General features: G+C 39.3%; 2 protein-coding genes across 2 annotated transcripts in view; one reads left to right on the plus strand and one right to left on the minus strand.

Moving 5' to 3' along the window:
* Positions 1 to 3,185: 3,185 nt before the first annotated feature.
* Positions 3,186 to 55,507, minus strand: LOC121341725 (gamma-aminobutyric acid receptor subunit pi-like). The gene is given in 12 exon segments (XM_041415519.1): positions 3,186 to 3,500; positions 9,029 to 9,222; positions 10,091 to 10,243; positions 19,544 to 19,681; positions 24,051 to 24,133; positions 24,758 to 24,975; positions 26,199 to 26,266; positions 34,556 to 34,659; positions 40,017 to 40,105; positions 48,088 to 48,113; positions 48,116 to 48,220; positions 55,438 to 55,507. Coding segments are annotated over 12 exon segments (1,563 nt in total).
* A 14,978-nt stretch (positions 55,508 to 70,485) lies between these two features.
* The window catches only part of ENTPD1 (ectonucleoside triphosphate diphosphohydrolase 1), a 33,297-nt gene continuing 31,693 nt past the window's right edge, over positions 70,486 to 72,089 (plus strand). The window contains exon 1 of the mRNA XM_041415744.1: positions 70,486 to 71,676. Within this exon, the coding sequence (XP_041271678.1) occupies positions 71,661 to 71,676 (16 nt within the window). The 5' untranslated portion in view covers positions 70,486 to 71,660. The remainder of the gene's footprint in view (positions 71,677 to 72,089) is intronic.

Consider the following 72,089-nt stretch of genomic DNA (forward strand, 5'->3'; position numbering starts at 1 on the left):
ATGCCCTTCTCTTATGCTTGCCATATTGACTGGAGTATTCAGATGGGATATTTAATTGTTCAAGTCTCAAAAGAAATTATCTGATGGTGACTTAAAATGCCTTCTTAGCTTATGAGAGGGTTAATGAATACCTGATCTAAAATATCACCTTCCTTAGTATTTCCCTCTTGGTTTAGGTGAAATATTTCAAATACTCTCAAAGTATCACTGGCACCACAGTAAGCAGGAGATACTTACCTAAAGCATAGGTGAATCAGAAGAACATCAGATAATTGATGAAGAGGAAAGGTAGCAAGTATTAATAGCTTTGTATGTCTAAAATATAGAAAAAGAATAAAATATTTTATCTGATTAAATATCTCAGCATAGGATTTTATTTTCATAATACTTTTCCATTTAGTAAGAAAACAATATCAAATATCTTGCTAAGGTAAGAGGTGTTTTTCTAGTCTGCACAATGCTTAAACAGCTACGTGATGGCTGCTGAATCAAATAAAAGGCACAAAGGAAGGAGTTATTGCTCAGGCTGGCTGCTGCTCCCAGATCCATGGAAAGCAGGGCACGTCCTGCTAAGAGCAAAGCAAAGCACATGAGGATGCACCATCAGCTCCTGTTGTAACCCCCTTCCCCTGCCTCAGGTCCCTCACTGCACATCTGCCTCAAGTGGTCTCAAAATACAACATTTCTGAGTTATGAGTCTGATTAGAAAACATTAAAATCAAAGTAAGAATCTCAGCTTTCAACCAGAAAATGGTTGCCAAAAGGCCAAGGTATTTTCATCAGATATGAACCAATGTAATTTTCATTCCCTCAGCCTTGGCTTTGGCCCCTGATCTTAGCACTGAAAGAGATTTCCCCCTCTCTAATTTTTCTCTGAGTTGTAGCATTCAATGAATTGTTCATGAGTGCTCCTTACTCAGGGGAGCCTTTACAACTAACTCCAAGGGATTCAGAAGTTTCTAGGGACAGAAACAATGTTTGAACAGAATAATTCAAATTATCTTCTTCATTCTTCATACACCACACTGGAAATCTGTTGGGAACGTCTTTTACAACAAATTCACATTGAAACAGGTTTTATTTTTTAAATTAGCAATTAATGCAGAATTATGCAAAGCAAAATAATGAATAATCTGTCTGTGCAGTCAATTCTTTCATGAAAACATGGGGGACTTCATTGTATAGCACTACTTACAATTAGCACATCAGTGGGAAAACAGACCTGGTTTCAGCTAGTGCATTGTAAATAAAGATGCTCAGACTTTCAACAGCTTTTAAAAGTAATATTTAAGGGGAATTTTCTCCAAATTAATTGGAAGCCAAAAAACTCTAAATGCTTAGTTTATGCTTGCAGTAAATGTTAATCCCAAATATAGTGTGAACATGACAGGTAACTGTTTGAAAAGATTCAGGAACAATATAAACTTCAAATTTAAGAAAAGTACAAAGATTTAATATTTGTCTTATTTGAATTTTATGAGAGTAAGAATTAGAAGGAGTCCAGTTTTGGAATTGGAAACTGAGAGTCCAGTTTTACACCTCCAAGAAAAAATGTCATACAGCCTGTTCCTGAATAAAGGGTTTCAGTTAAATATTTAGTAGCAGAATGTTAAATAAAAGATTTTTTTTTGGTTGCTCATTGATACAGGCAGCCTTAATTTGATTTCTTGAGTGTATTTACTTTCATATGAAAGCCAGAATAGTCACAAGGTACCAAGAGCCACTAGACTGCTCTTGAAGCTGCATTGCTCCAAAAAGCTTTGCAAAAAGTATTACTAATAACAGCAGAGAAACAAATTTTCAGTAGTCAGCCTTTAGAAAAAAAAATACTGAGGGTATTTTAGTGACCTAATAATTGTCTACCCGTGTGCAATGATTTTTATGGATTTAGATGGGAGCAAGGGCAAATCTGTCTCACACTGGTATTTTCCACTTTCTTCCTTCACGAAATGATGTTCTTCACAGGCAGCACAATACTGATCAGGTGTGTCCAAGTCTGCCCCTGTTAGGGGAGCTTTTTAGTGCATTACCATGTGTGCAGTGATCATCAGAAATACACAGAAATACACATGCATAAAAGCACATGCACACATTTATAGCTATATATGCAACAGACACATACATTATGGTCAGGAAAAAGGTATAATAACAAGCACCTTTCAACTTCCATGCTTGCAGTGCAGGAGACAGGCTGGTAGTATCTGTCAGTGAAGTAACCACTTGGAAAGACTATTATGGTTTTTCACCACCTCTAACCATTCTCTCATGTGGGTCATCATTTTGTCTGTGTAAAACTTTTATCTTATCAAGAGCTATCACACATACAGGATTTTCTCTTCTATTCAAGAAGTTTTCCACCTTTATGTGAAATTTTTTTAACTGCATGTAGTTCAAGAAGATTTACTAAGCTGAAAATTAAGCATATCAAATTTTTCCTCTACATAGTAGTTACCCAGGCAGTTGTGACTGAGCAGAGTACAGAGTATAAACGTCAGGATAAATTATCATTTTCCATTAAGGATTGGTGAACAACTAAATCCTCACTCAGAGAAATACATCTCTCTGGATTTAAACCTTTTGGCTCCAGTCCATTTCTGTAGTCTGCCCTGCACTTTCTGAGAAAAGCCATTGATGACTATGGGACTCGTGTCTAAAAATGTAGAGTGATCTTAATAAATATTTGTGACCTTACAAAGATGAACAGATTATTTGTTTGTGTTGATAGCTCGTGTCTTCAGAACTGTTTCTTGCTACATAGCAAAACCACTTTGATCTGCAATTAAACATTTTCTTATATAATCTGGAAAATGTATGCATAATTGACAAAACTAGAAGGAACTGAGTACAGAAAGCAGAAAAGGAAAGCAACATTTCATTTCATTTTTACATTTATTCAATGGAGTTCAGAAACAAGTATAATATAACTCTTATTTGCAAAGTTGAGCATTAAATATTTTAAAAAAAGGACTTATTGGCCTTTGATAAATAGTTTGGGACACGCATGCTAATACAAAACCAGTTTTGGATGACAGACATTTAAATACAGAAAAGTGAGTTAACAAAATTTTCAGACACACTTGAAAAGGTGGCATGTCCTTTTGTATCCCTTTATCCAAATGTAATTTATCCATTTTTTCGCAATTTACCGTCCCCTTTCTAAACTTTAATATTAAGAAATAAAATATTTATAAATACAAATAATACACCCAATAAAGCACATTAATTATGATGAATGATAATGGAAAAGAGAATCTGGCATAGTTGTCTATGTGGTAAGGATTTTTAACATGGAAGCAGTCAAAGATACAGAAAAGTCTTTTCATTACCGACATCGCTGAACTGCACACACTGTGTTGACTTCTCTCCCTTTTTCTGTCAGTGCTGGTTTGTTTGCTTTTGTTTGAATCGGTCTTGTTCGTATTGTCAGGGGCACTGCAACTGTTTGTCACTGCTGCCAGGACTCCATTCTTCTCTTCTTCATCATCATCATCATCAATAATCTGATAGGGAACACAACAGCAGCTACTTAAGTGCATGTTTCAACACCTGTTTATTTAGAGCTGCAGCAAATGGGATTTCTCTGCTGACTCCTCCTATGTCTCACTCCTCGACTTCAAGGACAAGCACTTGCATGCACCAGGCAGCTCCTTGCAGCCCTCAAAGCCTCCAGTTATGGGGAAAACATTGACTTAACAACGCTGTACAGCAAAAACTTTTGAAGCACTGTCAAGCAAATCTGGATTTGTTCAAATATGGACAAGGAACTTTACCTAAGACAGCAGCAAATCCCTGAGAGGCACAACAGTAAACTGTGTTCTGCTCAGGGCAAATACCGGCACAGGTTAATGCCCAGGAAGGGTGAAGAAAAAGCCCCAGCCTGGGGATGGAGAGGGTGGGGGAGCTGCCAGACCTTGCTGAGCTGGCTGCACCCCAAATCAAGCACCCCAGGATACAAGACACTCTCCTTATGTGCAACTGGCTACCCCATTCTGGTGCTTTGTGATAAAAATCAAGCGACTTTAAAAATAAAGAGGGACAAGCCCCACCCACAGCTGACTTAATACTGAATAGCTTGTGATACTTTCTGTCAAGTCCTGAAACCCATGCTTTAAGTTCAAAGCTATGCTAGGGTTAAGAATATTTTTATGTTCTTCACTGCATCAAGACAGGTCTTTGGAGAATGTTGTATAAACCTTCTGGTGGGTTTTGTTTCTCTGATTAGAAATGGCTCAGAGCCATAAAGTTCGTGTATGAAATTTTCACCCTTTGAAGTCAGTGGCTTTTCTGAGTCAGAAGACACAGGATTAGACATCAGCTGCAGCTTCAGCTCTAAAACTTCCTTGGAATTTCTGGGGTATTCAGTTTGGCTTGGGATATTGCAGAGACACCAGCAGAAAAAAGCTACAAAGACTGGCTCCAATTTTGTATCTAAACCCAACCTTATTATGCCTACTTTGAGGAGAGGTCATTTTAATTCAGGTAGGCATATATATAATATTTTTTCTCCTGATAGTTTTATCACCCCCCAAATCAGTAGGTGACATAAATGTAAGACAAGTCTAAAAAAATTATTTGTGAAGTGTAGAATGAAGAATCTCTTTCATCTGACCAACTTGCTTTTTTCCATTTGCATCATGAGAAGAAACAGTTTACACAAGGACAAACTTTCGAAAGGTTAAGATGTACATTCCCATGTGCAGCCAGACAAAAAGCTCATTTATGTATACCCCAGCTATTAAAGTCAAAGAAAGCCAATTAAACCACCTAAGTGGTCTCCACACCGGTACAGAATTGCTCTTCTGCCCAGGGTGCATGTGTACAGCATGAGCCTGTCTTCTTCATCTAAAACTACTGACACCCTTGAAAATTAAAGTGGAGCCTGGACAATGTCCTCAAACTGCTGTGAATCAGTGAAGCAGAACAAATGGCAGTAGAAAAGGGATTAATGCAGCTTTCCACTTTCCATTAAAAAAAAAAAAAAGGATATTTTATTTGAGAGATAAACGTAGCTCAACACATGTGTCATCCTAAAAACACAATGACCAAAAAAACCTTGGTCATCCTCCACCTGGCCTCCCACACCTCTGTGAAAGGCTGGGACAAAAATCTGCCTATAAAGCATTAAGAGGATCAACCCATAAAACTCCAGTCTGAAACTTTAAAAATCCCCAGGGTAGTACTAAAATTCAAACCTCAAGTTTTCACTTGAGGCCTGACTCTGTTATAAATCTCTCTCTCTTCTGCTTCAAAAAGTCCAGGCAGCTGAGGGGAGTGCTGAGGATGGCAGAGGAGCTTTTGTCAGCAGTGCCTGGCCCTTGAAATGAGACTCTGGAGCAACAGCCTAATGAATGCACTCAGCACTTCAAAAATTAATAAAATAAAGGAACCTGACAGAAGAATTCCGACATTTTTCTCCAGTTTTCATTTTTCATTACGACATCTGTACTTCAAAACCATCAGGATTTGGGGCATTGCTCAGTTTAAGAGTCTATTTTTCTCTCAGGTAGGGCTGACTATCAGTTGTTCAGAATTAGTTTTATTTCAGAGCATGAAAGGACATTGTGTACGTGCCACTTCTCCTTTCTCACAACTGCATGTGAGTGATTCCCAGGAGGCTGATGTGTTATGAGGCTGTTCTTGACTCCTTTCAGCTCCCCAAGGGGCAGTTCTCACTTAAGCAGAAAATACCATAAGCAGTGCATATGTACAGGATTCTATCTGCAGTGCAACAGGGCAGAGCTCTTGCAAAACAGAGGAGAGTTTAGAGCAAAAGTGCTGTATCACATAGCTGGGAAAGGAGGGAGCTAGTCTAGAGAACCATACCGGCTAATTTATAAAAAACTGCAGTCTTCTAGAGTAGGTTTATCATGGGACTTTTCCAGATTGTTTTGAAGAACTGAGCATGATGAAAGACTGAGCTGGTTTACACTGTATCAAAAAAAGAAATTGTGTTTTGAGTGTTCAGCTGTGGCTCCAGTTTTAAATGTCATACTAGGTTTTTTTCTGGCTGCCAGCTGTCAATGAGGAAATGGCAGCTGGCACTAAGGAGGGCTCTATTTAGATACCAAATCAGTACCATCCAGGAAAGATGCTGTACATCACCCAAAAAGCACTGTCTATGACACCTGATACTGGGGCTGCTGTTTACACTTGGTGAAGTGTTTGCTGACATCCAAGAGCCAACAGAATTGAGGAAAGTTGTCACTTTCACTGGATAATAAAGCTGCTCAAGCTTAAAAATATTTCAGCCCAGAGTGTTGCACACCTGGAGCTTATGTGGTTCTCATAAAGACTGCATGAGGCTTGCACAGAACCACCACAGAGGCTGAACATCACACTTACAAAATGATTTGCAGTTTTCAAACTGTTCTCTGCTCTGCCTTAACGGTGGAGGTTTAGGTAAAAGACAGAGGAAACCCAAGGAATATTTCTGTGCTTTCTAAGAGGGCACAATTAACGCCTTTGTACAAAAGAGAAGAAGCTCAGGAGAGGCAACCTCTCCTTTGAAGCAGCCTGCTGCTCTGGAGCTGATGTGAATGGCACATTCTGCCTGACCTCCCTTGCAGCAGGTGGTTCCTATGCTTTTGCCATTAGCTTTGAAGGTGTCTCTGTGGGTCCTGGTTCACATGATTGAAACATTGCAAGAGCATGGGTATGATGAGCTGTTTCACCAGTTTATGTTATAAACTGGAGATCTCAGGGGCTTCAGATGGGTTTGATATACCAGTGCCCAACTTCTTCAAAGAGCAAAGTGGGAGGCAAGTGAGTACCACTAATTCCTATACAAGAGAGAGGGTGACATTTCCATTTCACCTCCTACATTTATTTACATAATTCTGAGTGCAAATTTTCTATCAGCTCACATATGGGAATAACAAACTGGGATGTGAGATTTCCAATTAACCTGTGTCCACAAGAGAATTTTATAATGAGGACAACACATTTGCAGTGACGATACTCACACATAAATTGCTAAGTAGCTGCTAGACAGTGACATGAGATTTTAGCTGGTATTTTTGCCCTTGTGATGTTTTTGTTTTTACAACAAGAAATGAGAAATACAAGTCAGGTGCGCTCTCCATGATACCCAGATCAGTAAGTGGTGCTTGCCCTTGGCTACAGTAGGAAAAAGACATGACAAGAATTTTCCTTATTCTATAGAGTCACAAGCTGATCTAGGACCAAAAAAATGTTCATTCTTTTATACCCCTCTCTTTATGTGGGCAAGAAGTGCATTTGGCTTGCTTGCTCACTCCTGATGCCCAGCAGAAAGCAGAAAACAAGCCTGAAGTGAAAGACTATTTCTTTTGGTCCTAAAGTTCATCACAAAACTTTCCTTTCTCATTTTACAGCTGTACCTCCCCGTACCTCCATGCACATTTTTGAAGTCTACAAGTTCCCATGTCTATCCCATCTGCAAGCACAAGTACCTGCTCCAGATGAAAGGGAATCTGACAGAGGCAGGTGAAGGCAAGGACAGCATAAGTGCCCTTCACAGAGCCAAAGATGCTTAATCAACCGAGCACTGAAACACTTTACTTTCTTACCAGAACCTCCAAGCAGCTTTTTTTTTCTGTACACTATGAGCAAAATGACAGCCACTTACTTCACAAGATGGATATGCTCACAGGGAATTGTCACTGATGTTGCCTTGCGAATAAAAATTACTTATAGGCTTTCTACTCAAATCCTCACTTGAAATGGGTGTTTGCCCATTTGCAGACAATCCCCGATAGACATTATCTCACACAACCCACTGGGTGGCTCAGCTTTGTGTCCATTTTGCAGTCTTTCTCCACACACCTAGACCCAACAACTGCTCTTAAAATATTCTTGTCCATTTGCAGGACCTATCTTTCATCCAAACAGCCAAAATCTCATATTAATTGATGGAACTATCTAGACATAACCCCCCCACCACCCACGTATTGCCTGACCTTCAAAAGGTTTTGAAGCTCCTCCACTTGAGCTCAATATCTTGTTTCTTGAGTATATTGAGGAGCTTTGTTTAGGCATTTGTGATGCTCTGTTCTAATTTGGCTTAAACAGTTAACAATCTTTCTGCTTCTGGACATTTATCCCTACAGCACTCAACCAAACTTCTTTCTGCCTTTTTTTTTTCCTTCCTGTTATTCTCATTTTCCATCTTTTACTTTTTTCTATTAATCCAGAAATTTCATAAGCTGCTTAAAATTTTCTTTATCATGCATATTAGGTTCAGTTCCATAATTAAAATCTGCAAGACAATCATCTTTCAGCTTCCTTGTGATTTATTTTTCCTTGCTTGTGAAAGCACTGCTATACACTGGAGATGGAAGATGTGACAAAACCTCTTCATGAACCTGTCCTCATTATTTCAGCAACCATCAGACTCAAAAATACCTATGTTGATTTCATCCATTTTTATTTTAAGTATATTTCAGAGTATTTTAGAATTGTGAGAAACTCTACAGAGCCACAAAAAGCACTGTTATAAAAATGATGCAGAAGGGAAAATGGATCCCAGTCTGACTTCAGGTGCAGCTGTTGAAAGAGAAGGTGAGAGCAGAAAGCTACAGGGACCTGATACACCCAGCACATGAAGACATCTGCAAGGAGATTGACCCGTGTTCCATGCATGTGCAGGTTTCATAAATGGAATGGTATAAACTCTTTTTTTTTTCCATATTGCAGTAGCATCAAGTCACCAAGCTCAGACCAATTTTTGAACTGTGAGTTATTGCTATTGCCTGTGAGACAAGAAGTGCCTATGATTTTTTGTGAGACATCCATAACATTTTATAAGTGGCCATAAAGCCCATACCAAAGGAGAGAAGGAAGAGTGCTTCAGTTTGTTTGGTCTCTTCCAGAAAAGCTCCAGGTATACAAATATTTTTTTCTTTTTCTCAAGATTATTATGTTTCCCCGCCCTAATTCTAAAAAAGAAACTACCTTAAATGCATTTACCATTAGTGCTAAGATAATTCATTTTTTTTAGCAAAGGTAATTTAAATCCAGTTTGTAGGACAACACCAAATAATTAATTTACCTTTGGAAGTTCCTTTGAGCTGAGTTGGTGCAGAGTGCAGAAATGAGTCACAGCATACTCTAACAATGCTCCAAAGATGAAGCTGAAGCAGATACCAAGGTACACATCAATTGCCTTAATAAAGCAATTAGCATTTGGGAGTGAAGTCCTGGCTCCCATCATCAGAGTTGTCATCGTAAGGACTGTGGTGACACCTGTGGAATGGAAAAATATATGTTCTAGTATAACACAAATGGCACTGAGGGCCTCCACTGCAAGGGCCCTACTGCAGGAGAGTTTTCCCTGGATCTGAAACTCCTAGGATGCCACAGCATTTAATGGGTCATGTTTTAGGAAGAAGACTTTAAAATTAACTTGTGACTCTTAAGTTAATACTTAAAAAGAGTAACAGAAAATGTTAGCAAAGCTGAGAAGACCAGAAATTAAAATGAGAGAGATTTTGGTGTCATGGAATGTATAATTATGATTAACACATTATTATTGCAAATCTATGCAAAAGGTCTCTTTAGAACATTCAGATATCATTTTGTTCAGTGTAGTTGCCCATTGGCCTCATTCAGTGTGAAATCCTTCTTTATTCCCTGTTCTGTAGGAGTATTTTTTCATCACACCTGCAGCCTGATCAAACCTGATTTGCATTCTTTCCCTTTCAGAATATCCTTCCTTTGAAATTAATTATATTTAATCTGTTATAATTCTCTTGTTATTCATGTGTTAATTAGTATGTATCGTGAGACCTCACAAAAGCCTCACAATTGTCTGTGCATGCCCTGTATTTGAATATGTTTAAATTATTTCCAAAATAATTTTTGCTTTGATTTCAGCGGCCTCCCCTGTCTATAAGTCTCCTTCCTGTAGCTGCCAAAGGCATTTTTCTTAGTTAAAGAATAGCAAGGCTTTAAGGGGAATCCACATGATGCACTGAGTATGGCAAACCCAAAAAGTAATTCCATAAAAGTCAGAAGCGTTTGCAGCTTCAGGACACGGATGCCAAGTAGGTGCAATAGGGAAGGTGTCTCAGCGGCCCAGCCCTGCGTTTGGGTTGGTTTATCAGCTCCTCACCTATGCAGATTCTGGCTGGAACCGACGACTGGCTTATCCAAAATGACACCCAGGAGAGCACAACCAGAAGGATGGATGGCACATATGTCTCTAATATGAAATACAGTATGTTTCTCTTGAGTTCAAAGTGAAACACAAGTTTTGGGTAACGTCCTGTGGAAGGGAAAAAAACATTGTGAAGGTACAATTATTGAAAAGATCCTTGAAATAACAACCTGTATTAATTTGGTGTGCTACAATGTGGAAAAAGCTTAACAAACAAGCTTGTAAAAATTAAACCTGGCACTGAAAAATTCATATTGAAGACTCTGAACTGAAGGAAACAATCAAATATGTAACATTCAGTCACCATATCCAGAGTTTTATTCGAGACACCTTGAACTGGAAATTAAATGAAGATTAGTAAAGCAAAAAATAAATCCATCAATGCATGAAGATGTTTCACCATACAACACAAGGCAAGGAAATTTGAAATCATGTATGGGTTTAGCTGCTGCTATTCATAACCACGAGTGAGCCACTGTGCCAACTAGAGTAAGGATTGTCATTTCATGGAGGTATCACATGTTCTTACTTTTAACTATCTCACATATCCAATTTCTTTTTCTTTTTATTTACTACTGCTCAAGATGTGGATTGAGGGTACCTGCCCTGAAATTGTTGACCTACCTCTTACATCCCACTTAAACCCAAGCAGTATCGCTGCATCCTCATTATCTATTTTTCCTTTGCATTAGTGCATTAGAGTGTTTGTGTTGCTCTGAGCAGTGTCACTGTTGTGGCTCAAATTATTTGTTTCTAAGTCAGTGATTTCCAGAAGATGAACTTTTGGGATCACAGAGTCAAATACAGAACTGTGTTTCATGAGGGGGCAGCACACTAATGAGCAAAGCCTGAATTTCTTATCCAGCTGCCTAACTGAGCAAAAATTGGCTATGTTGAAGCACACCACCTGAAATTGTTACCAGCTCAATGCATTACAGGAAAACAAAATCTTGCTCTTTAAATGGGCAGAAAAGACTTCTTGTTCTGAAGTTCCAGGTTACAAAATAAGTGTTATAAAGCTTTTACAAAATCTTTTTAACATTTGCATGCCAGTGAAATATCAGTGAGAGACAAATGCTCTCTAGTCCAACAGCTTTGGCTTCCGCTATTTTAATACAAAACCTATTCTCTGGCACCAATATCTGCTTCCAATGCTGCCTGCTGTGAGTCAGGACAAAACTACAGAACAGTGAATTTACTTCAGCAACAGCAATATAGGCACAGACAGGCTATTTGTGCATCCCTCAGGTGTGCTGTGAGACACAAAGAAGAGCACTTTTAAAAGCCTCAAGTGCAAGCAGTGGATGCCAAGAAGTGTCTTACTGCTCTCAGATGAGAAAATGGATGGCTAAGTTGCAGTTTTTAAAAGCATTGTATATATGGCATCAAGAGAACAATAACAGGATTTTTTTAAACAGAAAGAATTGCATTAAGTAGTCTGACCCTAATCACAAGCCACTAAATTTCCTTAATCATGCCTTGCTTTGAACTAAATAATTTTGGTTGGAATAGAGCCCACTTTTCACACAGACATGAAGACTTAGTCTGAGGATATCTAGACACACCCATTTCTCTTGGTAAAGGATTCTGTTTGCTAAGAATCAATGCCTAATTTTTAATATTAACTTGTTTTCCATTTTCTGCCGCATTGACCATCTCTTCCCTACTAAACTAAGTAGTCCTCTGGTAGTCAGTTCTTTCTCCTTCCAAACGTAAAAATACTCTGTGTTTACAGTTTTTCTTTGTAAATTCAGTATATTGAAATCCTCAAGTGTTCAACTAAAAGAAAGGGTACAAACATTACAGTTCAACTATCTCCATGAGGCAAGATGTACAAATATTTTCTACACAATTATAACAGTTTTACATGAAAAGAGGAACATTACACCAGAGTGCCTCTACCAAGGCTGTGACTTTTACCAATACAGTTGTTTCAATAAATGTCATTTTGCTCACCAAAACTGATTTTAAGTGTATGGAGACCAAAGTAAAGCACTCAGAAGTCAGGGAGTGAAAAACTTACAAACGACTGTGCGACCTTACTTTCTCTGTCTGCATCCAGTGTGCTCTGAAATGAGCGTGGTGCAAAGGGAAAACTCTGAGTCTGCACAACAAAAGGCTGCAGCACAAAGCACTTGTAGGGAAAGAGAACTGGATACTCCACAAAAGCTGTGTGTGTTGTGTTCTGTGCTGACCACAGGGAGGGATGTGCCCAGCAAAGGGGAGTGAAGAGACCGGGCCATCCTTCCTGCGGAGTGCCACAGGCACCTGGGGATTTCCTGTGGTTCAGCCTCAGAAGAACTCACTGTCAAGAAGGAAAACCCTGAAACAGCCAATACAGCCACACAATAACACCCTCTCCTTGTTACTGCCCTACAACTGTATCTTTATTTACCTCAGTATAAAAGTTAAGTGCATACATGCGAAGTTAGTTCAAAATATCAGATTTAAAAGCCACAGTTTGCAATTTCCAAGTTGAGACAAGTCCTTTGAATATTCTGGTGTTATTTTTTCTGATGCCAGAAATTTCTGAAGTAAGGTGAACAAAGAGAAATAGAGATGTAACAGCTTATAGCTGAGTGGCTTTTTGGGGAACAAAAAAGAGACATTTCTCTAACCTTAAGGCATTCTGCTTGCCAGAATCCAAAGACATATCATGGACATGATAATAATAGTGTCAGCATTTCTCTAAAGAGTTCAGAAGAGCTTTTATAATGGAAATTTTGAAGCAACCTATATATAGAAATCATCAGAGCTCCTCCTGTAATAAACTGAAGGAATCAGTAGTTGAGAAAAAGTATTCAGAGCACACTTATCATGCTAAAGAAATGAGTAATGGGATAAAATGAAGATAGAGAAATATTGCAGTCCCTTTTTCATCCACACCACACATGTACCAGAAGTTTTCATCTTTAAAAGAACAGATTTGCTGCTCCTGTTGCGTGAGCTGCATGTGAGAGAGCAATGCTGTATCTCATTGCCTTTGACTAGCACATCTGAGATCATGGTGCCATCAGCCAGAACAACATTGAAACAGGTTCATGAAATCCTAGTCCTGACTTTACTAGAGTTAACTCAAGCACAGCTCAAATTAACTCCTCAAAACTGTCAAGTTTGCCATTTGCTCGACAACAAAATACTTGCATTAAAATGAAAATATGTTTTTCCTTTCAAGTTTCTGGCCCATGATGAATGTCACCTCAGTGTGAGACTGCTCTGATTTAAATTTCTTAACATGACAGAAATAATTTCTGTGCAGATATCTAAGTGCAGCAAAGGCACAGCATTAGCACTTATCAAAGTATTGAATTACCCCCTGTAACAGTTTCTCAGATGAACCTGAACTTAAATGACTGTCAATATATATACTCCAAACACACTTCAGGGTGAGGTATTCTACTTAGGTGACCCCACAGCAAAAGAACATTCGGCTGAGTAATGCAGGCGTTATAGAATTTATGGGAGCAGAAGTACAGAAGTAGACAGTAGCTCTAAGTTGTAGATGAAGAACAAATCCAAACAGCAGATGACAGTCTCCATACCTACTCTAACCTTCACTACTGCTAAGTACCATAAAAAGGAGAAAGTCCAGCTGACCAAAGTTGTTAAAGCATCATCAAAATTATACCTGCACAGGCTTTTCCCAGTAGCTGAGCAGGCCTAGGCCTAGTCTGAGTCAGATCTTTCTGAAGGCAATAAAAACTGGTTTATGTCATTTTATAACTTGTCATTGAAGTTTGGCTTTTGGATTTTAAACTTATATTCTAATTTACAGTTCTGACTATCAGACACTGATGATTCTGTCAACAATGACTTGTTACACTGCTTGGGAAGCACATAAACCTAAACAAGCTTCCTTTTCACCCTAGGTCATTCATTTTCTGATTATCCCATTTTTCTGTGGCATCTGTTCCCAGCTGATGGCAGAATGCTGCATCTTTGATCTTTTCTGCAGCATTTCTGACCTGTGAATGGTTCCGGCAGAGGTAATTAAGGAAGGATTGATTCTCACTAAATACTGGCAGCAGTTCCTAATTTCCACTCTAAGTGCTTTGGGATGAGACCACCTTCCCCACAACCACTTCCTGGACTTTCTGCTGAACTCTACTCCAGTAAAAGACTGCTCCACATCACTCTTTATGTAAGAAGCACTTTGGTGTCCTGCACAGAGTTGTGCAGCCAGGCACAAAGAGCATCCTTTCCTCTCTCATGAATTATTCATGATAGCCCCTTGGGTGTCTGCTAAAATGTGTGATGTACAACTCACACAAGCACGTCAGTGTAGTTCTACCAATGCATCATTTCCTTCTCACCCATCTTTTCAGGGCAGAGGACAGGAGAGCTTAAAATAGACTTCACTGGTATAACTATACACTGAAATTGTAGTTTTCAGTATGCAATTTTGTTATTGCTTGTTTACAATGAACACAGGCAGTGGGTAATCAGAATGTCCCCACTTTTACACGATAAATAAGTTGTGCGACTGAAATGCAATTCTCTGACTGCTGCAGGATGCCAAGGATGACAATATAAATCTCTAATATGCTATCACAGCTCCTTTGTCCTTCCCTCAGAGAAAAAACAGTCTTCTGTCCTTTATAGTCTAGATCTCACAAACTCCTTCCTTAGCTCCTCTGCTGGGACCATTCACTGGTCAGAAATGCTGCAGATCTTACAAACCACTACTGCTTTTCAGAGGTGAACTAAAGGAAATGAAAGTTCAGGCTGGGCTTCTCAACAAGTGTATCATCTTCATGAAAATGCTTTACAAAAAATAAGTTTTAAATTCAGATTTCCTAAGAGTGAAACAAACCCTTTCATGTAGTGTATATGTGTATGTATATTTATCCACTTAGCTTACCTAAAAAAAAAACAACAAAAAAAAAATTATGCCACCGAAAGTTTTCCAAGTTTATTCATGTCTATGCTATAAAGAAATTCAGAGGAGGAAAGAATGCTTCCTAATATCCTTGATATTCTTTCCATTCATTGCATTTCCATATGGTCTTATGTTACTGTAACTTTTTCAAAATTTCCAAAATTGTTTTTTTCTAAACTGTTCTACACTGAAGAAGTATCTCAGAAACACTCACAATGGAAAACATCAACTCAAGTGGAAAAGCTTGTTTACATAGAGGGATGCTATGAGCTCAGAGAAGTAAATTGAACATAATATGATAACAGATAGATATCCACAGGTAATTCTTTGAATCTTAGGTGAGGCTGACTGAAGAATCACCAGGTAAGATTATTACTGAATAGCTCTGGGATTCTTTGTGAGCCCTGTATGGCAAAGAATATGTTCTCAGAAGTAACAATTGGAGAGCAATTACAGACAATAAAAGAAATGATAAAGGGAAGAGGAGAAGTTATTCAGTGCACCATACCTTAAAAGGAAAAGTACTGAAAAACCTAGAAAAATTTGATTATTAACTAAATAATCTCCTGAACCTTGGGAAATTGCAGAGGAGCCTGTAGGACAAAGCAAGGCAGTGCTTCTATTTAGAAAGAGCCCGTGACTGATGAACATCCAATCTTTTACAAACTTTATATAATCTATTTATTTTGTATACATTTTTATTTCAGATCACTAATTATAAATGAGAGCAACTCCTTCCTGGCTTAGCTGTGACATCCCCCTGGGAAGCTGACTACAGGCAGTGGCCAGTGGCACAGAGCTTCAGCCCTGCACAGCCACACAAGGGCTGACAGGCCTCCAGCCCAAGGAGGCTCCAGCAGGATTTGAGACAGACATCAAAACCCTGGCAGCGACTGCAGACGAGAACAGCAGCCAGCTCCTTTTGCAGCCTTTTTAACAGAGCAAACATCTTGTCTTTGTGCATCAAGGAGCAGAGATTTAATTTATGCTTCTGTCTCTTCTTTCCTTCTGTTCTGCCAAAATAATACCACTCGAATGTGCCAGTTTGTTGACTTGACATTTTCCAAGTGGGGACGTGCACCAGAGCCCTGCCTGCCTGCCATGCCTCTCCCTGCCTTCTGGGATGGAGACTCAGCGTTAGACTCGACCTGAGCAAGCTGAGCCTCCTCACCCTGCTGCTGCCAAGGACTTGACAGGAGGGTTGAGCACTGGGGGCAAGACTTAAGGAAAGATGCTGGGGAAAAAAGCTATCAGCAGCCAATTAGCATGAAATTCTAAATTATGTTTTTGCTTCTTTCTCCGACTAATAATGGAAATTGAGATTAATTAGCTATTGCTTGCTGTGAAAACAGAAGCATTTATCAAGTGGGAACACATAGGGTCTGTTCTGTGCCCAAAACTATTCCCTAACACGATGACATACCATGAGTGTGTTAGGAGTGGAGTTAGCACACTGGGGAAGAGGACTGGAGTACAAAATATCTCACCAAATATTAAAATGCAAGTAAAACAAGGGAATTCAACAAGTATGAAGTCCTGCACTCAGATGGGAATCACCAGCTCCCAGAGCTCAGGGAACATGTGGTTGCAGGAAAAAAATGGAGTCAGAGAACTAGGAGGAATGACTAGCTGAACAAGGTCAAAAATGCATTATAATTTTCTGCATGAAAGGAAAATATTAGCCTAGAATGCATAAAGAGGAGCAGATTTCATGGAACGTATTAAGTAAACCCTTCCATCCTCAGAGGATATCAAATGGGAACCCATTTTTGGGTGTGGCATATCAGCAAAGAGATGAAAATTCAATGGGTGAACAATAGCAAAGACAGTACATCTAGAAAATTGCTTATATGAATTTAAAAAGAGGAAAATTGTTGAGAAAAGATATATCAGTCTTGATACAGTGAAAAGGCTGCTGAAAAAAAGCAGGACATTTGTCTTCAATATCCACATAATGGGTTGGAAATGCAGCAAGGGAGATCAAGATTAGACATGAGGAAAATATGCATGTAATAAACACCAGGAAAAAATCATCTAGGGAGGCTGTGAAGCAGACACTTTGGAGGTTTGTCTGACTTACTCCTAGAAACATCTGTCAGGAAGTAGGCTGCAGATATAGATGACCTTGCCTTGTGACACAAGAAAAGATTAAATGAATTTTTAAAATGTATTTCAGCCTTATTTCTCTGATTATTTATACAAAAAAGCTACACTGAAACAGTTCTTCATTGCTTTTATGTTTTTCCAGTAAGAAAAGCAAGCTTTTTATATGAGTATTTATTACTCTGAGAATGCAGGTGGTGTTGGCTGGACAGCTAAAATAAAAACACAGCACCCACTGATGCAGATAATATGGTTTGGGAGTCCAAGAGTTTATCAGTGCACAAAGAATGAGGACTATAGTTAAAGACATGTAGGAAATAGTTCTAACAATAGTTCTAATAAATTACCCATGTCCAAAATTAAATTGTTCTCTACCAAAACAAAATCAACACCAAACCCTAGCCAGAAATCTAGCTAACATTATTCAAAGTGACTTACTATTATGTGATTACAGTAATGTGATTACTATTATGTGATACATGCTGTTCTACAAACAAGATTAATCCTCAGTGTCCTTTTCTTAAATTTACTGAAGTTACTTATGCAGGAATTTTGCTGACTGCATTTTAAATTTGGCTCTGTCAGTGCCTGTACGTGAACTTGGGTTTTGCACTGCTGTACAATATTTCACTTGCACAGCAGCTGTACTGCCTGTTCAAGTTCACAGAGTATCAAACCCTGATTGCTTTTTTTGCTGTGTTAGGAAATACTGCACACAGCTCTTCTCTCATAACTTTAGCTTTAGTCCTTTGAGTTGTAGTGGTTAGAAACAGCTGTTATTTATAACACCATTGTTATTTATAAGCTACTCTCATATCTATTAATGGCACCAAGGAAATGCAAAACAACATTTTTCATTCCAAAATTGATTACACAGCTCCATAATCTTGTTGCTTTTTTTTTTAATATGGCCTACAGTAGGCACTGCTTTCCAAAAAACCTGTAGAAAATAGCACTTAGTTCAGAATGACTCAGTAGAAAATTAAGAGGATTCAGAGATTCAATTTTAAGAACATTGCACAGCACTTGATAACATGGCTGTCTTGAATAGAAGAACTGGAACAAGTAGGTGTGAGAAATTTTAATTGAATTAATCTGTGTGTCTTAAAACGTGTAATTAAAACAAAAAGTGGCTTTTGACTTCACACATATGATTCCTGCCAAGACAAAGGGAGGAAGACACCATCATTTACTGGAAGAAGCGTACAGTTCATCTGATCATACCTCTTCAACTCTAATTGGAAATTGATTTTAGTCAATTTAGTTAAACAACAAACAAAACCAAAAAAAACAACCAACCAAAACAACCAAACATTTTTGTCTTTAAACTCCTGATTCTGTGATAGACTGTGATAGGAATTAAGCAGGTCTCCTCTTCCACTTTCCTGTATGGGGAATACCATTCTGGGCAGAACAGCAGCAAAGGATTATTCTTTGATTGAACCTGATGCTGCTTACCCAGAAGCTGTAAAGAGGAAGGCAAGCAGATGTCACTTACATGAGTAGCAAGAAATTGTGATCCTCGAGCCTGATATTTATGTATGTATTTAATTTATACCTTTACATCCATTTAGAGAACTTCAATTTTTTAGCCTGAATTAATACCTGAAATTAGATCACAAGTTTCTCTGTGTTGTGTTATTAAAGCAGAAATACCCAATAAAGGAATAGAGAAACTATATTTCTGTGATTCAGAACTAGAAACATGTCCTCTAGTGAAACTGCAGTTTTGAAGGTTTGGCAGGTCTTGAACTCTGAAATTCCTCTTCAAAATCTCTGGAAAATAATCAAGAGCACACTGTTCCCTGAGGTTAGGTCTTGTAGTTAGAGGAAACTTTCTACAGCAGTTTCCTGAGCTCGGCAGAGGAGCAGGTCTGTGGAAATCCTCCTGACCCTTGCCTGGGCACAGGAACCTCAGGTCGAGCAATCTCTTTCCTGCTGCCCACCAGGCTGGGCAGAGCTGCCACAGAAACACAGCAGCTCCTACAAGCAGTAGCCATGAAACTCAAATTCCTGCAGCTGTGAAAGCATGCAGCATATTCTTGGAATTCCCACAGATGAATAGAGGCTTTTAACTTGCCAGAATGGCTGATCTGAGCTGGGTACCCTGATCTGCCTCCAATTTAAATGCCCAGCTGCATGCTCCTCTTCCTTCACAAGAGCTCTCCCTGAGGTATGGAAGGAGCAGTAGATTCTTGTTTGTAATTCTTTAGATAATGTGTAGCCTCCAAGAAAATGCTCAGTCTTTATATTAGCTTGGTCTCTGCTTGTAACTTGAAAAATATTTCTGGCTTCAAGAATGTAATTATTAGAACAGGAAAACTGTCATCCTAACAGAAAGCAGCGTGCTCAGGTCCTTAATGCTGCTGTGTTTCCAAAGCCATAGTTCAAACTCCACCCAGAAAGGGTTTTAGGGGTGTTTTTACCTGTCTCGTACACAGCTTCAGTTACAGAGGTAAAGTGGTCTTCTACTGTGTACTGTGCCAGCTGGAGTGTGTCCAAACCTCGAACTGAATCATTTCCTCTGGTCCAGTAAAACATGACATCATTGATGTTATAACCCCCTGTAGCGAGACACAAGCCAACAATTGTTGTATTTTGCACAATAATTAATTTGTGTAGAGCACACTTATGGTTCAGCTGTTTCTTATTTCTGGAAGTACATTTAGACATAAAAAATGATGAGTTTTGGCAGATTGTAATGCCTGTTCACAACAAAATTTCCAATATCATGCAAAGTCTTGTAAGTTAAAAGCTGACATTTTTGGAGGTGGTCTTTTTATATCTTCTATTTCAGTATAAATGACAAACTAATAAAATAGATTAGTACCACCTGGTATTCTAAAGGCAAAAGCTACTAGGCTCTAAGAAACTAGAGCTTTTCTGAAGTGCTGCACTTGCCAGCATTTTGACTGGACATGAAATGTGCCGTGTGTTGTGCTGTTTCTCGGTGCAGCAATGGGCTGGTCCTCATTCCCATAGAGATGAAGGATGAGGAGAGCAGCACAGCTGCTGCTCACTGGTGCTGTGCTCCAGCCTGAGCCTGAATCATCACATGGGACAAGGTTTTGGCTGAGGAGCTCAGACGCTTGCCAAGGACACCAGCTTAGAGCTGATGTTTCTGCAGGCTCAACAGCGTGGCATGCTTCAGGGCCCCAGGAGGTTCCCTCTTAACCTTCAAGCAGTAATTAGGAGCTGGATGAATCATCTATCAGAAGGCAACTGTGTTTTGCACACACTTGTCAATGTGCAGCACAATCACAGCTAAAATACCTCTGTAGCTTTTCCCCATTATATAAAAGGTGCTACTTTACAGACTAGTGTATATGATTAATTCAAGATTATGTTAATGTAATTTACATGTTAACAGGGAGCATTTGAACATCTTTTTTCTTTAGCTTACTTAGATCAATCATTCTTGTATTTGACAGATTTATATTGTGCAAGTTAATAGCTCAGCTTAGGGAACAGAAAGATGAGCTGATGATTATTTTTAGACTTCAGTCAACTGTAAGTAAATTACAGTGAGACAATAGCGCAATACATTGCACAAGGGTATATGCTGCAAAAAGAACAAAGCCCTAGCATCACAGAAAAAAGAGATGCATTAAAACAAAAAAAAAAGTGCCTCAATATTTTTAAGTTATTGGCATTTTTTCTTGCAATGACAAAACAGAACTGATTTCTCCAGCCATCTCAGCAGGAAAAAAAAAGGAGTTCATAAATTTTATTGTAGGGAAACATTGGGCTGGTTATCTATTAAATGACAATTTCACCTGAAAATTTTTTCCCTGCTCATTCTTTAAATGTAGATTTTGTTTTCACTATCACTGGCAGTTACATGAAAAGGTATCATGGCATGGAATCTCTGCTCACATTATCACATTTATAGCAATTAAAGGCAAAACGCTTTTGTGTCAAATGACTAAGCCAAAAGCATATGCATCCAAGCTAAGTTTTCAATTCCCTAAAACCACATTCTGGGAAATTTCCCAGATTTGTGAGATGTCAAATAGAAGTAACATTTTCTATAAACAAATGATTGCATTGTCCTTAGTCAAAACAAGGAGGCTCATATAACCAGGTTTTATGCATGATTCCGGCCATGGATTCATTTTACTTCCTTTAGTATAAATGAACTGCAGACATTTAAATAAAGTCCAAAGAACCACTTGTTTTTATAAGATATTCAGCCTTCCATGTTGTGTGAGACAGGAGAAGTTCTTGGTGCCCACATGAACGATAACGAGCATGTCTTGAAACAGAGGTTTTTGCTTTTGTTCCAAAATATTCTCATTAGTGGGACAATTAGTAGGTTTGGGTGATCCTTCCTATGAAAATTCTTTGAGTATAATAATTCCAAAACTCTTAAGAAGAATTTTTACTGAGAGAGCCTTCCCAACAGTCGTTAAATAGTACAGTGCTCCCTCTGTGCAAAGTTGTTCTTTATTCAAGGGATTAACATTTTACTAATTATAAAACATTTCAAAAGTTTATAGAGACAAAATCCTTAAGCCCATGTTATTTGGCTTTTACAAGTAATCTCTATTCTCTTTATGTGACACTGAGTTTTTATCCGAGCTAATTCCTCAAGCCCAGAATGTCTCATTCCTGCACATTGTTGATAGAGTATGAGCTGCTAATGTCAACAGGGTTAACTACAGGAATAGTAAATTTGGGATTAAACATCCATAATGCCTAATACAAATTAGTTTCTTTACCTTTCTGTTGCTAATTTTAATTTTCACTGATTGTCAAGCACAAGGTAAGTGCCTTCACATGGCTCTTCACTGAATAAATGGTAAACGACAAGTTCAAAAAGAAATAAAATTTCAGAGATGTGCCCAAGACATGAATATGTATTTGAACTGAGGGTCTGTGTGAGGGAAATGTGAGGACAAACCCTTCAGCCCAGCAAGGATTGATGGTGGTGTTCCCTGCCACACGGCAGAGAGCAGGAATCCGCCCTTGGCAGCACCAAGGCAGGATCCCTCCACTTCCCCAAATGTCACAGCACCCATATCAAGAGACTCAGAGTGCCAAGTGTCTGTTTTCTAACATATTCCAAAGTGTTGCAATAAGGGGGGGAAAAAACAGTAACATGTTGGCAAAAATGTGATTTGCTATGTAGAAAGTACAAGTCAATTAAAGTTACTAACTAGCAACAGCAGAAAAGTATGTTGGAGAGGTCACTGGGGATGCTTTATGGTGTAAAGCCATTACTGCATAATATCATGACATATTTGTCCTTATACTAATAATCACTCAATAAAAGCCTAACTCTTTGTTTCAGTTCAAATATTTGCTATAGATTTGACATTTTATTTACAAGCATCCATATTTGTGCAGATGTGTGTGAATGTCTGAATTCACAGCTCTTAAACCCAGGTAATGGTCTTGGCAAGCAGTATGCCAGGAGGATGGTGACATTATTCATCTATAAATTAACATAGGTTATCACCTGGGGAAACAAACCCCATTTCCAGCCTACTCAAAAGAAAGGACCGCAGTGCATTGATGAGAAAAGGCCACAGCCCAAGGCACACTCTTTCCTTTTTGTATTTGTTGCTTCTATCTGTTTTCCTCAAAACTAAACACCAATGTAATGGGAGCATTTGCTGTGACACGACTGGGTTTTCCCCTCAGACAGGAGACACTTGTGTGCTGTTGAAAAAGCAGATGGAATCAATCTGAAAAAAAGCTTGGTTTTAATTATATGGGGAATTCTCCTTTTTATTTTTTTTTAATACTGTCAAATAAATTGTAAATTCCTGTGGGACATATATTTCATTCGGGAACAAGAGAAATACTAAATGACTCATTAGGCAGTGCTGTTGATTTAAATCTATATACATTGATTTATATCTATATACACTGATTTACCAATATGCTCTTCCAAAGGAAAATAAAGACAAATCCCAATTGCAATTTAAATCACAGTTTGTTAAACAGATCTCAAAAACTGCTTGTTCTAGACAGATGCCTGTGTGAAGAAGGTTTTGGGTCCATTTCCTTTGTGTCTCTGTCTAAAATGAAACTTCGTGGCAATCTAATTGGTCATTAACAACAAGAGATGAACAACACACACTTCAGAAAAGATACAGAATAAAACTTGACAAGTACTGAAAAGCCTTCCGAAAGATTTTGAGCATGTATTGACACATATTTTAAATATATATTTTCATCTTACAGAAATGGTTATTCTTCTATGTTATCCCATGCAAAACTTGTTTTCTAGAGTCTTGTCATATGAATAATAGCAAACATTTAATTTAAAAAGTGCATTTTTGTGTGTTTGCAAAGTAACCATGCCTACAAAGTATTAGAGAACCTATTTCAAAGAAAATATAAGGATATTGATTGATAAAATGAAAAAAATGTATTTCTATTGTTCATCAATTGATTACATTTTTTAGCAGGGCACTGACACAGAGACAATGAAATAAGTCAGAGCAAGATCTGAAAACGGTAAATTATTAAATATGAACTACATGCCTTACAAATAAGCCTTATTCTCCTTTCTTTCTTTCCTAAAGGAATTTTATCTCAGGGGGAAAAAATTACATACTCTGAAAAGGAAAAAAAAAAATTATCCCATCTGTGCTAGAAAATGCCTGTTCACAGAACTCCCTCTGAAGACCAAGACAGTAACTGCAGGATGCTCTGCAAAACCAAGCCTGTGAGAATCTCCCAGGATTTTGCTCAATCATTAATTAGCACTACAGCAGTTCAGTATTGCCATGCTATTTTCAGTGATTTCTTGTGCACATATGTGCACACATCTTTGCACACAGATACCACTGTAATTCAGCAGGGGCTGGTCACATGTCCCTTGCCTTTTATGAAAATTCCAGCCACTCTGATAATATCTAGCAGAAATAGATCACAGATATTTTTCTAATTATATAAAACAATAAGGATTAAGTGTCTTACAGCTCTCCAGTTGCAAAGTACATGTCTGCTTATCCATTGGATATTTAGTCAGATCCATGCTGCATGAAACAGTTGTGGTGATCCTTGGAGGAAAAAAAAAAAGTTTTCTAAGTATTGATGGGACAAAACTGTTCAGGAGTAAAAACAAAAAATGCCATGTATCCTTCTGGAAATAATATTTTCAGCCTAATATCTATTGTGAGGAAAAAAAATCTATTATTTACTGGTATCTAATGTATCAGAGTAATACAATCCCAAACAGAAACCACAGCAGAACAGCTGAGTTTACTGATGGTCTAAAAAGGCCACCATTTGCTCCCTTCTCACTTACAGTGCACATTTTCCTTTGTTATTTGCAATATATTTTAAGATTTTGTTATATTTATCAAAACCTTTTACAAAGGGTAATTCACAATAAATCATGCAAATCCATCATCACAGCTTGTTTGCCCCTGCGATGGCTTCACTGCAAACCAGAATGGCAACATGCAATTCCTGTGTTCAGCCTGCATGAAAGCAAAAGGGTCTATTTAGGGAAGATCTATTACTAAATTTAAGAATTTATCCATATTGACCAAGAATATTACGTATTCATAAAAGTACAAGACACTACTTTTACAAACAGACCCATTTTGCTAAGCAGAACCTGGGAAGTTCGAAACATAAGTAGACACAATCCTAAAGGCTGATATGTGGTATTTACATACCTTATAGCATACAAGACTGTTCCATTAGGGTATATCCTTATGAGACGATTCTCAACAGTGACATCATGAAGAAAAGACTTTTTTGAATCAACTATAAAGGTATCTGGCACCCAAAGCATTTCCACGAGTCGACCATCTAAGCTCAAACTCTTATTACCATCGAAACAAAGCCTCTCATCAGTCCATCGCTGCCTGAGAAATATGGTAGCTGTGTAGTCCTCAAAGAGAAAATCAAAATTATCATACAAAGGGAGCCTGGGCTGTATTCACTTTTACAGAAGTATATGGAAACAGCTGCTGGGCACAAACTGTGATTCTCCATGTCCCTGGCACTCCAAGAGCAGCTGTACTGAATTCTGCCAAATTTTCTGGCACTCCATGTGAGGTTGGTAGATTTTGTTCTAATGTTCATTTACAGTAAAAGCTGCTGGCCTTACTTGGGGCTATGAATCAGCTGAAGTCCTCAGAGCTTTGTAAGCAGATAATATGGCTCTGTAAACTTTGAAGATTTAGAATTATTTATGTAAATGGTTCCAAATCTCACTTTTTTTCACATAAACTAATAAATAAAGAATTTTTTAAGAGCACATGGCAAAAAGTTGAATAAATTCATATAGAAGTTAGTGAAACAGGAAAGGAATTTTTAGCACAATTTCTCCTTTTCGCATCACAAAGGAAACAGTGGCATCAAATTTATCAAGACCTTGAACACAGCACTCAGTCCAATTCCACTTCAATTTAGATGCCTTGCAGTCCTACATTAAGATCACATTATTTCTTACACTTTTAGAACAACTTTTGATTTTATTATGTGTTTTTATGAAAATTATAAATTCATCTGAAGTTCTGACCTTATTTCCCCTGAATAGTAACTAATAATTACTATTACTATTACTAATATGTAATATCCGATTAATTATTTTTTTCTTTTTATTTCTGTGTACCAATGGAGGATCTTTAAGTAGAAAAGTACATTCCATTTCATAGTTTGTTCAAGAACAAATGCTACAAATTAAATGAAACACAGCTGGAATAAATTACTGTATGACAGCAACAACAGACGAGAAAAACAGCCTGAGTTCAGCTGTATCTAATCACAGGGAGAGTGGCTTCAAAGGCACATGAATACATCTTTATTTTTCTGTAATGCATAAAGACTTAGACATTTCAGCTGGAAAATGAGAACTGATCCACATGCTTCTCATTAAGATTGATACTCAGTAGCAGATTTCTGTTTGTATGTGCAAGAGGTGGGATTCACAGCTGCATTTCTATGCTTATTATAGTGTTATAAACACTACGTGTCGTGAAAAAGAGAATTCCATCTCCTAACCCATACTGACTTCACAAGGAGCCAAGCCCAAAGTTGTGCTGCCAGCAAATGTAAGCACAAGACATCAGCTTATCAATAAGCAAAGAAAAGACTGCAAAAATACTATACCATATTTATTTCTGATATTGTATCAATGCTTGCAATATCCATACTCATTCCAACTGACACAGGACCATCTGCAAAAAAAAAAAAAAAAGAGAAAGTCAGAAAGTAGCTCATAATTCTTTAATATTCAGTGTTCATGAGAACTGTTTACAAAATCTTTCCATTTTTCTTCCTAAATGTTTAGAGGCTATGTTAAATATTCCTGAAACACAGACTATGCAAGAATTTTCACATTCTTAACCAAAAATAATGTCATACTTCTGAGCTAAAACTATTTTAGTTTTCAGAAACAGGCTTTATTTCTTAAATACTTCCTGGTTTATATTATTTTTTCCCCTGAAAAAAAGGTGCTGGAGAAAATGTTACACAATGAGGTGTGGAAGGCACAATCCCCATGGTACATCACACTCTTCTGCTCTGAGGTGCAGAGCAGTGGAAAGAATTCTTCCAGTTGCAACATCTGGTCCATCAGATGTGGGTGAAGTAAGAAGTTTCACCTGGCAATGTCACATGGTTAATATCCAGATGGCACAGCTGAGCGACTTCCATTTAAAAATTTATGGTATATATTGTATCATTGTAATTTAGTATCTTGCCTTTGACCACTAGCAGGAAACTTGTGATTTAAATACTTGGAAAGTATAAAGGAAAACTTGTCATAAGCTGAAGGCCTATTCAGTGTAGTTAAACACCTTACCTAAGTAGTTGTTATTGTAATGTCAGTATGCTCCGACTCCCATTTCCTCCTCAATGTGCATTTCACACTGTTGGAAGGAAGATCACCAGCTGTGCATTTTAAAATGCAGAATTTATGCAGAACTTTGATGAAAACACAACGTTATTCCTGGCTGAATATGTGCAGAATAATTAAAAGAGTGCTTGTACAAATAAATTAATATTAAATCAGTGCATCTTTAAAAGCAATTGAGAAGAAAAGAACACAGCACTGAGAAATGCAGAAATACTTCAGGTAAGATCTCTGCAGCTGATAGTGCCCCTATCTCACAGGCACATGGCTGAAAGCCCTTCTTGGCTCCTTGCAATACATTTTGTAGAAATCTCCCCTATGGCCCCAAATGGCATGCAGAGGAACATCAAGTTCAACTCCACCCTCCTGAACAACACTAAAGAAAAAAATGTATCATTCTAAGATGTGTAAGCTTATTAGTATTTTTATTTTTTTCCAAAATATTTTCTGGTTTAATGCAAGTGTTAAAATCATTACACATCTGTCACTCCTGAAAAAAATCTGTAAGTCCTTTGTTCTGATGAAAGTTTAAATATAAACCACCAGCTTACAACAGGACTGCAGGTTTGCAGCATGCCCTGCTGCTAATATGCATGTTTATCATATACTATTAAATTATACATTGGGATTAGAAACTATTGTTCATACATTGAAAGAAGACTTTGGAGGTTAACTTTGAAAAAAAATTGACTGAAAAACTCTCAGATCATTGACAGCTTGTTCTTCTGTTTCTTCCCACTCTTTTCATGTTTTGATACTCCATTAATAAATTTATTTTCTCTCTCTCCAGGATTAAAAGCTCAACACCTAAGAAACTCATCCCAGCTACCGGGGGTACAACAATTAATACTTACACTTACCATTGTACTATATCATAAGTGCAGGTACAATATTGCCAGCCTCAAAAGATATGTCAGACCCTCAAAAACCATTGAATCCATAAAAATATGGATTTATAATCCATATTCTGGGGTTTTTAATGTCTTGCTAGAGATTCCCATGTATGAGTGCAACAGAACATATTATTGCCAGCTATCACATGATGATTTGGGGAGAACCCCATCCAGCAAGGCTTATGCTTGATGATGGACCACCCCAAGGAGAGGACAGTGCAGTGCTCAGATGCCTATGCAGGAATCATGGCTGGGAATAATCAGACTCTTTCTATTATATCATGATTTATTAGTAGGAACAATACCTGATCCTTGTCCAGCAAGGTGATACAGATTAGGGAAAATGTCCATTATCAGCATTTTGGTATCATCAGTGCTAGGTTGTTACGCATATGAGGGGGAAAGCTGACTTTCCAGAAAGATTACTGAAATTAAGCAGGGGGTAATTTCTCAGGAATCAGACAAACAAAACTTTGTAGATCCTTTTTTTCTTTCCTGGTGAAGTATTTTTCAAAATATTACTGAGTAACACAAGAGCCCTGCAGTGTTGGGTGACTCCCAAGCAGCACAAGACATCCAGCTCAGGTTGAGATGTACTTCAAGCTCAGACTGACTGAACACAGACCTGCCTTGGGCTCAAGGGCCAAGGAGCGGCAGCACAGTCAGGACAAAACCATCCTGCTCCACTTGCTCCAGCCAACAGCTCTCACTGCCCACGTGCAGCCAGCCTGCCCAGCCCAGCACCCACAAAAACTCAGCAGAAAACTTCATCACCCCGGGTACAGCAATATTCTGTGTGGGAGGAGTTGTGCAGGAAAACAAATTATGGAAAGGATCTCTATCAACACAATACAAGATGCTGAGAACAGCTCTGCTCCAGCAGTTAATTAAATCAGAACAACATTAACAGTTAAATGCTGATTTCTTTTTTGCATATGAGGATAAATGTTTACTTAGTAACCCACCATAAATTGTAAAGTACTAATAACAGAATGAGTCTGCTCATAATTATTCACCAGGGTTTCCTCTGAACTTCCTCTGGAAAGTCTCCTGTTGACAGTGTCAAAAACTGGGCAGCAAACCAGATGAGGCAGTCAGTTCCTACATTTCCATATGTTTGGCAGAAGTTCTATGCATAATGACAACATCAGAAGAAATCTACCGGTCTTCAGAAGAAAACTGAAGTCACTCTGTCCCGCAGTATTGAAGGGAATCTTCAAAGGATGGCAGAGCATCGCCAAAGGGAGTGCCTTGTTACAGCACTGGCTGTGCAGCCCAAGCAACACACGTTTCAATTTTACCTCTATGCCCTTATAGATACTCATAGTTAGTAATCCCAAATGGGAAAGCAGCCAGAAGAGTGGCAGACAGCATACCTAAAAATTAAGTTTGGATCACTCACTGCAATGATCCCAGTCTGTAGCAGCAAAATAAACCAGCACTGTGTCATGTATGTACCTACTACTGCAATGGATCAGCATGATCAATAACTTCCAGTGCTGAGCCATTAGCATGAGCCCTTTTTCATTTAGTTTGAGAAAACCCAAAACAATTCTGACATTCAAAAAGGCCTCAAAAGGCTTTTTGGAAGAATGTCCTATCTTTTCAGCAATACTGGATAAAATACTGCAAGTAAACAGAAAATTAAAAGGAAAATTATCACTAGAATCATTCATTATAGCTTCCTAAAAAACTCATTTTGTCCCTCTGATTGCCAGCCTCGCTTTGGAGCATTACAGAGTTCTTACATAAAACTTAGGGGTTTTTTCAGTGCATTTAACCTCCCACCACAAGACATCTTTCTTGACAAATAGTTACATGAAGAAAGTGGGCAGGTTAAGACAGGCCTTCTGACAGATCTCAACTGTAATTCTTGATTTGAAGGCATCAGAAGACAGACCCACTTCTAGCACAAATCAGTTCCAATCCTATTTGTTTAACATCAATAATTTTTAGACATTGATGTTGCTTTGCTGGTACAGTTTGTGGACAAGACAAAAATCGGTGAGGAGCATGTTAACAACAGCTTGTTAAATCATTTGTCAAAACCCCCATGTTTCCATACAGCCAAATGCAAGCAATTAATGTGGGGACAAATAAGCACACACAGGGTAGGAAACCATCTTGGCAAGCAGTGCCTTTGAGAAGGATTTAGAGTCTGTCACAGATAATCATTTTAACATGCTCTTTCCATCTTATGCTTTGGCAGCATCATTATTACAATGGGGAGTAATGCACAGAATTAAGTTATCTTGCAATCTATTCTGTATTGGCAAGACTGTTATGACTGTGACAAGATTCGCCTTCCACGTTTAAATAAAATGTGCAAACAGCAGACACAGTTTGGTTGAGAGAAAGAGGAATATTCCAAAAGACAAAAAGATCTGGAAGGTTAATATCAAATCTTGTAACAGAAAAATCAAGGAGCATGGTTTACTCAGGTCCTCAAAGAGAAGTCAGAAAGGTGACTTGTCCAATGTCAGAAAATGCATGCAGCAGTTAGTTGTGCTCGTTGTTTGGCAAAGCAAAGTTTATGGATGATGGAGACAACAGGAAACTTCAAATAAATTGATCTTTTTACTATCTGAACATAATTTATATAAACAGTTTATATAAATATATATAAACCATTTATAATTTAGAGTCTCTGGATCTAGCCCTTTGGAGGGGTTGGAGAGGCAGGGGAGAACCCTGCCAAAAACCAAAACCCAAACTGTCCTGCATGCAGGAACCTGGGTTTGGTGGCAATCAGATGCTCTTAGTGTGTCTTCTGGGAAAAGAAGAAAAATCTCCATTGCCATGTGTATACTGAAATTTACACATTCTGGGCTTTTTGCTTTTCTCTAAAGAATTAGCTATTGGCTGGCTGGGACTTAAAATAGTCTTTAGATTATGTTTATTTGGTATTTCTTTCTTTTGTACCCTGCAAGTTTGCCTCACTAAACCAAAGGGTGTTAGACACAGCTAACATTCTGATGTCTCTTTTGTACAATTCTGAAGACTAAAATGCTTTCATCTAATTAAATGTATAGAACTTAATATAAATAACATTTGAGGGGAAAAAACCCATGATGACAGGTCTTAGACAGAAGGTTGGACCAAAATTTTATTTGCTTTAATTTAAAACTTATGTCTATAAAATGTGTTGCTCATTATGAAGGAAAATAATATTTTAAATATTATTTAGAATATCTGATTTAAGCATTACACTTTTCTGTACCACTTGAAAGCAGCTTCCATATTCAAATATACTTAGCTGTGACCTTTTCCTAGTATCTCTCTTTTTAATTAGAACACTTAAATTATCACATTCAATCACAGAACAAAATCTATTTGTATAAAATTATTTACAAGATTTTATGCATCCCTTGACAACCCTATGAACCTAATCCAAGGCTCACTGAAGTCTGCAGGAATTGCTCATTAATTCAGTTTAGCACAGCACATAAAGTTATAAAATTGATCTACATGGTTCCAGCAGAAAACCTGAGGTGGAAATCAACTTGTATTGCTGAGATAAAGTGTCAGGGTAATGTAGCACATTTAAGGGAAGTAACTGTTGATTTTTAAATTCCTTATGCCAGCTTTTCTATAGAAGTGTTCCATATATATCTGTAAGGGTAGGATAGATATTATTATATTGAGGAGTAATATCTACTAACTAGTATAGGAGTATTTCATATTCCAGTCCAAGGAATGGCTAAAATCATTCCAGATCAGGGCTTTGGGGTTTTTTTAATTCTTTTTTGCACCTATCTGCTTAATTTATGAAGACTTGCTTGATGAACCAGTTCAAAGAGGGACACTGAAGTGCTATAGATAAGGAAAGAGAACATTCTTAATAGCAAAATTCAGATGAGGGCAGGGCTAAGCAACCAGTCCAGCTGAGATTCCTCTGTGCTAGCAGTGTCTGAAGTTCCCTCACAATGCGGCAACCAGTACATGCCACCCACCACGGACAGACATGGAACACTGAGCCAGTTTTACTTGTCCATAGGCTTCTGAAACACTAAGGCTGGCTTCAACTAATCCTACTTTGGGCACCCAATTTAGATGCTTAGAGATGGGAAGGACAGGCTGTGTTACACAAAAATGGCAACGTTTGTGCAGCCAGGGTCTGGATGGGGCGAGTGTGCAGGAGGAGATGACCAAGTAAGGGGAGATACATCCAGAATTAAAATCCAGAAAAGCAGGAGATTCAGTCCATGCAAGGAGAGGAGAAGACAGTTTTTATGTTCTTATGCAGTCACTGGACTTTTATCCATGAAAAAGGTGTTCATATTCCCCTTGTTAATGACACTGCCCGAGTTGGGGTATATGGTTGGGACATTTCCAGTCATCTGCCAGTCCCAGCACAAAGACCAAACACAAATTAATAAGCAAATGGGGGGCTTATTAAACTAAAAAATTATGAGACACCATAAATTTTACTTAATTAGTAAATATTTCTGTTTTTTCTGGCTGTAGGAGAAATGAACGGTCATTTTATGAACATTTGTTTATACCTAATTTTCTTTTCAGGACTAAAACTCCTTTTGTGAAATATTAAGGAGCTCAGTGCCACTTGAGTAAAGCCAGTTACCAAGAACAGACACAAGGTACACCAGCTGCAGGCAAAAAACCACCATATAAACCAGGAAAATATTACATGGAACAAAGCTAGCATAGCTGAGGCCACAGAGATAAATAAATTCCACAGGTTTGTTAAGCTGAGGATTTGGGTAGTTTGCTAGCTCTGCTTCCAAGAGGAACAATAGATTCTCCTCAGCCTGACCTTCACACAAAGTGTAGCCCACCCTGCCAGTTACAGAGAGGGGTCAGGACGAGGCTGACACCACTCCCCAGCCCAAGCACACCTTCCTCCATAAGAGGGAAAGTGATCCCCAATGATCTCACAAAAAGCTACAGGTTCAAAAATCAGGAGAAGCATTGCCTGAGTCATCCTAACTCAAATTACTCCCACAAAGAAAGTAATTTCTCACAAAACCACCAACCCTGCATTTAGAAGTGGCATCAATAAAATGTATTTTTTTCGGAGCATCATCTCATTCCTTCAGCACTAGAGCTAATAAAGCTCCATCAAAGGTTTCTGAGGCAGGGTGTGCATGCCTGAGCTGTGGTGAGCATATGCAGTGATGCTGGCACTGTCTGGAGGTGTGAGACTGGCTCTGTGTGCGACAGACTCAATCTGTGCCTCAGCTCCTCTGGGATTTCTAGGCACCCAGAGAGCCCTCAGCATCCCTCTGAACAAAACACCCAGACAAAAAAATAACTATAGCCTTGCTGCAATACAACAGCTGTGGGAAAAAGATGGAGAAAAGGGAGATTTGTAACTCAAATATGCTTTACAGTACGTCTTAATTGCTATTACAGGGTTTTGAAATGAGACTCTGTTGTCTACCCAAGCACACTCATCATGACAGTGCCAACATATCTCTAGTACTAACACAAGGTAATGAATAAAATATATTAATTGCCACTGAACACAGTTATTTTACATTATGCATCATCTCCAATGAGGAAGAGTTAGTTTATTTATTAAAGTTACTTTTATTTTGCTGTCAGTCTCCTTAGAGCATTAAATATTTTACAGCAGTTTTATCATCAGGTAAGATAATTATGATAAAAACAAACTGATGAAACAGTTTTTTCCTTTTTCTTCAACCTAAAATACAGGTATATCTTAAAATTATTATAAATGGATTCAGAAACAGCCCGTGATGTGGAGCATCCATACTGAACCAGGTATTTGGATGGCAAGAGGTAACACTATGGTCTTAGAAACTCATTAAAATAGGATATAAAGGGACATAAAATATTCCGTTTGCACTCATATCTCTAACATTTGCAAACATCTAGCTTAAGAGCTATTGCCTAGCATTCACACTACAAGTTTATTTCTTGACAGACACAAGGTGCTGAGCTTCTTTTCAACATTCAGAATATTTTCTTCTTCAGTGTTCTGCACTTTCTCCAAGACAAGCTCTTCATGCCACTTCATAACTCCTCAGTACTTCTATACACCCAATAGCCTGACTCAAACAAGGAGGTTTTTCACTGAGATTTCAGGCGTCTGGCTGCACTGCAGGGCAGTAAAATCAGCCTTGATGCAGCAGACTATGTGGCTCTTCCAATCTGGTGACCATTGGTTTCTGATGCAGGGAACTGACATTTTTGATTCATTTTCTCTTTTCAATTCATTTCCCCCCCACAATTTTCAGTAAATCTGTTCAGTGAGCTTTAAGACCTGAGGCAAGAATCATTTATTAAATAATTCTCTTGCAATCTTATAGCTGAGGCACATAGTACTTTGCATAGTAACAAGATCTGCCTGTGCTGTTATGAACATCTTGATATATAAAGCTTTCAAATCTTTAATCAAAGCTTTTTATAGTTATTATTTAGGAAATCAGAGGAAATTACACTTTTAAATAGGTAAGATGTTACAGCTTATTTCATGAAGACAGACATACAATAACAGTCAAGTTTTCCAAGTCTGGAAGTTTAGCTTGCAAATACTTGGAATATACAAGTTTCACCTTGGGCCACAAAAGCTATTAAACTCTATCTTATTACATCACAGAACATATATAATCAGATCAGTGGCTGTCAGATATCAGAGGAAAAAAGTACAGAAAAACCCATTTGCTCTCACTGCTGAATTTTAGACACCACATTATGTTATGACTCAGTCTTATTGAAAGAGCATTTCTACTTACTATCAAAAAATGGACGTAGATACTTGTTGTACCCTTTTATTATTTTTTGTATTGTTGGAGGTAGAATTTCACTTTTTCCTTCAGCTTCAGGAATTTCCATTGACCTAAAATGAATTGAAAATGAGGATGTTTTAAAAGGACATAATAAAAAAAAAATTCCAAAAATATCAGATTTCATAATCTGTATTTGTCTCTTATTAGAAAAAAAGCTCTTGTATACCTTAAAGTTTATTATTTCTTTTTATACCTTAAAGTCTAAGTCTATTTATTTTCATACCTTAAAGTCTACTATTTCTTAACATTCCATCTGAGAAACAATCTTCTTTAATACTTTATCTGTAAACAGGGCATTATGGTTATAAGCTAGGAATGTGGAAAGGATGCTGGTTGTTTATTTCATCATTTAAAATAAAGCTTCTTTTTACATAATGAAATAAAGTATATTTAGGTCTCAGAGACAGAAACCAACCTCAGAGACCAGTGCATAAAAACACTCTTAAAATCCTGCTTTCACAACACAATTTTTAAACAGGCTACAGAAATAATCCTGTTGACCAAAACCAGTGAAGCATAATGAGAATTCAAGTACTTCCTCAGTTCAGAAACAGCTACAAATACAATCCATAGAAGTGATATATAAATAATTACAAACCCTTTCTGCCTCACCCCGAAGGTGAGCACCCCAAGACCCCGAGCAGGGTGTGCTCTTCAGAAATTACAGCACAGATGGTCACAACTACTTGCTCCCAATGATTTGAGAAAGGGGGGGCATGGATTATGAAGGTGAGAAGCAAATAATTAATTGCTTTAGTGAACCCAGCTGGCAGAGGCATTGTCTCTGCTGATGGAGAACAGACACCTATACAAACACCAGGAGAAGGGTCTGTAGGTTTTAATCCTTGCTCTGAGATTTACAGGCCCCTAAAAATGATCAGCTCCCCTACAGGAGGTGCAAGAGCTGTAGTGATTTGCTTCTAGGGAGAAGAATGTGAGCTTAAACCATTAGGTAAGGGGCTGCCAGTGTTTTGTGGTCTTCCCTCATAGTGCTAAATCCTCACTGAATTTCTTAGTCTCAGTTCTTTCTGGAGGTGCTCCTGAAAACTCTGCTTTTTCTTCTGCATTATATTTCTGGGTCTCTTGGAGCTTTCCAAAGTTTGATGCTTTCATTTTAATTTTGCTGTTTCTGAGAAAGATTGCGTTGTTTTGTCAGGACACTGAGACACCAGGAATAATCCAGTATCTTAACCTAGAAAAGCTTAAATGCTATGATGATCTCACTGAATGCACGTGGCCAAATCACACTGTGGTTTTAAATGTGGTATCCACTGGCTTGAAAAGCTGCTATTGCTGTATAATTTTTTATTCACCAGACCCTATTGCCACAGAAGTAGCTGTTTTTCATTAGCTGCCTTATAAGACAAATATCTTAGCTATTTGAATGATCAAATTTTTTCCTTTATTTTCCCCTGGTTTTATTTCTATATTGCCAAAGAATTATGTTGTTACTTAAGTATACCCTTGAGTAACACCAGCATTGAAATAAGGGAAGTTTCTCCTGTAAGTTTTTTCCTAAAGAAACACAGTAATGGTGAGATGTGACTATAAATAAGAAGGCCAGTTTTATGTTGCATAGAAGTGTTAAAATTGGAAATGCATCTGAATGTAATTAATTCCTTAAATACTGTACTTGGAATAGATATCTCTCCTTTTGTAATTCACAGTTTAGCTAAGTGTTCAGTGAGCTGCATGAGCTTAACTTCACAGCTTTACTGGATTGTTCTTGAATAAGTTTTACACGTTGTGAAATGTTAAAGGAAAACTTGTTTCTTTTCTACTGCTAGGGTATATCATTATTCTGCCAATCAATATGCAATTGCAGAGTGGTCTGCTTCATTATCATTAACTCTATTTTCCAAAATATATCTACAAAATGTTTATGGAAGTCCTTCCCTTAAATGACCAGTGGTAATTCATTTTCCTCATTAACACATGACGTGTAGCTTTGTATCACTGGTCTTTTGAGATTTATGGTTAAGTAAGCCTGGGAAAGCTGTTGTGCTGTAATTGAGTCTGTGAATTAATGAGGCACGGTCCCCTGTTTGGCCACTAAACCTTGGAGAAGTCCTAGCACAGCAAGCCAACAAGGGAAAGGAACCTGAGGCCTCCCAAGTGTGAGTGTGCTGTCACCAGCCCGCTGACCCCGGGGGACACTCAGAGGCAGACTGCCAGTGCTCAAAGACAAGGAACCTACAGAGGCTCTGTGCCCTAAGCAGCTTGGGGTTTCTGTGTTCTAGGGGATGATTCCCTGCTACCTCCACAGTGCTCTTTGATTCACGCGCTCTGCTCCCAGCTCAGCCACAGCTGCACACATTCACAAAGGAAAAACCTGAGACTCGCTCCACTTCTGCATCTGCATCTTCTCATCGATGCATCTAAGCTTCTCTTTTAACCAATATTTGTGTTGTTATATTTGAAGGGAAGCTGTTTAAGTTCCTCCATTTTCTTAATGCGAAATACCTTAACACTTTTCACATTTTCTTAATGCGAAATTTCTTAATGTGAAATACCTTGGCATGCATTTAAGTATGGAATTACCTTGCAACAGGTGTCCCAGCAACGGAGGCATGAACAGTCTTTTACAGAAAAAAACCTGAGTATATAATTATTTTTCAGCTGAGAATATCTATCTGTTCTGGGCTGTCAATGCATAATAAATGCTTTAACTCATCAGGTTCAATGCCCTCTGGTTGCTTTTATAAAAGCTGAATTATAATTATTTCTTTTCCTAAGTCGTTCTTACACTCAAAAATTCAGATTTTTATGGGTTTGGCTACATTTGAAAGGTGCAACAATTGTTTGTTATTTAAGGTACTTTCAAGTGAGTGTCTTAACAGAATGGGGTAACTGGAAGGGAAAAAAGGAACATTTGCCCTAAACAGCAGTATATATCATTTATTTAGGCATAAGTACAGTCTAGACACATGTATGGGAATATTTTTTCTGGCTATTTTTTGTCAGAAAATGTGTATCATGAAAGCATGAAAGAGAAACACCTTAGAACTGCAAGAAGATAAACAAAATGCCAGATACAGTTGGAACAAGCTTTTGCAACACTCCCCCCAGGAAAACAAGAATAAAAAAAGCTTTTTTTCAGGCAATTCACTGACAGGCGAAGGGCTTACAGATGCAAATAAAGTTATTTCTGGTTTCATACTTTTGCTCAATGATATGGGGGTTTATATGATCTTTGCAGATAAACTGTAGCAAAGTCTACATCACTGATTAATTCTCTGCTTTGAAAAGGACAGTACTGTCACCTTTTTTTTTTTTTTTTGTTAAATGGTGAGGTTGAAATTAGCATCATGTTACCAGGCACAAGAACAAACAGTGAAATACCATAAATGTTCTTGAGCTCAGGCAAAAAAAAAAGAATATTTTACAGAAATCTGTTTCCGATTCCATAAACCTAGGCTACTCAGGCAAAAAAAAAAGAATATTTCACAGAATTCTGTTTCTGATTCCCTAAACCTAGGCTAGCATTCTTTATGTTAAAAAGACCCTATCTGAAACAAATGGGAACCCTTCTTCAGACCAAATAGCATGCATTTATTTAACCTGATTCCCGATAATGATAAATTTGCCTCAATTTATTTCATAACTACTTAAAAAAATTCTGGGAATAAATCATTTAAGCAACTACCCAGATATAGATTTTAACACTAAAAGGGGGCCATGTTGTGATTGTAATGTAATTTAATGTTAAGTGAAGTGAAGAAGTGTCATTCAGGCAGGGAGAGATAGAAAGGAAAAAAACAACCCCATACCATTACTGACTGTAAATTATTCAGTAAAAGAAACTCTCTTCACATGTTAGGCAGAGCTTTTCCAAGTGGAATATCTAAGGGACCACTTGGCAAAAAAATCATGGCCTTTGCTTTGGGTGCACCTCAGCACTTGGGTTTTATTTAGAAATATTTCTCTGTTTCAGTGCCAAGCAGGATTTTTTTTTTTTTTAATGTAAACAGCACTTTCACAAAACCCTCCTAATTTGTGCACTGGAAAAATGCATTTTTGTACCCAAGCATCATCTTGTTTGTGAGATAACCGAGGGCAAGATCTGCTTCTCAGCCTGTGTCTGGATTTGGGTACAACAGCTCGACGCTGTGCAGGTGTACCCAGGCACTCCCCCAGGAGCTGTGTGTGCACTTTACCCCACGGGTGACACTGCCTGGACTGACACAGGAATGAGCTGCCTGTGCCTCTGGACACTCACAGCCAGATGAAGCTGTAAGAGGATTCACAAAGTCTGTCTGACATTGATGAAATCTGCACCACAGGCTGAGCTCCTGGGGGAATTTTGCATCCTTGTAATTTAGGTGCTTCTGAAATTGTTGGTCTTTTAGCAGTGTTTTATTATGGCTAAGCCATGAGTCATCCACTCATTACAGCTTGGCAAGTCACAGCTGATGAGGAAAGAAGGTGGAATTAGAGCAAGTGCATGTTTTGGACCTCTCTGTAGGACTGGAGAAGGTGGGGGAGGCAGATGCTTTAAACTTATTTTCAGGGGACTGCTCCACCTGTTGCCACTACTAAGAGAAAGCTTTCTCTAAACGAGTGTTTGCACACCCACCTGAGTTAAAGCTCAGACAGAATCTTACCCTGAGATGTAGTAGATTAGGCAATTGTAGACACAGAACTGGCTCACAGACTTTAAATACTTCCAGTGAAAGTAATGATGAGAATGTTTAACCTGTCCATGCTTACATTGTCTTATTGGAATTACTTAAATAATATTTTTGCCCATTTTTCTCAAAGGAATATATTTTAAGTGCTCCATTTTTATATTTTTGTCATGCCATCTGTACTGTTAAAAGGGCTATGTGTAGCCAGAGGGGATCATTTTCACTTTCCAGCATAATGCAACTCAGATTTCCTAAAGACTTCATGATTTCATAACAGAGAATAAGAAAACAGCGTTAAAAACGGGTAATTCTTTTTAAGATACTCTCCTTTTAGCACACAATGATGATTTTACTATCTCAAACCTGCAGTAAATCTAGGTGGACTGTGTGCTTGTGTCCTAGGGCAAGGCACTATGCTCCAGGCAAGGACCATGTGCCCATCTGAATTTGTTAAGCATCTGATACAACACTCACTTTGTACCCAGAAATCCTTTATTTGAGGGTTCGAATGCTTCATAAATTCCATTCTTTTCCTTCCTCATCAATCTTTCCAATTAAAAAACTCTGTTAATGAAGGCAGCTGAGATTGATGAAGCTCAGTCCTGTGTTTCTTTTAATACCCAGGTTCTTTAACTTTTGTAAGAGGCAAAATTCAACTGCCAAGAAGATATTCCTTTGTTACCTCATCAGATATGTCTCTAATTATAAGTAAGTTGATTATAAACCAACTGATATAATAATATATTGAAGAAATTATAATTTTAGCAAATACTTCTTACCTATAGAGCAGCAATAGAAAAAGGGCTCTGAGACTGCAGCACTTAAGACTGCACATTGTCACAAATTCTTTCAGAAGTTCTTGTAGCTCCTAAAAAGCAAAAGGTGCAGAGTTAATGTTTTACAGCATATATGCATTTCTAACATTAATTTTTCCAAAGATTTTAAACACTAAAGATACTGTATCTAGCATAGCTTCTTCCAATATATTAGTAAATATCTACATCAATTTTTTTAAATGTCAAAATGTGAAAAAAATAAAAAAGAAGTGGCATCAGGATTAATTTAACTAACCAACAGAAGCTGCATTCCAGTATACTACAGCTCTTTAATTTTAGCCTCTGTCCTTTATATATTAGGAAAAGTAATTGCTGTGAAAAATAACATCATCCTGTGCAGGAGAATTGCAAACACTGAGTTTTGTCTCTGCTATTCATGCTTGTGAGTGCATCTCTGGCATATCAGTGTCCCTTCTAAAGGGGCAATACATGACCCCATCTTAGAGCACAGAGCTATTTAAGAGCAAGCTCTCCGGTACATGCATGTCATCAATACCACTGGTACATAACTTTGGTCATCTTTTTGTTAATGAGAAAAAATGAAGTTTTAGGCTTCTATCCCAGCTGTTAAAAAAAACCACAACTGTATATAAATCATATATAACCATCCACATTAATGAGAATGTTTGGCTGAGGCAAGGTGTCTTTTCTGAATGGGATTTCTTTGCTTTTGTCAGGATGATTCACATCCATAATGGTTATTTTAAGAAATCTGTCAGCTCTGTAATCCATTTCTGGATGAAAAGAGTATCAATCCATAGCGTAATGCAGTCATGTAACACATCTGAAATGCACAGACTGTGCACACGTTTGCTGTATTTCAGCAGAGTACACAAACCTTATTTGTGAGACTTGCTTCAAAACTCTAAAAAACCCTGCATGTCAGGAATTCTACCTATCCAGAATCTGCAAGACAATTGTTAAATGTTAATAAATGCAAATGAAATAGCTTTTTTAGGTTTCAGAAAGGGGTAGTCAAACCTATTTTCAGTGTCCAGAATGAGTTTTGCAGGAGTATCTTGAAGTTTAATTTCCCAGTAAATTGTTAATAGTAAAGAACTTCAAGTTTCACAGCCTGAAACTTTGTTTCACTGCTCTTTAGTGACCAATGTAAAATGCCAGCAGGCTTTCTAAAAACCAAAGCAATTTTTCTTTCAGTCTACAGCTCTAGTAAGAGCAAAACTAGTGGTATTTACCTAAATTAATGCCATGTGAATGGGATATGAATTTTATGTAACAGTGAAGTGACAAAATAACTTGTTAATGTCTCCAAAGAAAAAGGAAAACCATTTCAATGGCTTTCTGAACGAGCAAACGTTCTCAGCATCTTGGCTACTTTAAGCATACACCAGCCTGGTAAATATTAATGTCAAAATAAATCATACACTCCTCCTGACTTCCACAGAAAATCATGCAGGAGACATTAGGAGAGCTGGTAATAGGAAAAAACAGCACAAATGAGCAGATGGTGTTGTCAGAACATTGCTCTCTACACGCTGATTCTGTAACACTCCTGGTGCAGATCGTGGGATCTCTTTTGCGTCTCTCATTTTGGGTTTGGATGCTTTCTACATTCATTATCTTTATCTCACAGGAAAATATGCTAAAAATAAAAAGCCTCTTACTGACTTTATAAGTACTTCATAAAGCTGCTTTTATATTTAGCTTTTGAATTGCTACTATGAGCTCCTAATACGACTGAAGATCCTTTATAAACAGATTAAGGAAACCAATGGATATTTCTGTACTTGTTTGGGTTTCATTTTTACAGTACTGAAGATGAAAAGGAGTGGGCTTATTACTGATTTCTTTCTAAAGCAACTGGTTTACCTTCAGTTCATAACCAACGTCCAAGGTAGCAATTCTATGGAAGGGCGGGGTGGAGAATTTTGGTCTTTTACACATCAAAGGTCAAATCCATCCTGTGGTACATGGATTGCTTTTGTATGCTCAGGAAAAGAGAGCATGGAGGTAATATTAGGGAGGAGATCTCTTACTTCTGTGCAAGAAACACGAATCAAGAGATCCAATTGCCATGTCAGCTGGCTTGCCCTCACTGCAAAGGGACACTGCATGCCAGCCAAGGAACAGAACCGGGTAACTGCTGGAGTCTTAAGCTGTTTCACAGATAATACTCAAGTTGGATATAAAAATCTCTGCTGCACGTGTGCACGTGCTTGCATGCACACACACGTTTTCCCTGCTGCCCCTTTCTTAGGGGGCTTACTGAGCTGGTTTGTTCTGCTGAAAACCCTGCTTCTTGGCATGTTTGCACATCTGGACCTTTCCTGTCACACGTTTCTTTATCAAATGCTACACGTTCCCAGCAAGGTTCCTTCCTGCATGTGTGTATGTATGGAACTACCGGTATTTAACTCTAGTTCAGCAGAACCCATAATATTTTCCTCCCACCCTGGAAAAATAAGCATAACCTGTTTTCTGCATAGAGTATTGAGCCATTTGGTTTAACTAGAGAGACTGCATGCTGTCCAGATTATTGTGCATATATTGACATATCTTGTTCTAAACATTTGGGGTGAAGGTAACAAATCTGCCCCAGATTTTCGTATGATGAGACAACATTCTTCTACTTTTATTTAGATCAGATTAAGACTGTAAAATGTCATCCAATGTTTTGACATTTCTCATGGGAATTCAGTTATTTATTATCTTCAGTATGACAGGAAAAGTGAATTATGCAAGTTTCACAAACCTTTGACGCTGAAATGGCAGACAGCTGGCAGAGGCAGTAGAAATATCCAAAGATTTCACTGGAAGTGAATTTTGTGTGAATGAATTAAAGGATAAGATGCCTTTTATGTTGAAGTACCTTATGCACAAGTGGATGCATGAGAAAGACTAGAAATTATTAGATAATACACTTTGTCATATGGTAGTGGCCATATGCCTGAATTCCCATGGCTGCTACTGCAGGCATCTAAAACTGCATGTAGAATTATCTTAAAATAAAAAGCAGATGGTGGGTTTTAGAGTATAAACTGAATTAGCATCACAGTTGCATTTTACTTCCACATCCAAACTGTTGAATGACAGTGTCTTGAAGTGCTTGACTGAAAGGCAGACAGAAACTCAGGAGGGATTCACCCAGAGTGCCAGAGAAGTAAAGCTGCCTCCCCTGCTCTGGATGCTCTGCTTGCATTGTCTTCTAGAACTGCAAAGTGACCTGTGAGCTTATCTGCTGTTGACTCACCCTGTGTGTCAGATCAAAGTGAACCAGCTGGAGGGGAAATGATGGAAAGCTGGAGACACTAAGGACTCCATGAGAGAAAGGGAGAGGGTATATGGAAGGCAGTCACAAGATAAGATTCGGAAGTAGAGGGGATATACCCCTTGGCTCACTTGGGGTCAGCTGTCCCTGCTGTGTCCCCTCTCAGTTCTTTTGCAACACCAGCCTCCTCACTGGCAGCCTGGTAAACGAAGCACAAAAGGCCTTGACCCCGTGCAAGCTCTGCCCAGCAGTAGCTAGAACACCTGAAATACCAACACTTGTGTTCCCAGCAGAAATCCAAAACACAGCCCCATTCTAGCCACTGTGAAGAAAATTTACTCTGCTTCAGCCAAAACCACCACAGCTTGGAAAAGCCAACTGCATAGAACAGATTGACAGTAATCACTGACAAAGCACTTTGTGGAATAAAGTGCCAAGGTATCTGTCTTTGGGTTAATCAGGATGCCTGCCTATAATGGCTGTAGTTTCATGGTAGTTCCTAAAACTCTCTGAAAGAGAAAGAAATGCAAACTTTTCACACATTCAAATATTTTTTTCATGTTAGGATTAATACTGCAGAGACTGAAGCTTGAGTGAAAAGTATCAAGAAGGGTTTTTTTAATGCAGGAAATTAAAAGAGGGAATAAAACCTACTGGCAGCAAAACTCCAGGTCTAACTGGGGAATTGACTTATGCAAGTGGACAAATGCAAGTGTCTGCATCCTATTATAAGGGCCACCCTCTTATGTGGCTGACAACTGGCTTTTGGCACACCAGCTAGCTTGTATTTAAACCCTAGGCACATCTGAACTTGCCTAGCATGGGCAAACCCATGCAAGTCTCCTTGGGCAGTAATCAGAGTTAGATGTACTTGGCCCACAGAAAGAGCTGTCTTGTCATGTTTCTCTGCAGACAGGAGCACAGGGGCCATCTGTTATGACAGTGTTATGTCAGCAACTGAAGGGCTCTTAGGTCTCTATTGCTGCTGTATCTGGCAATTGTTCAAAGTGAAACACTGGACTCCAGTTATGCTATCATCTTCTGATCAATAGCTGTCATCACATGTGCCAGGCAAGAGGAGTGTCATTTTCCCAATGGAAAACTTGGGAAGTTGCTTCAGTCTGAAAGCATTTCTCAAGTTCTGTACCCAAAGATGTTTTTATCAGATATTTTTCAGCAACAGAAGCTCATAGTGTTAAAAAAGTGGAATGAATTTAAAGTTCACCAGAAATGAAAACTGCTTCTCTGGTATAGCAAAATGAACTTTAATTGAAACTTCATTATTAGAAATTGTTTATATAGGTATAGTCATTACATGAGAGTCTTTAAAATTATCCCAAATGAATCAGTATGTCAAATACATTTATTTTTTTAAAAATGACCATAGCATGATTTCAGACTATATAAGCAACAACTCAATGATTTACTTCAATGTCCCAAATAATGTACAAGTTTATATGTAAAAGCACTGTCCTCAAAATACACTGGACAGTCAGAATCAAAGTCAAACAAGTCTATTGTTACAGCCTTTAAGATTTTAGTATCAGCACTTGTAGCCACCAAAGGAGTAGGGACAAGCAGTATGCTGCTAATACTTACATAATTAAGTCTATGAGAGACATTTGGTGCCCTGGATTGAGGTCTTTATTTCTCACCAAGTTCCCTGTATTATCAATTTCATGAACATCAAAGCCTTAGAGTAAGTTACATAACCCATGATAGGATTATTTTATATGTTTATCTGTTGTTGTTTTCACTCTGTGCATTTTAAATACACTACATATTGTGGATTAGCTGCAAGGATGCTATTAGCATTATACTCTTTTTTCTGGAAAATCAATTTCAGATTTATAAAAACTGGGTGCTTAGGATGATAATACAATTCTAGGAGTTACCTTCATGGAGCAAATGCCAGATGCCCTACTCCCAACCAGGCTAACACTGAACTGAAAGGTTTCAGCAATGTACAGAAATGGATGCAGTAATAAACATTCACAGAATAGATTATAAGAAACGAACATGTTCATGTGACTGCTTAAATGTGACTGCTTATATCTGCTGCGAAATCTACAGAAAATGTGCCCCACATGATATTTTCTAGTTTTAAAAGGCAAAGAACTAAGTAACTTATCTCCACCTGGATCCTAAATATGAATTTAGATAGCTGACACTCAAAAGTCTGGCATATTTGTGGTGTTAAGAGTCACGGCTGATGATTACTGCCATTTGTAATTACCCAAAGAAATCAGAGGTTTTTGGGGTTATTAATGGTTGGGTTTGTGTACATACAGACTTCATAAAACTTTTTGCTCTGTGCGTCTCAGTTCTGCGATCTGGGCAGCTGGACCTCTACATAATTCTGCAAATGTTTGAGTACTCTTGTACCAAAATCCAAATCTCAAATCTGAGACCTTTCCTGGCTTTTTAATGTGCTTGTCAACACTCCAAGGTCCTCCCACAGACAAGTGGGGATTACCTTCTGCCACTTCAGTTTTACAGTCAGAAATCACAGCCCACCCACATGGCTTCAACAGGCCCTCAGTCTGTGTGCAGTTTAAAGAATGAATGTGTTTGACTTGGGTCACAGAGGTAGGTGACCTTCAGAGACTGCAACTGATGGATGAAACCTCAAAGGCACCTTTGGGAAGGTTCTAACTGTGCAGGAAGGTACAAACAGCTGTAGGGTGGCCAACACTGATGGCTTGGGTGGTCTCCCATCGACCATCTGAGACCTGACAGCTGCCAGGGTGAGCACTTTAGGTCACCAGGATTTTATAGGGCACCCACAAGTGTGGGCTGAAGGCAGACACAGTGCTCCTGCAGCACTGAAACCTTCACTGTTCACACAGACCAGGATAAATAATGTGGGTTTATCACCTACAGCAAAGCGGAGACAGTTTTGTTTGGGCACTATCAGCCTAGATAGGATTAAGATAAATAGTTGAAAACCCAAAAAGCTGGACAGGATATGCTGGTTCAGATTAAGAAAATAACAACTTGATTTGGAAAGACAAATGAAATCCTGTCTTTGTTGTGCCAGTTTAAATCACTGTTCCTCATGAGAGTTAGCAGATCTAGAATCTTCCAGCCATTAACCTGGGGCCAAGTCTCCCCACACAGACCATGATGACTGTGAGCTTTGCTCAGCATTTTCTCGTTGTAGAAACTATCCAGGACCCAGCCAATGTTCCTGCAGCTTCCCTCCATGCAGCCTCTGGCTGGGAGAATGAAGGACATCTCACTCTGTCCCCAAACACACGTTTGAGGCTGCGAGGGGAAAACAAGGGCCCTGTAGGAGCAGATTAGGGTCAGTCATATCCATCTTCTCTCCTCAGTGAATGTTGTGCAATGTACCCTGAAATTTATGACAGAGAACAGCCCCTTCGCCTGCAATTCATTTTCTTTCTTGTTAGTTTGGGAGCAAAGTGGAAGAAGAAAGGGAATATATACCCCAGCTGAGCCCCTTATTTTCCATCCACATTATGAATTTGAATCATAGAATTTTCTGGGTTTGATTATTGTTATGCATATCTGACGCCTCCCAGAGAAAACTTTATGTTTCTTAGTCACCACATATCTACTCAGTTTGGGTCCAAGGTCTTAGACTCAAATTCCTTAGAAAATTGTTAAGTGTCTGTAACCAGGTGGTTTACAAACTAACCATTATGAGCAGTGCAACAGGATGAAAGACTGGGAAGGAGAGAATCAGTTTTCAGAGCAGTTTTGGGTTTTTTTAAAATCTATTAAGATTTTGTATTCAAAATTAACTGGTACAAATAGATAAAATTAAAATTACTCAGTAGAATTGCATAATTTTGCAAATAATAATCACAGGATATCACGCTTTTAATTGTATAGCCATCCAAAAAATGTGAATGTTGTCCAAGCTGAGTGTCCTGGGCTCAGCTGTAAGCTTTTGTACCTGCTAAGGCTGAGCTCAGATGAGTTATTCCAACTGAGATGTGCAGCTGAGCTCAAAGTAATCAGGAATTTGGTCTAAGAGGAAATCGCAAGAGGGGCTTTGAAAGCAAGAGGAATTTTTCCAATAAAATATATATTTCAGATCTTTTCTACAGCTACCATGTGGGAAGATTAGTTAAATCTGTAAGTGCATGCCTGTTGCAGGATCTTCATTTTCCTTCAGCACAAACTGCTGTAGCTTTATTCTATGACAGGTTATTAGAATTACCTGGAGTGTTCATGATGGAGTGCAACCTTTAAGAACCCTGTTTATAAAGTTTGAATAGTCATTGAAATTGTGTGTATAGGATTTTTTTAATAACTAGAAAAAAAGAGGCTCCTAGAGAAATAAAATGCTTTCATTAAATTAAAATATTCCCTTTCTTCATTACTCAGTGCTCAATAACAGGTTTAATTAATGTGATCTACTTTAAATTTCGTACACCTTTTGAAGTACTAGTGCATTGCTCATCTCTGTATTCATTTGAGGTGGGATGCAGATTTGGTGAGGAATTGGGGTGGAAAATGGGAGCTGCCTCTTACATTATCTTTCTTGGAGAAGTTTCTCCACGTGCCACTCACTGTTTTTAAAAGCAAGGTTCTCCAGCCTTTTAGGGGAGAGACACTCACATCTTCGATTTGACTTATCCATTGAAATTTGAGTTACTCCGTGTTATTTTAATCCAACAGCATAACGATACCTCATTGAGGAAACACTAATTTTTTATTTTTTTTTTAAGCATTTTAAAAGCCAGCAGAGCGGAGGGGCAGGGATGAGGAGGGAGGGAGGGAGGGAGCCCGATGCCCGCGGCGGGCGCGCCTTACCTGGAGCGGCGGCGGGCGGAGAGCAGCTCCGAGCAGCCTGGCAGCCGGCCGAGCTCTGCGCCCGCCGCGCCGCGGGTTCGAGCCCGCCCCCGGCCGGGCGTGGGCGGCACACGGGATGCGTGCGCCCCTCTTGCTGCTCGCTCAAGCCCCCGCAGGAGCCTCTAAGCGTTGCCCCTTCCCTGCCGCTCCTCCTTTGCTTAGTCTCCTTTTCCCCCCGTGCTCAGTTTCGAGTGTGTCCGGGGGAAAGGATGCTAGACAGAGCAGTGCCGAGGGATCCCAGACAGACGGGACAGCACTTCCCATGGCTTCTATTTCTGCCATACCTCCATAACAGCACTTCCCATGGCTTCCATTTCTGCCATACAGAGCTTGCACGACACCTCCCGCTGATTGCCTCCGTCTTTCTTCTGCAGTTGTCACATCCCAGCTACCCCAGGTAGAAACTTCCACCCTCGTTCTCTGTTTGATGTGGAAATGTTCTGGGTGCCTTTGAGCAGCATTGTTCAAGTCTTTCCAGAAGTGGAAGGTGTTGGTTTTGCAGGTGTTGTTTTCCTGTCTGCCCTCTCACTTCAGGACCAGTTGGGAGTTTTCCGAGAGATGAAGGTGGCACTTTCTCTGGGGAAACACCTTTCTACAAAATTCAGGATAAGGGAAACCACTCAGGGAATGTGATTACCAACAAAGGTTGCATTAGGAAAAACCACTTCAGACAGAGTTTAACATCTGCTGTCAGAAGACATTTCCTGTGAATGACAGTATTGTGGATGAGAGGGATACACAGGAACACACCAAACCCTTCCTGATGCTGTCCCCAGTAGTAAAATATAGTAGTACTGGAGCAAGGTGTGAAGTGGGAGAAAGAAGATGATTTTGACTATTTCAGTTTCAAATCCTTGTGCTGTTTTTTGGGATTAAAGAGTTGATAACTTTTGAGGAAGACAAAGCCTGAGTGGTTTCAATCCTGTATCTTCTAGCAGTGAAATCCCTGTTTTTTCTTCCTAGAACAGGCTAGTCTCAGCTCATATCAGAAGTAAGCATCTGTTGTTTGCTTTTTCACAGAATTATAGAACTATTTTGGTTGGAAAAGACCTTAAAAGGTCATCAAGTCCAACCCCCTGCTCTGGGCAGGGGCATCATCTGCTGTATTATGTTGCTCAGAACTCTATCCATCACTTCCAGGGATGGGGAATCCAAAGCTTCTCTGGGCAACCTGTGCCAATGTTTCACCAATGCCATAAAAATGTCATCGTTTTCTAGTCTGAATTTACCTCATTTCAATTTAAAACCTTTACCCCGGGTCCTTTTTCTTAACTTTATCTTAAAGCTAGTTACAGACGTGTTGTCCTAAGAGGCTCTTTGGTATCTCTTATCTGCTGTGACTACACTGGAAGCTCCCCCCAAGTTACAGAACATGGGAAGATCTGAGGCTCAGACTAGGAGAGGAAAACACATCTCTACATGGCAAAAAATGGAGCAGATTTCTCTATTGTTGTTTGCCTTTCTATTGTTATCACTAAACCTCTTATTTGTTACTGCATCTGTAGGAGACAGAAATTAAAGAAATGTAAAAACCATTCTTGCCTGCACATGTCGAATGTTGATCCAATTAAAAGTAAAGAATATGTGCTGAGTGTGCCTGCTCTGGGACAGTTCCCCCCTATCTCGTTTGAACAGTCTGTCTAACTGCATAAAGTATGTCGTGTTTATCTGCCATTCATCGGTCAAGCAGAAAGAAGCTGGAAACCCAGTGGGGAAAAAAATCCCTGGCTGTTTCTATTACAGAACAGCTGTAAGTGGGAGAATAAGTAAATTTGGTCTCATGTGGCCTATTGTAGCATCAGAACTGAGAAAACAGCTTTAATCAATTCTGTAAGCAACTGGCACAGAAACAGTGCTGATTGTTATTTCCAATAGAATTCCAAGCACAAGTTTAGCTAATGCAAAATATCAGAAATCCTCAAATTTCTAGAGACCTCTTCCTATCTACTTCCTAAAAACCATTTTCAAGTTCCCACTAATTGCAGGTCATAATTTAATCAGAATTAAAATATTCTGTTTGAAAGTGCAAAGCATCAGTGTGGTGCTACCTGTTTCAGTTCACAGTGCCCAGATGGAGAACATTAAATTCCCACTTTAAGACCTTATTTTTCAGCACCTGTCTGCATTTCAAGGCTCTAAGGCAGCTGTGATGCATTTAAAATTCTGGGGCAGGCAGGGCATATTCTTCTCCTCTTACACTAGCCCTTGAGCAGCAGTGGTCACTAGGATTTCAGATCACCTGAAGCAACACCTGGGCTGTGACTGCTGCAGACAAGTAAATTAGCACACTCAAAATTAATTGCTGTGGTCTGTAATGTTAAGGCTGTCAGCAAAACCTGTTAACATAAAACTAAATCTTGTGCTGGTTTACTGTAAAGCTTGTACTGGTCCTTCAGAGTGCCTGTGGTTCTCTGTTTATTAATTTTCTCCTGGGGCTGTTGCAGCGTCAGCAAGGGGTGTTCAGGGGTGTTCAAGCTAGTTCAGGAGCAGCTGGCTGGTATGAGTCTGTTCCCATGCACAAACCTGCCCTGTCACCTCAAGGGTCACCCCTTGTCCCCTTCGTGCTCCCTGCAGCAGTGGGACCTCTGAGGCACCAAACCACGTCCTGCCCAGAAGGGAGCAGCTCAGTTATTAACCCAAAGCTTGAGTCTTTCAATAGAGCCATTCATCAGCTGGGCAAATCAGCTGACTCCATCCTCAGGCTGGTAGAGAGTAATGAAATTGTTTTAGAGAACAGCTTGCAGAAAATACTCCTCGAACACAAAAATCTAGATGCCCACAGTGAGAAATTATTTAACTCCTCTGTGCACTTAGTCCTCTGCATCTGTATTGGAGCCCATGGTGGGTAAGTTGGGTTTTTTTGTAGATTTTCCTTACATTTTTTAACCTCAGAGGGTGGTTGTAACATTTGAAGCACTGATTAAACAACACTGTAATCTGTAATGGCTTTCAGCAGCGTAATGCCAAGAGTAAAAGAAAACACATTGAGCTTTTCGTATTCCAGGGATTCCTGGAGGTATGTTAAATTCTGATCAGCAGTCTGGGTGTGAGATTTTTTTGATGCTTGAATTGCTTGTCCAATAACACATAACCCTTACAAATAAGGCAACATTAGCATTACCACTTAAGTAATATATTGATATGTGAAATGGGGTGCAGCATTACAAATTTATGACCTCCATTTTTAACCTGACTACATTCATACTTATTAGATATTATTTTGGACGTATTAAAGTAATGGAAAATGCTTGGAATGCTAATCAAATGAGTATAGAATAAATGCAGTATTGAGTGAGGACCTGAAAATTAGACCAAATAGTACAATATGTGTCTAAGCAAAAGGCAAAGAAAAAGTGAGAAAACACCCACTGGTCCTACTGTATTGATGTATTTTTTTCCCATTTTAATGAGGTAACAGGTGAGGCTAATGTTTAGGACTTTTAAAATCTACTAGTGGTAGATTATTGATTTGATTGTAACAATTATTCCATTAATCTGTGTCCCAGAGGATGGAATTGAAAGAATGAAACTAACACCATAAAATGTGTTCCACCTTTAGAATTCTTCAGGAAATAAAGTTTTCAGATTCCTAGAAATTGTGTGAAGCAGAGGATGAATCAATTAGCATTCTAATATAAGGTCTACTTTCTAATAGAAATGTTTGTCCATGTAAGTCTACTTTCTTATACCAAATGAATGGTTGCATTTTAAACTATTGTAATAATTCTCAGTGTCCTGGGGTTACATAGTCTGCAGCTCTTACAGATTATTTGAGTGGAAAATAATGGGCATATAAAATGGCTCCAATTTAAGGCAGCCTTTTCTTTTTGCATCTTGTTGCCCAGACACAAAAAAACCCTTTAAACATTACCTGTGTCGAGTCACACATAAAGCATAATCAATTTTTATTAATTATTTCATGGTTTTATTTTGTTTTAGACCCATCTTGGTCTGAAATTTTTTCTCCTCTTGATAAGCCTTTACTTGTCAAGTGAACTTCCTTTCTTATTTTACTACTTGCTGCTTTTTTCACAGAAGTAACTGAAGCTTAATGAATTATTTTAATGTTCATCTGGTGGGATTACTCAAGCCAAGATCAAAGCATATTCTTGTTGAAATTGGGGTCTCCTACCCCGGCTGTGTTACCTCGAGGACGGCTGCTGCAGCAGCCAGGCTGCTCCTCTAGCCTGACACCTTCAGCTCAGCCTGTGCCCAAGGCACTGCTCACCTTCACTCTTGCCACGGGGTACAAAGCACTGCAGGATGAAACCCCCCGGGAGCAAGGCACCTTCACCTGAAGCCACCGCTCCTTTAGAGGTTGTTTTGAGAAGCACATATTTTTGGTTGTACCACTTGTCAGCTTACTTTTAACAGCACGGCTGCATTTGTCAGAGCTTTGTTAGCTCTTGCTGCACTATTCAATATGTCCAGGTGCTGCCTTTAATGAAGCACTTTTGTTCCCATTATGCCTGCAATAATGTCAATAGTCGAGAATTAGATTAAATGGATGAGAGAGCTGAGAGGAAGACAGTGGATTTGATTATCTCGAGTAATTGATTTTCTTGGCATGATGCTGTCAATGTCTGAAAGGCCAGGTGGATTAACTGTCAAGAGCAGGCAGGCTTGTGCTAGTCCTGCACCATATACAATTTTCCAGTTTATTTTCAGTAGGACTGTGGAAATGTGAAAGCCCATGGCTGGGATGTCTCCCGGTGTTTAAAAAAACCCTTGGTTTGATAGGATTTGGATTTGGGTTTTTTACTCACCTGGAATGTCTACTTTTCACCATGTTCAGCTATCAATAAAAGAAGTCTTCCAGAAGTGAGCTACTGAGACACCAAGAAGCAGTTTGGACCCTGCCCTTGCCACAGGGAGCTATACAGACATTAACGACGTGAGAGTACCACATGTGGGCATTACGTGGAGTTAGAAAAGTACACTGAGTGTAGTGGGGAAACCCCAGTTTTAAGCAGGACCTGAAAAAACTGTGAGGCACCAAGCTCTCTCGAACTGCCCAGTCAAACAAATTTGAGTTGCTGTTGTGTAGTCCTAGAGATAAACCTGAAATGCTGGGAGAAGACTGACTTGTTTTCCCCCAAGAGAAGCTGGCATGGTGACTGCACCTTTCCAATATTTCCTCAGGAAAGAAGTGGTTCCTGGAAAAGTGCCACTTTGTCCTGTGCAGGGTTAGTTTGCCTGAAGATACCACCAGAGTTCATTAATGTAATGATTATCTTTTCATCATCAACTCTGTGATATATTAATTCCTCTGAAAGTATATCAGAGCTTTTTTTCCTAAGTCCTACCTGCTTTGCAATCAGAGCAAGACTAAAATAATTGATGATAGAATACTAAAACTCTGCTTTGATAGAAAACATGACTTTTCCAGCCCAAATGGAGGCATATTGTGCTGGGAAGATGTACCACATGGCTACATCTGTTTATGCCTTAGTTTGTTCTGCTATTCTCTATATCAATATACATTACATGACATTGGAGAGCCAAAGTTTAGAGATGTTGTAAAACAAACAAATCTATTTTGTTTGTAAAAGGAAATAATTTATTTTGCTTCTTCCTTGAATTTTAAACACTGCATTTTGTACACAAGAGGGTTTCTGCTAGTAACTCTTAACTGTTTTCAAAGCTTACTGAAGAAATTAAGAAAAAACCTGCTCCTGTAGCTGGCTGTGCACTATCCCACAATCTGACTCCTACTTGTACTAAATGTGGCCTTCAGTAGTAGCAATTATATTTGTTAAAGCTTGCCAGCTACTTATAAATTGAAAAAAAAAATGGCTGGCTGGTATTTATTTTATTTTTTAAATTTAGGTGCAAGCATGGAGAAAGTATTTCTAATAGGCACTTGTCAGACTTTCATTTACTGTAAAATTATACAAGGAGAATAATAGCAAGGGATAATAATCTCTTACATACCACTTAAATTAAGATATCTTAAATTTAACCAATTAAAATGTAAATTCCACTTCTGCCTTATAAATATGCTGTGTATGGACATCATTATGTAGAAATATTATCCTATAAGTATTTATGCCATAAGCTGGTGAAGTTAAAATTTCTACAACTCATTCTAAGTACATGATGACAACGTTAATTTTTTATTGGAAACACCTCTTTGTAAGGCTGTCATATTTGGAGGAAAAATTTAGAAAAAAATTAGCTTTAGAAAAAAGCTAAGTGGCTTTTTCTGGGAGTATTACAAGGGGGAAATTGGAAGTGTCTGGGTGAAATTAGTGGTGTGCATTTTCTAGTGGCTGCCTCAGCAGTTCTTTGGAGGACACAAGCAATCTGCTCAGCATTAAAGGCTCCTGCAGTTTGCAGTGAGCAGGAGGACAGAGTCCAGACAGGGTTGGAGAAATGCAACAGTGGTACAAATCTCAGATTCCCATAAAGAAATGGTATCCTGATGTTCTGGCTCTCCTCAGCTGACTCTTGTGTAATAGGTGCAGGTCATGAGTCTCAATGATTTTGACTTTGGAATTGCAGATTACAGAGCTAATTGGTAAGAGAATGAAATAAATACAGAATACAGAATATTGAACTAGGTTTCCAGGCCTAAACCTAAATAGCCATGTCCTAAAAACTTCAAAAGAAGCCAATACAGCTATCATACCTTAACATGACTGTGTACAACTTTACTACTCTGTTTGATCATAAAGTAACACAAATTAGACCAGGAGATCAATAATTGCATAACTTCAAGTATTAAATGATGATTTCTAACCTAAATATCAAGACTTCAGTATAATACATTGAAAGAACAGAAGAGAAGAATGCAAGGTAGCATCAGTACTATAAGAACAACAGCAAAAACAAAATAAGGAAAACTAGCATTTGGACTAGTTTTCCTTATTTTGTTTTTGCTGTTTTTCTTATAGTACTGATGCTACCTTGCAACTTTAATAGCAAAAGTGCTGATGTTTTTGAAGAAGCATTAGGTTTACCTCTGATGTAAAAAAACTTTCCAGGAATTTTAGTAAAAATGCAAACAAAGAAAAAATTATCACTTTTTGTACAGCTAGAATTTAAGAGAAAGGTAACTTTTAGAATTTTAGGAAAACAGTTCTGCTATAGATGTTCTATAGTTTAGTAATTAAAATATATATCAACTTTAAATAATATAATATTAATATTTTAGGTTTGTAGTACAACACCAGCATGAAATTAGGGGGCGTGACCCAAGCTGCAACTCTAGTTTACTCTGTTCTGCCCGTTTTCTTACTGGCTGGTTATTGCTCACTGAAAGCAAATTAAAATTCCTTTGATCCTTCTGCTTTGGAAGAAGGGCGGTACTCGGTTCCTGCAGAGGGTGGCAGTGTGGTACCATCCTCGCACTCCGGGATCCCCGCTGCTGCTCCAGCATCCTCCCGGCTTTGGGAACAAACGAGCATCATCCTGCCCGCCCCAGCCCGGGGCTCTCTGTCCTGCCACACCCAAGAGGTGTGCCACACCCAGGTGAGCTGCATGCAGCAGCATCTGCAAACCACCGTTAAATTAAAATAAAGGTAACGAAAGATTGGCCAAGGCAGGTTCTGTGGGTATTTTCATTATCAGGGATGGTCATCCCAACCCCAAAAGATCAGCTGTGTTAGTTTCTAAAGAAGGTGCCTTTGCTGTGGAGCGGGTGGAAAGAAGGTTTTGCTGGCTTGGATCCCCTCGGTGAGCAGCTGGAGGTCGGCGTGCAGGCACACGGACCCTGCCCAGGGCTGTGCTCCCAAAAACCTCCCCACCTCCGGTGAAAATGGCATGGAATTCATGAACGGAATTCATTCAGCTGCAGGAGTGGCACAGGTGACAAGTTACTGAAGCAAAGTTGTTTAATACCTATGGGCTGATGTTGCAAATATGCACAGCAAGGTAAAGCTGGATTCTCTCCCCGCAGTATTGGATGCTGGGGTGACAGTGAGACAGATGTAATGGCTTGTTTCAGGCAGCAGCTTTATGTAACTACAACTATTTCCTTGTCTTTAGATACCTCTTATCTAATCAGATCTCTGCATTGCATAAATAAACCCACTTGTCTGAGTGTTCAGGGAGTTCAGAGTGAGATTTCTATCTTTGTAAACACTATAACACTGGCTTAGTTATGCTGTACAAGCAGTTACCATGTTGCTAAAACTTTAACTTAGGTTAATTTCATTTTTTTTTTCATTCTTTCTCCCTATAATAATGAAAAGATTGCCTAAGCTATGTGGAAAACGAATTCTATTATTAAGATTTTAGTGTCATGGGAAATGAAACTGCTCATTACAGAAACTCCACCACAAAATTAGCTTTATTTCAGAGTAATTTATTTCCATGACAAAACCTCCATGAGGTAATAAAATTAGGTTCTTTTCTAATATATCCTTGTGAGACTTCATATGGAATGAAGTAGTGCATTTGCACTGGTTTATTTTGAAAAGAAATTAAACAATTATTAATATTGGGAATAGGGAAATTAGTATAATTAACATGAGTAGGGAAAATATGACACAGTGAGTATTCAGGGCTTTGTACGGGTCACTATCTTCAGTGATTTAATGTAAGTGAAAATTCAATTGTTTTTATAAACCTCACATTGTGTAAACTAATGTAGTGGTGAAATAATTTTTTTAAGACAAATATCACCTGGCTGGCTTGGTTTAACCTACATCAAGTGATGTACCTCAGAGCAGCTTATTGGAGTGAGCTAGACTGAAGCAGCAGCAAACCCAGAGTGTTCCCAGAGCTCCTACAGTACCAGCTTTAACTCAGAAATTGCACATTCAGGGCAAGAGACTCATGTCCTCCCTGATGCTGCTGTGGTGACCAGCATGGAGGAAAGTCTGCTGCTTTGCCATGGGACTTACAGAAGAGCTCATCAGGCAGTGTTTACACATCAAAACACCGGGGGAATATTCACATGGGGCAGCTGCTTTGGGAGCAGGCAATGGCACAAACTAAGACAGACAGTGTCTGGACAGATCTCTCCATGCTTTCTGACCCTTTGCCCCGCTTGCTTGGCAGGTGCTGTGCAGCCTGCGGGGCAGCCCTCTGCCCAGGAGGGTTTTGCATCATGGAGATGCCCAAGGACATGGGCCAAACTGCTCCGGGGATAGTTGAGCTCTGCCAAGCCTGGGATATGGCCACAGAGTAGTAAAGCAGTGAACTGGCACTGCCTGTCACCCCCAGCTCTCCCTGACCACGAATGAAGCCCGCGTGTGGTGAGGGACACAGTGCTGGCCGCGCAGGAGCCACAGGGCCTGGCCAGCACGGCTCACACCATGGCGCCATGGTGATGCCCCAGGTTTTAGCTTTTATGTTTTTCAGATTCTGCTTTAGTGTGTAAATTGAGGCTTCATATTAGGGAATAATAAACTCTCTTCACAGAATATGTAGACAAAACAATTCCTTCTCTAGCTGGGGACCCAAGGATAGCCGATCCAGATCTCAGGGGCAACAGCATAAACAACGGTGCATGGAAGAGAGAAAACAAGAAGGAGGGACTTCATCGGCTAAAGCTGTGCCAAGAGCATAAACAACGGTGCAGCGAAGAGAGAAAACAAGAAGGAGGGACTTCATGTGCTAAAGCTGTAATTGGACAATTAGCTCCAATGTGCTAATGGACCAGAACTTGTAAAAGTGTGAGACCCTGTGACCAGTCATCCATTTTGTGGCCTGTGACCAGTCATCCATTTTGTGGCCATTTTGGGTTGTGCTGCCCAAGGTGGATCTGTTTGAGGCCTCTTCATAAATACCTACTTTATTCTTTAGCTCCATCTAGTCTCTGGTTCAGGTTATCCTTCACAAGGCACAGGTCTTCATTCTTGCTCAGCCCCTGCAAGGCCCAGTCTCTGAGTTTCTCCCACAAGTCATTTAAATTCTAATGGGATGTTGTTTTCTTTCCAAGTAACTGCAAAAATTCTGCTCATATATCACAGTATTCCACTGCATCAAATGGGCCAGGCCTTTTCTTGTATTTATTTATCTTTTCTACAGAGAAAATAAAAATGGCCTATATGCACACTGAATTAGAAGACTAAAGAAAGAGGCAGTCAAAGAAACAGCTTAATTCTGGTTGTTTGCGTTTTGGGGGTTTTTTTTGGTTGTTTTTTGGTTTTGTTTCTTTGGTTTGGTTTTGTTTTTGTTTTTGGGGTTTTTTTGTTTTGTTTTGTTTTGTTTTTTCTACAGCTAAGAATCTTGATTACAGCAGGGATTTTTCTTTTTGTTTTTATTTTATTTTACACAAATGATCTCTTAATGAATCTCACAGCTTCGAAAAGCTTGTTTCAGCAGTGATCTGGGCACAGCTGCCTAGTCTCTGCAGGGGCCAAGTGGCACCATAGTTGATGCATCAGTGACCTAACGTGGTGGCACTCACAGGGGCAGCTGGGCTGCCATTTGTTCTGAGTTTCCAGCTCCAGCCTGAATGACCAGCACTATTTTATTCTTGTGTTAAATTTTGGCTGAAGTCCTAATTTGCTCTTGAAGTCAGTTTTTTTGAATTGCAGTTGAGGAGATTAAGGTCAGGACTCGGGGAGCAGTGCCTGAGGGATGGCTTTGCCTAGCTGGCATCAGGATTTGGTGTTGTAGGACTTTTGTTCCTTACCTTACCCTTGCCCTTCTTTTTTGTATTAATGTAACAGTTTCTTAGAGTGTAAGGCAGACCTATAGATGTCCTCATTAAAAGGGTAATTGAGGGAAAGACCCAAGAAAGATGGTTTATTCCAGAGTAGCTTGGCTGATGGATTCATGAGGATGCTGAAGGTACAGACGATTACCTGGGAAGGGGTAATGAAATGAGATCAAGAAGGTAAAGGAATAGTGAGCAGAACTGGGTGAGCCTGGAGAGGTGAAAATTACTGAAGGCACTTGTCCTTGCTCCCTAGAAATTAATGGTAAGGTTAAATTGCCTTTATTAAATCAAGCTTAAGGGATGGACTACTAGACCACCAAATTCCACTAGAAAGATGAAAACTACCTGGAAAAATCTTTGTGGAGCTATCATTTATTGGGAGACTTGTACAGATGTATGTGTAAATAAATAATTTTAAAGTAAGTACTGTATTCCTGCATTTTGCTGTTCCTGTACTCCGGAGTGTAAGCTGGATAGGGAATCAATCTTATGGAACTTTTGGATTCACACCTAGGGGTAGGGAAAAAAAAAACAAAGAGGAAAAAATAGGAGGTAAAAATCAACCGCTGCAATTTTCTTCAAATGAAGAATTAATTAATAGTGAGTATATGAACAATAATCTAGAACTTAAATGAGTGCAGTTTTTAAAATGCCCCCAAATACTCTAAAAACTAAAGATTTGAAGAGTCATCTTTCAGCATGTGACAAGTCAAAGTAGCCATTATTTTTTATTGCAAATCTTACTATATAAGAAATGCAGGCAAACAACATTTTCATAAATGGGTGCATTATGCAGTAGATCTTCAGCTTGTCATAGATGTCCATTTCTGTTACCATTATTATGTTCAACAGTAAGTGTATTAAATATCTGCAGGACATGTGTTAGGTCTCTGTTATTGGCAGTCATTCAGCGCAGTGATGACAGACTAAAATATAAATTATGCAACCGTAGTACACAGTATATGCTGTCAAATTTAACTGACTCTTATAGACTACATCTGAAAATAATTTAAAGGAGTCTTATTACAGTTTTTTTTTCTAAAGTAAAACAAGTCTTTGTACTTTAAACTCAGTTTAGCAGCATTTCATTCAGAATTTCTTAGGCATAAAAGCCCACCAACGATAAGAAATGGAAGGCACCAAATCCTCTCCAGAGAAAAGAAACAGATTAAAAACCTCAGGTGAAAAAGCCTGATGTAAAAATATGAAAGGATAAAATACTTTTAGGAGAAAAGGAGAAATGAGAGAAGAGAACACTTAAAAGAGAGAAACAAATAGATGGGGGAAGGGTGCAAAGGAAAGTGAAACATTGCAAAATCAAAGAAAAAATCTTGCTGAGGCAGGAGCTGAAAGATGGGAATGGGAACTATGCAAAAAATACTAACAGCCTGAGGTTGGCAGGGTTTGTGTTTGTACATGCTCATGTAGCCCACCCAGGCCCCCACCCCCTCCTGAAATTCCAGGAGCTTGAATTTTAAGCGAAAGTTTACTCTGGGAAAATGCATTTTCCTATTTCATACTGCTAGGCAGGCCTATGTCACAGCAGTAGGTAGTGCTTTCCCTTGAATTCCAGACTGTTCTTTGAAACAGAATATAAAAAAAAAATAGTAATAATGAAAAGCACACCGAGCAAGAGAAGCAGAATAGACTGGGGCTAATCTGCCAGCACTCAGAGAAAAAAAAAAAAAAAAATTCCCTACCACAAAGAACCCTATTGTTCCCATGTTAAGTATTTAATTTTGCCTGCATTTAAACCAAGCTGTCTTAAATTCTGTTTTCTTGTGATGGGAATGCATGTGCCATTTACTGCAGCAGTGTTCAGTGGCTCCAGGGAGGAGTTGACCTCTGTGATTTCCAAGACCATTCAATTTTTCTTAGCCTGCTTAAATTGAATTTTGGTAGAGAAGATTGTGACCTGCCCTTTATGGCTGGAAAATCTCACTACCTGGTCAGCTTGTAAAAATTAGAGTTACATCAGGGAAAGAAGCCTATGAGAAATCTGAGCACTTTGGGAAATGTTGGGTGTAATGGCTGTTACCCACATATGTCCTTCTGGTAAATCTTTTTAATGAACCTCCAGCACACACACTTTCATATAGGCTTTGTCACTGTGTTGAAACTCAAATTTTTATTTCTTCTGAGCTAGAAAATTTTTGTGTGCGTTCTTCAGGTAGCTAACAAAATCAGGCAAATATCACTATGCAGTGCATTTCCCTGGTAGGGTGTCAAGTCAGGGAGAATCTCTTTCAATATTAGAAGAAATTCTCCTTTATTTAGCAGGAATGAGGATGCTATTAATAAAAGCAAGCTGTTATTAACAGATAGTTACTCACACAGTACTTTCAATTATTTCCTCCTACAGTCACATTCACTCACACTTGTTACCCAGTGAGGATATGGAGAGGGTTGGCATGCTACTGTGTTTGCTCAGGCAGTTTGGCTTGTTCCTAAGAGAAGAAATGGAGAGAGGAGCCTGGGTGGGACTGTCACTACACAAACATTTTTAACAGGACCAAATAATGTGATTGTTGTTGCCATAGCACTCCTGCACAGCACTTCTGCCTGTGGCTGCAGCCTGAGCACTTCTGAGGAGCACACAAAAAAACCCGCGGCACCCCGAGAAATTACTTCAGCTGTCTTCAAGTTTAGGTCAGCACTTGAAACTTCTGCCCTCTATATTGCAAATGATTTGAAGTGGTGAATGTTGTCTTGAAAGCAAGTGAAAAACTCTGTTTTTATTGAGCCAAGCTCAGTTTGTAAGAATGGTGTGCTTAAAATTCTTGTATATCTTCACATGTCTGTGAAATTTCTTTGCTCATATGGAGTAAAAATTTGTGGGGAGAAAATTGTTCCAGAGTGATACAGTTTAAATGTATTGTAGTTTAGACCATAAGAGGATAAAACATCTGAAATCTCCAAAGTGTACTGACCTGGTATATTTTTACACTGTGTTGCTTGGAGAAGTTCCTTGATGCTAAAAATAATAATTTCTAACAATGTTTTCCATCTCCAAGGTTACTAAATCTTTTTAACCTGAATGCAATTAAGATTATACCTACAAAATATATTTTTAGATTTTCTGTGATGTAATGTTCTATTAGATGCAGCTGAGTTAGAGGAAGTCTGCTCAATAGGAGAGAGAACAGTAGAAGTGAAATCAGTAGTTTCTACAGACAGTTGTTCTTTCTGTGGCTTTTTGCATGGGTACAAAAATTTTACTTAATGACTCACGGGTCTTCAAAGACCAGTAACAAATTTAGAAAAAGAAACTCCATGTACACCCTCAAGAAATTTGAAATCTGTGGAGGATGTTTGAAATATGACATTTTCTAATCAGTTTGAAACTAGAACTATTCACTGGGTTCACTTTTTTGGTGCTATTTTCTTGCTCCAGTGTCTTTTAAGAAGTAGACTGGAAATGAAAAAAAGTTAATTGAACAGATGTGCCTGTTAGATAATTTCAGAGGGCTAAAAGCTCTTTTTTTCTTTTTCTGCATGCTGTATTTTAATGTCTAAGTAAGTAATGGGTTGGTGGCATGAGCACCTGCTGAAAGCCTGTGATCCACACACCAGAACCACTCTCCTAAAAGCCTGACAGCCATCCTGCAGAGTATTTAAATGAATATCTGCTCACAAAGGACAGCCTTTGATTATCCATTCCTCACAGGGCCTTGCTGGGCACAGCAGGGCTGGAGCTCCCAGGCCTGAGTTGGAGCTCTGGCACAGAACCCTTTCCCAAGCCAGGCTGGTCCTGCTGCAGCTCCACCATCCCTCCCCACCTAAATATCCCCCAAAGCTGCATACAGCTTTCTGCTTCTCTAATGCATTTCTGCCGTACAATGAAATCTCTGCTGGAAATGCCACCAGGAGAATCTCTGTGGATGGATAACCCTTATTCCAGGTGTGGTGAGCACACTTGGGAAAAGGGAGAGCCTTACGAATATGGTTTTGTCTGCTAATGAGAATGATTTCAGAGCCTGCTCATTTGTAACTGAGATAGTTAAGGTATCTCATTTGTGATGGGGAAAAAAAAAAAAGCAAACCACCGTGCCAGAAAGTGTGTTGTGCAAAATCTTTGGAAATGTGACAGTTTCCTTGGAAAAGAAACGTCTGTGCAGGAATTCCTTAAAAAGACAGTCAAGCATATTTATCTAGTCTTTCATGAATCTTTTTAGTTGGGAATATTTTTTCAGACCTAAATCTTTCCTTTATAGGAAAAGGTATCATAGGTATTCCTGTGGATACCTATTCATATCATTTGCTTCCCTTTGTAACTTTCTTTTTGATAAAGAATGCTTGGAAGAAATACTGACATAACTCTCACACATACTAAAATAATGCTGAAAAATATTGGAATTTCCTACTGTAGGAAATAGCTTACTAAATGGCAAGTTAATAGAATTTATTTTATTGCTGGTGTCAGACAGGTCAGGGGTTTGAAGAGTTAATGATTTAACGACAGAATGAGGGAAACAGGGATATTTAACTTAAGAAAAAATGTTTTCAACTTGAAAAGGCTCAGCCATCTGATGTTGCTGAGAGATGTAGAAAGGCTATTTCTAGAACCAAGACTGTTGGACAAGAATATACTTACACATTTAAGTAGGTGAAGACACTGCCGAGTTTATATGGGGAAAATACTGACAATACAAATGACAGTTTAAACTGGATGCCAAGTTGGAGATGTGCTCATGGGAAAAGTGGATGAAGGATGCTTCCTGCATGCTGAATGGTGAAAGCACACATTTTGGTACACAGAACAGCTCAAGGAGAAAATGTGCTTTGAAACGATCTGTGTATATTTAGTAAGGAGGCAGATCTGTGAGTACAACACAGTGTTGTAGTTAATAACTTGTAGTCAGTGGTGGAAAAAGGGAAAGCCACTCAGGGAAATAGAAGGATTGAAAAGCCATTTACATCATGTAGTCAATATGTATAAATTTATGGATCTCAAACCAATCCTCCTTTATAAATACATGCACAAATACTGCATTTCATAGAGTATCTCAATTTAGAATTGAGCATGAAGCTTGACACAACTAGAACTGACCAATCTTAACCTTGTTCCCAAAAATTTCAAATCAATGCAAAGACTTAAAAATAAATAATTGCTTGCTTTAAACATATGGTTTCCTTTTTTTTCAGTACATTCAAAAATAATTGAAATGGGATGAAGAAGACTTTATATAAAGCAAAAGTACTAAAACCTGTGGAAGTAGTAAATATCAATCATCACTGAACTTGAGGTATATTATTTCCTAAAATTTGGGACTTCTTTGAAGTCTCCTTTCTCAGTCTCTTGAAGTGCAAAATTAAAGAGTAGGAAACCTCTGTGAGACTAAATAAAGATGACCACACTGAAATGCATGTAAAATGAAGTCATGTAAAATGTACATAAACCCACAAGGAGAAAAATCTGGCAGTGAGAATCCAAAAGCAAGTGTGAAAATATCCAAGAGCTCTCATCTCTATAGATAGTTCTCTCATGGACTTGCATAAGCTCAGCATGGGCATGGTGAAGTGAGGTGGGATGTAAAGAGGGCAGCAGGTTTTTACACTTGTGAAGATTTTAATAAAGGATGGTAAATAACTAATTTCATTATCTTCCTAAGCAAAGTTTACATCTGAGGCTTTCTTAGAAGGGAGAACATTTTATGCTTCTAGAACACAGGAAAGCAGGTGGGTGATTTATCATGTGTTTATGGCTGTGGTTAACAAACAAATGCAAATCAGAGATGATTGAGGGTTTTAAGATCTCTCCCTTTTTGCCCCTGTCTTCAGATAGTCCTTCTGGATGGACACAGTCAAATTCTCTTCTGCTATTAATTGAGTGACATCTGATGGACAATGCATCACCAGGCTGCTGCTGGTTTCCTCTGTGGATGCTCACTTAATAAAGACCAAATCACTTAACAGAGGGTGAGTGGGTAGTCAAGCTGAATTCCGACATTTAAAAAGCATTTACTTTAAAGTTATTCTTTTTCATTTTACGTATGTTTTCCACATTATGTCTACTTTTATTCTTTTGAAGAAATACTAAGATTGAGTGACAATCTGGTCTAAATATGTGCAGTTCATTTTTTGGAAATATCTGCTTTGAGATGGTTTGTATATTTATTTTTGCCTTAGCTACCCAGGTGCTGCATGAGAAATTCAGATTGGTCATAAAAACATTGAGATGAGCTGGAAATAAAATGGTCTCCTTTCTTCAGTCTTAAGGCAGCAGTTATTCAAGGCCCATGTACATGCTACTAATTCACATTTTCTTATTTTCTGTCTTTAATTGACCCAGTTTGGGAGGTACCCTGCATGTTAGATGGGGCAACTGGCACTCACTGTCTTCCCTTATCAATTAATGATATAGTTATCACTTATTGTTCTGACACTCCCTTTTTTTCTTTCTTGTTATATCCTCTCAGAGCTTTGAGGATATTTTTTCTGTGTTTTTCTTCCCTTTTTCTTTCTTCTACTGGAGTACCTTTTCGTAAACCTCAACTATTTATTTTTATAGAGCTCCTTTCTCTTCTAGATATTGGTGACCCCATAATATTGAACATCAGACTAAAGGTGTTGTTAGTTGCTCCCATGGGGTTCCTACCCTGGGAGCACTGGAATGTTGGAAATTTTTGCTTCAGTGAGCCATTATTAGGGATTTTCTGCTGTTCCTGTCTGATAAAATAGGAAGATACAAAGAGATGTAAACTGTAAATAAAAGATAAAAAGACTTGAAAATACCACTAGCACTTGTGCATTTGCTAAAAACCAGTAATAATAGCTATGCCTAGCTCTGTTTGCTGTTGCTTGGAAGGAAAAACAAGAGGTTTGTTGCCAGCAGGGGAGTACCCATGTCCTGGATAAATACAATGACTAACAATCTGAGCAGCAGATTTTTGGGGCAGGGTGTTGCTTGTGATTGGGACTGTGACGGTTTTGTTAAAATTACCCAGCAAAATGAAGACAGCAAATTTGGTTTATCATATTTAGAGTAACATGGGTAAAGTACCAAGTGCATGAAATAACCTGAACAGAAAGAGCAACTGGTGTTTTGTTAACTAGTAAATGAGTTCCTTTTCAGGATATACTTTTTTTTTTTTTTTACACTAAGTTGTAGAGCATAAAAAGACTGATAGTTTTTACTTTTAGTATGTTAATGTGTCTTTGTAAGGTTAAATAAAGTTAGTAATATAATTTTTAATGATATTATGAGACTTGTATTGAAAGTATATTGAACCTATAGAATAAGGCACTGCAAGCATGTTAAAGAGTTTCACCTAATAGATAATATGCTAATGAATATGTAAACTAGGTGGGCAGTTTAAGGTGTTAGAGAGTGGGACTTTGATACTGCTCCTTTCAAATCATGTGCCAGTGCCCATCATTCATACTGAGGCTGAGCATGGGTGTTGTCTGCATGTTGTGATGAAGTTTCTGGGGAATTTTTAACAATAAGAGTGTTAATGTATTTCATTTATTGTGTAAAAATCCAATTTATCTTCAATAGAAAAACAAACCTAGCAGAATAACTAGAAAATTGATTCACCTCTACAAAGGCACAGGAACTTTTTTTTGCCGGTTTCAATGAGCATCATTAATTTTGTGTTATCAGTTTTGTAGAAATCATACAAACTCAGTTGAACAGTTGCTCTGCAGATGTCATCTGAGCACTTTTATCCCTATATCACAAAAATAACAAACAGAGATAGGCAAATCTCCATGCAGGGATCAAATCCACAACTTTGGTGTTTTCAGTACCATGCTCTAAGCAGCAGAGCCAATCTCAAAGTGATAAAGGTGGTACAGAGGTTTTGGGTGACAATGCCTGTGAATAGTGGTATAAATACAGCATAGGGACCTTTTCTGAAAGGACAATTACAAATATTTAAACCAAGACAAGGAAGTAAGATGATAGAAAGGAACTTAAATGCTTTTAATAGATAGTGCATTTCATAAGTTTAAGGCTAAAGAGCAATACTTGTTTGCAGCAAGATGAAGCTGAACGTCATCTAATCTTTTTACCTAAATACCAAAAGCAGATTCGTTTTCTTTTCTGAGAATTGCATTCTTAAAAGGTAATGTTCAATGCACACAGATACTGTATAGCTCATTGCTTGTTTGTCTGCTTCCTCAAGAGTCATCCAAGAGGTTTGCTTTACACAAAGTGTTTGGGGAATCTAAATTAAGCATTTGAACTTCAACTATTTAGAGGAACCCGGAGATGTGTGGAGGACTTGGCCTACTGTGTTGTGAAAACTGTCAGATCTGAGGTGATTGCAATGTAGGATGAGTGGGCCAAGGAGCTAGAAGCTGTAAAAAAAAAAAATAATCTGGCACCAGGAATGGTTTTGGTTATGTGTCCTTTTTTAATGCCTGGCCTCTCCTCTCTGCCTCTCTTTCCAGAAGGAAGTTGTCCTAATCTCTTAGATTACTGTCCCTTTGCAGAACATTCTGCTCCTTCTGGTCCCAGCAATTTAACATAGTCACTGCTTTTCTGGAGACTTTCATCTTTTATGGTGTTTCAGAGATGCTGGGGAAGGAGGTCTGTGTACCTTTGCTGTCCCTTTTCCCAGGGCTGCGGCTGCTCAGTGGTGACACGAGCCAGCACACTGGGACTAAATGCCTGGGAAAGTCCAAGGACTGTTCAGCCTATCCCTCACTCAATGTTTGCATTCCTTGAAGCTGCCACTCCCCCCTGTCACTTTAACATACATCGAGATAAATTGTAATCTAAACACATACCTTCAGACCCCTAAGCAAACACAAAAAAAAGACTTCAGTATTGTTGAGCTTGGTGATGGGATGGCCTGTTTTCATTTAAAATATTTCAGATTCTTTCATAGCAATTCTTTCTGTAGAAACAAGCTATTTGTGCATCTGATGCCTATAGGGTTTTTTTCAGGCTCCCTGACTCTTTTTTCCTATGAATATTTCTTTCACCCGTCCCAAAGATGAGAGGTTCTGGTCCTGGATTCCAGCATTATTATTTCACTCCAATCTCCTGTCTTCTGGAAATGAAGCTAGTGTTCAGTCACTCTTGCTTCTTTCCTTAGTCCCAAAATCAGCATAGCTCATCTGCAAAGTAGCAAATTCTAGAGATCTAGGAAGTTGCATAATTTTAGCCACAAACCAACACACACATGACTTGAGTAAACTTAGAGCAAAATTACTGTAAATAAGTGCATATTCTATGGCTAGGAAGAATATGGATATTTAAGATGTATTTTATTCCTCCAGAATTGCTCAGGATGCTCAGTTTTGTCCTGGGAGTAGAAACCTGGCACTCTGGGTTTTTTGCTATTCTTACCCACTGCTCAAGATGTGTGGAAACTACATCCTGAGTTCTCTGGTTTCCTCTTTTTATTTGTGCTTCAAGCTTCCTCCTCAGCTGTCTGGAGCCTTATCTGAGTACAAATGCTGGCCTCAGGCCTCCCTCCGGGGCTGCTCTCTTTTTTCCTCATTTTGTTTTCTTATGGAAATGACTTCGACAAAGAATCTGCTGTTGCCTTCTGCTGGTTTGTGTACTGCAGGCAGAGGTTTGCCCGAAGGCAGGAGGATCAGCAGACAGAACCAAACTGCTCTAGCAAACTTGCATCTGACCCTCTGTGGAAGGGGAACTCTGCATCTCATGTCACATGAGGCTAAAAAGTCCACTCTTCCCTTTGGGCTGTGACAGAGGATGGGGAAAGTGTCATCACTGTCTCTTACGCCTAAACTGAATGGCTGCAGAAGATGTAAGGCCACCATTCCCTGACCTTGCAGCTCTGGAATACTACTCACAATTGTATCAGTCCATCAGTTAGAGCAGATCATCCTACTACAGAACAGAGAAATCTGTTCCCTGTGGCTCTGTGAATGACCTGGATATTTTTAGGTGTAGTAGACCATCACTGCTCACAGCAATTCTTCCCCACGGGGCCTTCATGTTCCAGGTAACAACTTCCTCTTGTGTGAAAACACTGCTGAGTGCTTCGTGGTCACTGACTGGTAATGCATCATCCTTCCCCATAGAAGTTTCATGTGTCTCAGTTTGAAAGTGAACTTTCCTAAGGAAAAAAAAAAAAAATAAACAAAAACCTCTCACTGGCAGACTGCTATAAAAAAAGCTTATTGTGGTTTGTCAGGTGCATTTAAAGGACTTGAAATACACGGCTCTGGGCATCCTAAGAGCCGTTCAACATGGTGTGAAATCATATCTACTTTTCTCTGAAGGGAACTTGTACATATCTTCCACTTGTTAAACTCGGACTTCTCAGCTTATAGGTGAGCTCAGCTGACTGAAATTATTGAATTTCTGCCTGTAGAGACAGTGAGTCTAACTGAGAACTTGAAAAATCAGTCTTAAATTCCAAGGCTCTGGGCATCCTAAGAGCTGTTCAACATGGTGTGAAATCATATCTACTTTTCTCTGAAGGGAGCTTGTACATATCTTCCACTTGTTAACTTTGACTTCTCAGCTTATAGGTGAGCTCAGCTGACTGAAATTATTGAATTTCTGCCTGTAGAGACAGTGAGTCTAACTGAGAACTTGAAAAATCAGTCTTAAATTCCAACTATTTTTTAAAACTACTTTTCAGTTGAGTTAATTTATTCAATGAATGGCATTTTTGTATATATTTTATTTATTTCCCTTGATTATACTCTCCCAGCAAGTATTCTTTAGAGAAGGCAGTGTGTAAGCTGGTACATAAGGACTCATACTTTTTCCAAGGTTTGGGGTTTTTTTTAATGTATTTCTGACTGATACATCTGTGCAGTTGATATTTATTACAGTGAATAGTTTTAAATATTCATTTATTAAGTAAGCATTGCATCAACTACACTCCTATTTTTAAAAAAAAATTATGTTTAAGGTGACCAACAAAATTACTTCCGCCATGCTAAACCATCTAAATATGTTGCTGTCTTGTCACTGGAAGTAAGATCAGCTCTCTCTTGCACTTTCCAGGCCAATTTTTCTCATTAAGATGACAAACACTCAGCAACTATCTTCATCTCATGAAACACTCCTCCTTGAGCTTTTGAACCAACAGTGACAGTAATTCACGAAGAATCTAATCCCTAAATCCTAAATTATCACAGAATGACCAGGTTGGAAGAGACCTGCAAGATCATTGAGTCCATCCCATGCCCTAGCACCTCAACTAAACCATGGCACCGAGTGCCACATCCCGTCTTTTTTTAAACATATCCAGGGATGGTGACTCTACCACCTCTCCATGCAGGCCATTCCAGAACTTTACCACTCTTTCCATAAAAAAAAAAACCTTTTTCTTAGCATCCAGCCCTGCAAGATCATTGAGTCCATCCCATGCCCTAGCACCTCAACTAAACCATGGCACCGAGTGCCACATCCCGTCTTTTTTTAAACATATCCAGGGATGGTGACTCTACCACCTCTCCATGCAGGCCATTCCAGAACTTTACCACTCTTTCCATAAAAAAATAACTTTTTCTTAGCATCCAGCTGAAACTTCCCTTGGTGCAGCTTGAGACCGTGTCCTCTGGTTCTGTCAGCTGCTGCCTGGAAAACCCCCACCTGACTACAACCACCTTTCAGGAAGTTGTAGAGGGTGATACGATCATGTATATTGTTTTATTTCATTGATCCTTATTTTCCTGTTCCCAGGAAAATTATAAATGGGAATGTTGCCTTACCAGCTGGAGTAATACAGGCCAGGTCAATATTTGTTTGTGAAGGAGAAGGAACTGATCATTGTTTGTGATGGGCTGCAGTAACAAAAGGGATTTGAAACCCCATGTCCAGAAGTCGTTCTTCAGGTCCTAGCATCAGGATCCTGCTTTTCTTTTCTCTCCTAGGGGCAAGAACTCTGGAAGCTGGTGGTAGGTGCAGAGCTGGATGGTGCCCAGCCACAGAGAGAAAGTAAAAGCGGCAGCTCTGAGAGGGGAGCAGGCTCTGGCACAGGCAGGGCAGAGCAGCTGGCTGCACGGTGGCCTGTGCTCCAGGTGCTTCTCCCCCTGGGTGACCTGTAGGGAAGATGCTGGGAAGGTGATGTCCACTTCTCTGAAAAGAAAGTGAAAGAGCCAGGTTGGTTTACAACTTCCTTTGCAGTGGGAGGCTGACAGCTCTGTAGGCAGTAGTGTGGAGGCACTTGTGGCTCCTGGAATGGGACTGAATTTCATAAGCTATGGAGAAAAGTTGCTGGGACCCCTCCAGCACTACCCTGTATTTCTTATTTGTAGTGACTCAGGATTAAAAAGTGGGGGAGGGTAGGATCCCTTCAGGACTTCCAGGCAAAAAGTCCATAATTTCATGAAGTTTCCCAGGAGATGCAGCCAGCTATGCGAGTTCATTCTATGGGACAGGTAGGTGCAGGAAATTATTTTTCAGCAGTTATTGCAACGTTGTCTCTTTTCATGATTTGGTTGAGGTTTTTTTCCTGTGGGCTGGACCTCAGATCTAGAAGCAAGGAAGGTCATCTCTTCTCTGGACACTTCCTTTCGTGTACCTCGCTGGTGTGCAGGGTATCTTCTCAGTCTCGCGCAACTTAAGAAAAAACAAAAACTGCAAAAAAACCCTACTCTAACAAAATACTTTCTCTCCGTAGCCACGACGCCCTTCTGCCCCCCGAGCCAGGGCTGCAGTCCTGCTCCTGGCTCCCCCGGGTAGCCCCGGGCACGCACCGCTGCCCCCGGCCGTGCGGGACCCTGCGGCCCGGCGGAGAAGCCAGAGGCGCTGGTAACGCGGCAGCTCCGAGGCGATCCGTGCTCTGAGAAAAACAGGAGGTCAGCCTGCAAGTTACACGGATTGAGTCATGTAGAGTTAAACTAACCCCTCCCACAGCTATGGACCACTAAAGCGCCCGTTTTCATGAGCACCTCTCACTAAGGCAGCTCGGAGCCGGCAGAGGCTGAGAGAGGAAGGAGGGGGGAGCGCGGGAGGAGGGAGCGAGCACCGGCACTGATGGACGAGCCAAAGGGTAAGGACAGAAGCGAACCGCCGCTCTCCGAAGGCAGCTCTCATCCCCGGCGAGGGGCGCGGGGCTCGGCGGGGAGCCCCCAGGGTGGCGGCATCCCGCGGCCGGCGCTCGGGGGAGGCTGTGCATATTCATGAGGAGCTCCTTCGGGATGTGCCAGTCAGGCGGGAGCTGCGGCTGCGGCATCCCCGAGCGGCGCGTCCCTCCCTCCGCGCCCGCGGAGCGCTGCCGCCGGTGGGCGAGGGCTCCGCGGCGGGGGCTCGCCGGGGTGGGCGCAGCCCTGCCGCAGTCCGCCCCCGGCTGACATCATCTCCCAGCCCCTGGACTCCTGGTCGCTCCTGGAGGGACAATGCCGAGTTGTGACTGGGGAGCCCGCGCGGGGCCGCGGCGGCTGGCGGGGAGCCGGCGGTGGCCGC

Source organism: Onychostruthus taczanowskii, unplaced genomic scaffold (assembly GCF_017590055.1).
Source record: "Onychostruthus taczanowskii isolate IOZ18803 unplaced genomic scaffold, ASM1759005v1 scaffold5, whole genome shotgun sequence".
Lineage (NCBI taxonomy): Eukaryota > Metazoa > Chordata > Aves > Passeriformes > Passeridae > Onychostruthus > Onychostruthus taczanowskii.